The following is a 72,089-nucleotide window of genomic DNA, read 5'->3' on the forward strand; positions in this document are numbered from 1 at the left end:
TGGCTCGCCTATGCTGTGAGTGCACACAGACTTCCCATTGCGCTGTTTTACCTGTCTGACACAAATACACTGACTGACTAGGGTAGAAATGTGAGTTCAGGTCCTTGGCGGCGTGAAACTCTGCCATGTTTGGGCACTCTGATTTCCTCATGTGTAATACCATGCTTGAGTTCCTTTGGCTTGCCTATGCTGTGAGTGCACAAAGACTTCCCATTGCGGTGTTTTACCTGTCTGGCACAAATACACTGACTGACTAGGGTACAAATGTGGGCCGAGGTCCTTTGCGGGGTGAAACTCTGCCATGTTTAGGCACTCTGATTTCTTCTTGTGTAATACCATCTTTGTGCACCAACAGCATAGGCAAGGTACTCAAAGACTTTCCATTGCGGTGTTGAGCTATGTAACACCTACACAGAATGAAATTTGTGGGGACACATGGATTTCCCATTGCTATGCAACTCGCGACACCTTGGGTCACACAACATGGAGGCTGGGACCGAGCCTGACCCTGGGCCCGCTCACTCGCTTCCCACACAGAGTATTGCTGCATTGTTGAGATATGTAGAAGTGCTGGCACCTGCGTCCTCTTTATGCCCATGTTTGCAGCTCCTGACAATTTTGCGACGGAGGTGGCACTAGATTGGAATGATGATCGAACGTCAATTTATCATCAATTCTCAACAGCATTGTGGGGTATCGCCCACACTTTCAAAGAGGGTTGCTGCCTTGCCCTGCCAACCCTCTGCAGTGTGTGCCTCAGGTTCCTCCTCATCCAGTATGCTCTTATAAATAGACATGAGGGTGGTGTGGCTATGAAGCGAGTGTGTGGCATGAGGGCAGCTGAATGCTGCGCATGGACACTTTTGTGTGCGCTGTGGACGCAGGATCGTGCGGGGGTGTTGGACAGCAATGCCAGCATGTAACCCAGGAGAAGAGGCAGCGGTGTTACCCACAGGCAATGATTGTCCTTCCTTGCAGGTAGTGTGGTGCTTAGCTAAGGTGTTTCTTGCTAATGAGGGTTTGTCCGAAGTAAAAATTGTTAGGGGGGTGACGCCAGACTCTTGCCCCCATTTTGGCTTAATAGTGGGACCTAGGAGCCTGAGATGCAGCCATGCATGCTGCCCCTGCCCTTCCCTATGCGTTTCTGTGGTGTTTTCATGACTTTCTGAGGTTTTCCAGAGTTTCACAAGTCATGACCTATGCAGAGCATCGGTCCCATACAAAAATGCTTAAGTCTCCCATTGACTTCAATGGGGTTCGTTACTCGAAAGAAGCTCTCGAGCATTGCAAAAAGTTCGACTCGAGCAACGAGCACCCGAGCATTTTGGTGCTCGCTCATCTCTAATTGCATCCCATAGCTTGGTATGATTTCACAAGATCATACACTATATCATAATAGTCTTCCAATTTATGATTTCCAAGAACAGGAGACATTTTTGAATGACAACCAGGCTGCTTTTTGCAATGGAGTGAACAATTCCTGAAAATTTTCAGCATCCGTCATTGATCTTATTTGTGGCTCTATAGAAATTCCTTTCTTTAGTTGTGCATCACTGGCTTTGCAAAATGTTGATTTTAAATGCATAAATATTGCAGATTTTTTATCAATTGCTTTTACAAATTGTTTCATCCATCCAAGTTTTATATGCGGTGAGGCATATACACTCTTTCGGGATTCACTAAAGCCGGTTTCACACGGATGAGAAGCTTGCAAGAGATTTGTGTGTTGGGAAACGCACAAATCACACACAAATATAAACCCCATTCTTTTAAATGGAGTCATATATATGAGCCATGCTTTAACTTTTTTGCATTCCTCGGAATGCCCATTGATTTAAATAGGAGCTTAAATATATCACAAGGCTCTCGCATGCCATGCGATGTGCATGCAAGGTTCACCATTGAACTTCACAGATGCGAGGCGGTTTTGCCTAAATATGCCTAAGATCCATATGTCTTTCATATCAGCAGCATGTGCTACATGTATTGACGGCAATTGGTTTCCATTATGCAGAAGCAGAGTCTTCAAACTAACTTTTGACGAGTCTATGAACAATCGCCACTTATCTTCACAGTGTTGCTTTTCAAAGGCCTTCATAAAAGCTTTTTCACCTGAACGTTATTTTACCACAAAATAGGAAAGAAAAGATAATCATTGTGTAAATAGGCCATTAGAAGTTCTAATTGTTGTTTAGACAAGTTTAAATCCCGGACAAGATCATTAATCCTGCCGGCAACATAAAATGCATGACCAGGCCCCGAAATCTAACGTTTGTGTGCCCGTTCAGACGGCCGAGCACCGCGTATATATGCCAAGCCTGCAATGTCATTGGGTGGGGGAAGACAGTTTAGCTCTGGTAAAGTGTCTCCCCTTTCCGTCTCCCTTGCCGGCTCTCTGTAAGGGTAGGAGGTGGGACAGGATGAGAGCTAGTACAGTACAAATCACATCCAGGAAAAGAGCTAGTGAAAATGAAACCACTGAAATCCCATAGAGATCAATGGTTTCATTTTGCCCTGCTATATGGCTGTGATTATCAAGACAGCATAAGGAGAAAGAACCACGCTCATCTGAATCCGGCCTTAGGATAATTTCACATGAAACGTACTTTTCTTACTTTATATGGCCAATATAATCACAGCCGTGTAAACATTGACCAAACAAAACCACTGAGCTCTATGGGATTTCAGTGGTTTCATTTTCACTAGCTCCTATCCCGCTAATGCTTTGTATGGCCGGGAAAAGATAGACCTGCCCTATCTGTCCTGCATGTAATGAATACCACATGCAAAACAGATCGGGCATCCATTAGCTTGCCGCCTCTTTTTTGAAACTCTGGTGTGGAGTTTGAACTCTCGGCACCGGAGAAGAACTCTCCCTCATTAAGACTCAACTACGATCCGTACTGCTGAGCATTGTTGCCCCTATGGTAGTGTGAATAAGCCCTAAGTTGGGTGTTTGGGTAGAAAAGTGACAAATGAGGTTTAACACTGATAAATGTATAGTTATGCACCTGGGCAGAAGAAATACATGTCAACATTATACACAAAATGGGAGAACAATGGGTAATACCGACATGATACAGGACTTGGCTGCTGCCAAGGTAAATAGGATCACGGGGTGGGGGTGGGGGGCATCAAAAGAGATCTAGGGGCGCATGACAAGAGCATTGTTCTTCCTCTTTACAAGTCACTGCTCAGACTACACATGGAAAATTGTGTGCAGTGGCCCTGGTGCTCCAGGAGAACATATCAGAGCTTGAGCGGGTACAAAGGAGGGCAACTAAAGTATTAAACTAAATGGGTGGACTACAATACCCAGAGAGGTTATCAAAATTGGGGTCATTTAAGTTGAAAAAAAGATGGCTGAGGGGCAACCTAATAACTATGTATAAATATATCAGGGGACAATACAGAGATGTCTCCCATCATCTGTTTTTACCCAGGACTGTGACTCTAGCAAGGAGACATCCTCTGCGTCTAGAGGAAAGACAATATTATATGTTATAATACTTATTACTTCAGAAAACGTCGGTGATCCACGGATTATTCCGATTGACATTTATTATTTTTCTGCAGGGGTCTTTGGGCTATGGGAGTTGTAAAGCTAAAATCGTGCTTGCGCAATATCGCGATTTCGCGGTAAATCGCGATTTTGCGCGATCGCGATTTTAACATTACAAGTCCCATAGACCCCCTGTAGAAAAAAAAAACCTGCGAATTTTGCAGTGAAAAAAAACGATAGTGGGTAGGAGCCCTTAGTATGGAATTTTTTTCCTTAAATGGGGAGAATCGGCTTCTACCTCATTCATTTTTTTTGCTTTCCTCTGGATACATATTGGAGGGTAATTGGCTGAACTGGATGGACATATGTATTTTTTCGGCCTTACATACTATGTTACAAATTAGTGAAGGTTATCCAAGAAGTAAGAGCAGAATAGTTTAAGCTGAGACCTCTTTTTACATGGACCATTTCCCTGGCGTTCTAACATAGCAGCACATGTACATGTGGGGATTTATCCCCTACGACATGCTTACAATACTACAATGTGAACAAGCCCTATAAGAAGGACCTTATCTCCTCCCCGTTGTATATTTTTATTGCCCTACCTAGTGTAGATAGACACAGGGCTCCTTATTCCCTTCTTGTATTGGATTTGAGTTACATTTTTTCTTGTCCTTGCTGTTTAAACACATGACCCTGATTTTGGATTGTTTTACGAGTGTGAAGATCACAGCCACAAAACGTGATGAAACAAAACCATTGATTTCAATGCTTTATTTTGCAGAAGCATGATGCTCATGCAATATAACTATGCATGAGAAAAGATAGGGGAGGAGCTGTCTTTTAGTTTGCTCCTTTTTTTGGCGCAGAGTTTGAAATGTAAAAAAAAAATGAACTTTTCACTGATTTATGAGCAAATACGCTCCATATACCAGTGTAAAGAAGCCCTTATATTCAAATGATTTTCTCTTGAACTCTTGTGCAGTACATGTACACACTACACCGACACACAGACACGGGTGCTCAGCTGTGTGCTGCTCAGCTCTAACTCCTTCTGAGATTCCACAGACTGCAGTGTTTTATTGCTGGTGCTACAGGTAGCGGTTTGCTTGTGTGTGACATCATTGGTGCAATGGCGCCTGTAGCTTTCGGCAACTGAGAAGAACCTCCTAAACTGTAAGTAGATTGTATCTATATATGTTCTCAGCCTGTTATAGTCCATTGCCTTATCTGTGTATTGTGCATATAAGGCTGTGTGCATGGTAGGGGAATAGATCCCATGTCTAGATGTACTGCTGTTAGGGCTACAGGAAAGAAGAGCTAAATAGTAAATTCTACCTGTCTGCAGAGTCACATTGACTGTAACAGGTCAGTGTAATGTAAGTATGAAGTCAGTTTCAAACACACAAAGCACACGGATGTGAGAACTAGGCTGTCTAACACTCCAAGTAATCCTCTATGAGCTCCACACATCAGCAGTCCCCCTACCACTCCTGTTCTAGACTCCTGGCTGCTACATTGTAACAAACTGCTGCTGTGTGAGCCAGACAAGGTGACGGCTTCTCAGCCTCTGAATGTCAAAGTTTTCATTTACTGACAGCAAGCAGAGATCTTGAAAACAGTGAGGAAAGACAAAACATATTAGGACGTTGTACAAGCTTTATTTCCATAAGACTGACAACCTCTTGTAGATCCGTGTAGATACCAGCAGATACTTTCACGGCTCTTAGATACATTTATTTGCTGAGCCTGACTTCTTGCAGAATCCTCTGATACCGTATGACTCCTGATTGCTACATATTAGTCCACTCTCGCAGGGACAGGTGTCATAGACCTCAGATACAGACTGAAGAAAGAGATGATAGCGTTAATGAAGACACTTAAGACCCCTAACCTCCTCTGTCAATAGCATGTACAATCAGCGGTGGGAGATGCAGTGTGAGGCCGGGGGTGGGGGGCAGTTACTGAGAATGTCCTGTCTGACGCTATATCTCCGATCTTTTACATTGAATTAGACCTTATTTACACAGGTGAATGCGATTTTAGTCCATGAAAACTGACTGATGTCACTGTGTCGGTGCATTTTACATCAGTTTTGTGTTTTTAACGCACAAGTATTATCTGATTGCATTCCGTATTTCTAGCAGGCTTAAAAAAGCAGAAGGTGATCCAATCCAATCTCTTGCCATAAAAATGTCACCTGCAGCTCAAGAACATTGCAAGAATCCACCCTTTTCCCACCATGGACATGCTAAAAACGCTGACTGTTGCCCTCATTCATTCTCGGCTCGATTACTGCAACTCGCTGCTGATCGTCCTCCCTGCACCAGACGCTCCCTTCACCAATCTATCCTGAATGCTGCAGCCAGGCTCATCTTGCTGACCAGCCTCTGCCCTGTGAGTGTTTTTTGTGTCGAACCAATTGGCTGAGTCTAAAAAAATTACTGCCTATTCTATCATGTCAGTGTCACACGAGAATTGGATATGTAATCTGCGGTGTCCCACACATCACAGAACACATGGATGGGGTGTCCTTGTGATGTTAGTTGCGCATGAGAATTTTGGGCGTAACTCGCTGTTGGATATGTGAATCTGGCCGGAGGAAGAAACTACTTATAGAAACTCACCTTAAAACCACAGGGCTCATTTTCTGCTGCTTTTGGTTTACATGTACCTGCATAAGTCCTGCTCCAGCCTGGTGACTGGCAACATCCGCTGTTACATTTTGCATTTTCAGTACATGAATCTCCATTGTCCTAAATGTAAAAGAGAGGAAAGAAATAGAGATGAGCGAGCACCAAAATGCTTGGGTGCTCGTTACTCGGGATGAAATTATCGCGATGCTCGAGGGTTCGTTTCGAGTAACGAACCCCATTGAAGTCAATGGGCGACCCGAGCATTTTTGTATTTCGCCGATGCTCGCTAAGGTTTTCATGTGTGAAAATCTGGGCAATTCAAGAAAGTGATGGGAACGACACAGCAACGGATAGGGCAGGCGAGGGGCTACATGTTGGGCTGTTCTCAAGTTCACAGGTCCCACTATTAAGCCACAATAGCGGCAAGAGTGCACCCCCCCCCCCCAACAACTTTGACTTCTGAAAAGCCCTCATTAGCAATGCATACCTTAGCTAAGCACCACACTTCCTCCAACAAAGCACAATCACTGCCTGCATGACACTCCACTGCCACTTCTCCTGGCTTACATGCTGCCCAACCGCCCCCCCTCCCCCCCACAGCGCACACCAAAGTGTCCCTGCGCAGCCTTCAGCTGCCCTCATGCCACGTCACACTCATGTCTATTTAGAAGTGTGTCTGCCATGAGGAGGAACCGCAGGCACACACTGCAGAGGGTTGGCACGGCTAGGCAGCGACCCTCTTTAAAAGGGGTGGGGCGATAGCCCACAATGCTGTACAGAAGCAATGAGAAATATAATCCTGTGCCACCGCCATCAGGAGCTGCACACGTGGGCATAGCAATGGGGAACCTATGTGCCACACACTATTCATTCTGTCAAGGTGTCTGCATGCGCCAGTCAGACCGCGGTTTTTAATTCATAGACACAGGCAGGTACAACTCCCTATTGTGAAGTCCCTGTGGACCCACAGCATGGGTGGCTCCCTGGAACCCACCGGCGGTACATAGAAATATCCCATTGCATTGCCCAACACAGCTGAGGTAGTAATGTTGTGCTTAATACAGGTGGGCTTCGGCCCACACTGCATGCCCCAGTCAGACTGGGGTTCTTTACAAGTGGACAGATGTAGGTTAAACTCCGTGTGCACCTACAGCATGGGTGGCTCCCTGGAACCCACCGGCGATACACAAAAATATCCCATTGCATTGCCCAACACAGCGGATGTAACGTCAGCTGTAATGCTGGTGGGCTAAAAATTCATTTGATTACACTGTAGGCGAGGGCCCACAAAAATTGCTGTATCAACAGTACTAATGTACATCCAAAAAATTGGCCATGGCCAACCAAGAGGGCAGGTGAAACCCATTAATCGCTTTGGTTAATGTGGCTTCTGTGGTAACTAGGCCTGGAGGCAGCCCAGTTTAACGAAAAATTGGTTCAAGTTAAAGTTTCAACGCTTTTAAGAGCATTGAAACATATAAAAATTGTTTAGAAAAATTATATGAGTGAGCCTTGTGGCCCTAAGAAAAATTGCCCGTTCAGCGTGATTACGTGAGGTTTCAGGAGGAGGAGCAGGAGGAGGAGGAGGAATATTAGACACAGATTGATGAAGCAGAAATGTCCCCGTTTTGGATGGTGAAAGAGAACGATGCTTCCATCCGCGGGTGCAGCCTACGTATTGCTTAGGTATCGCTGCTGTCCGCTGATGGAGAAGAGAAGTCTGGGGAAATCCAGGCTTTGTTCATCTTGATGAGTGTAAGCCTGTCGGCACTGTCGGTTGACAGGTGGGTACGCTTATCCGTGATGATTCCCCCAGCCACACTAAACACACTCTCTGACAAGACGCTAGCCGCAGGACAAGCAAGCACCTCCAGGGCATACAGCACGAGTTCAGGCCACGTGTCCAGCTTCGACACCCAGTAGTTGTAGGGGGCAGAGGCGTCACGGAGGACGATCGTGCGATCGGCTACGTACTCCCTCACCATCCTTTTACAGTGCTCCCGCCGACTCAGCCTTGACTGGGGAGCGGTGACACAGTCTTGCTGGGGAGCCATAAAGCTGGCAAAGGCCTTGGAGAATGTTCCCCTGCCTGCAATGTACATGCTGCCTGATCTCTGCGCCTCCCCTGCTACCTGGCCCTCGGAACTGCGCCTTCTGCCACTAGCGCTGTCGGATGGGAAGTTTACCATCAGTTTGTCCACCAGCGCCCTGTGGTATAGCATCATTCTCGAACCCCTTTCCTCTTCGGGAATGAGAGTGCAAAGGCTCTCCTTATACCGTGGATCGAGCAGTGTGTACACCCAGTAATCCGTAGTGGCCAGAATGCGTGTAACGCGAGGGTCACGAGAAAGGCATCCTAACATGAAGTCAGCCATGTGTGCCAGGGTACCTGTACGCAACACATGGCTGTCTTCACTAGGAAGATCACTTTCAGGATCCTCCTCCTCCTCCTCAGGCCATACACGCTGAAAGGATGACAGCCCAGCAGCATGTGTACCCTCACCAGTGGGCCAAGCTGTCTCTTCCCCCTCCTCCTCATCCTCCTCATGCTCCTCCTCCTCAACGCGCTGAGATATAGACAGGCGGGTGCTCTGACTATCCAGCGACATACTGTCTTCCCCCGGCTCTGTTTCCGAGCGCAAAGCGTCTGCCTTTATGCTTTGCAGGGAACTTCTCAAGATGCATAGCAGAGGAATGGTGACGCTAATGATTGCAGCATCGCCGCTCACCACCTGGGTAGACTCCTCAAATTTTCCAAGGACCTGGCAGATGGCTGCCAACCAGGGCCACTCTTCTGTAAATAATTGAGGAGGCTGACTCCCACTGCGCCGCACAAGTTGGAGTTGGTATTCCACTATAGCTCTACGCTGCTCATAGAGTCTGGCCAACATGTGGAGCGTAGAGTTCCACTGTGTGGGCACGTCGCACAGCAGACGGTGCACTGGCAGATTAAACCTATGTTGCAGTGTCCGCAGGGTGGCAGCGTGAATGTGGGATTTGCGGAAATGTGCGCAGAGCTGGCACACCTTTCCGAGCAGGTATGACAAGTGGGGGTAGCTTTTCAGAAAGCGCTGAACGACCAAATTAAAGACATGGGCCAGGCATGGCACATGCGTGAGGCTGCCGAGCTGCAGAGCCGCCACCAGCTTACGGCCGTTGTCACACACGACCATGCCCGGTTGGAGGCTCAGCGGCGCAAGCCAGTGGTCGGTCTGCTCTGTCAGACCCTGCAGCAGTTCGTGGGCCGTGTGCCTCCTCTCTCCTAAGCTGAGTAGTTTCAGCACGGCCTTCTGACGCTTGCCCACCGCTGTGCTGCCACGCCGCGTGACACCGACTGCTGGCGACGTGCTGCTGACACATCTTGATTGTGAGACAGAGGTTGCGTTGGAGGAGGAGGAGGTGTCGCGGAACCCTCCTTTGCGGAACCACGGCTTACTCAATTTGGAATGTTTACACCCTTCCATATTAATTCTGAATTGATAATGCGCATAAGAAGTTTTCACACTGACACAAGGTTCAGCATGCATAGCTTCCTCAATTCTAACTAATATGGAAGGGTGTAAACATTCCAAATTGAGTAAGCCGTGGTTCCGCAAAGGAGGGTTCCGCGACAGCTGGTGGCCCGTACGGGGAGTGATCGATAGGTTCCATAGAGTGCGGACAGAAGACACGGACATATGCGACCTTGGACTTGGTGGGCCCAAAATATCATCAGAACACGGTAAGATAAATTAATTATCTATACCTGTGTGGCTGAGTTCAGGCTCGCCTATGTGCCGTGTCAAGGCCGAACGATTTGGAACTGCACGACAGGTACTTTTAAGTCTCGATCACTCGATAAGAACCTGTCATAAGATATAAAGGAATGTTTACATGCCTGTCGTTTTGAGAGTACTGGTCGGTTGGCAAGGTCAGTGAATTGCTTTAAGGGGGAGGAAGTCCCCGTGGGGTCCCCTGCTCGGGTCAGGTTTGGTGTCTAAAACCTTAGAGTAAGGGGACCTGTCGGGGTAGTTTGACTAGGTGGTCCTGCTCGGGTCAGGTTTGGTGTCTAAAACCTTAGAGTCAGGAAACGGTCAAACGTCTGGACAGGTATCGCTACTTCGGTAAAGTCTGGTAAAAGGCTTCCGAAGAAAGGGAACTGCCAGACAGTATCCCGAGGGGCAGTTTAGACTAAACCAGCCGTACTGGTGCTCCGTCTATTTGTCTGTCTAATTGTGTGGGTATACCACCCATGTCCTGCCCAAATTGCCAAAAAGGATTGTTATTGACGAAAAGTACCCTCGGATGGGAGATCTGTAGTCAGAATAATCCCTACCCCGCCCACTGCTGTGGTTACGGTCCACTGTTTGAGGATGGTGGTCCACAAATATTTGTTTATTGTTTAAATGTCCACGAGTAGATCCCTCCGTCTGAGGGTAAATTAATAAACTGTGTAGCGACAGAAATGCTAGAGACTCTAGGGCGGGGCATACTGTGTCCGGCGTCTGAGGAGACTTCTATAATCATGAATCTGACAGCCATGATTGAAATTGAAAGGCAACAAACATTGTACCAAGGTCAATTCTTACACGCTCCAGAAAAGTGTGGAAGGGGTGGAGAGTCAAGTTATCATTGATTAATCAAGCAATCTTTCTGTGTGTTTAAAACGTCCTACCTGTCCTTTATATAAAGTTAGTGTGCTTGTCTGTTGTGTAGAGCTAATCCTGCTGAGTTGTTATATAGAATTAGTATCAGTCCTGCTCAACTGTAAGAAGGGATTGTTAGCAATGAGAATGCATTGGCTGGGTTATAGCCAAGATAATGCACCGTACACAGCGGCGCGCTGTGGGTTTGGACTTTATAGGTTAGGTTGCATTTTTGGATCCCTTCTAGTAAAAGACAGACTACTAGACTCTGTTGCTGTTGAATTGTTAAACTTTGAAAGTATAGGCTTGTGCCCGTAAGTGAATGTATAAAAAGGGTTAACTGAATGTGTTTAGAGGAAAAAAAAAAAAAAAAGCTGCTAACTTCATTTAAAAAGAGGAAGTGGAACTCTTAATAGAAGCAAAGCAATTCTTGTGCTGTAACATTTGTTAGTTATTTAACTAATGTTGGATGTTAAAACTACTCGTATGTTTTGTTATGTAATCTCTAATCTTTGTTATACGCCCGTCACATAAATGTAAAAAGTTATATGCCACTCACATCCTGAGGGGGCTCTTAAGAATACAAACTGTAACAGACTGCGTAGCCCACCATGCCCACAAGAAAATATGTCTATGTTTGCCAAGTCCCCAATTCAATTGTAACCGCTGTGAACATAATATTTATGCATTAGACGTTAGAACTTCCCTAAGTGTCAGAAAGAGGAAGAGAAGGTGGGCTGAAATGGCGTCTGTATTAACACACGCCAAAGACACCAGCGTTCAATATAACAGTTTAGTAAATAGGAAGAATTGCAGTACATTACCAATCAGATGGAGATGCCCGGCATTCAAGACTGCATCTGCCCAGTCGCCGGAAGTCTGGGACAAAAACTGTTGTAAAAGTAAAAATTAGCCACGTTCTCCCTTATAATCCTGTCGCTGGGCTGTCACATGAGCGAGAGACTTAAAAAGAGGAAGTTACTTGCCCTGTAGTCCCAGCACAAGTAACGTATATTCACAGACAATATAAAATAAATAAATAAACTACAGGGAGTAAGAGAAACTGTAGAGAAGCCAAGGAATAGGAAACAAGCAGGTAACGATAAGGCCAGGTATCCACAGGAGGAACGGGGCAGATTGACCCGTAATTTGTAAAATGTAAATTGTGTGATGCATAAGACTTTATCTTTATTGGGTTGTGATGTGTACCCAAGGACTGCCAAACTTGAATGAGAGAATAAGGAAGTAAGGGATTAGCCTGATTCAGAGGGGTGGAGCTAGATAATGCAAGAACACGTCTCTTATTCAAGTAGGGGGTAAGAATCATAGATAGCCAGAAGAAAAAGTTTTGTTTTTTCTCCTGTCCCAAACTCAGCTTTCCACGGTTCCTGACAAATTATGGGACACCCACAAGACAGGCATAGGGAAATTGAATATACCCACCATGATAATATATACGAGACCCAGATACACACGCCTGGGTCAAACAGTATCCCCCTAGTTAAAAAAAAAAAAAGGGGTGAAGGGTCAGCACACGCATCTTAGGTGCTGTGTGCTGATGCTTTGGAAAAAACTGCCAACCGGCCACAATTTCACTGTTAATTTCTCTTGCAGAAGGCTGTAAGGCCTGGAGGCCTCCAAAGACTAACCAAGTTCTGCAGGCCATACCTGTACATACACCCGTTGCCAAATTCCGCACCTTTCTGGGCCTTGTTTCATACTGCCGGCCATATGACAGTATTGACACAAAAGCACGGAGGACAACCACAGCCATGAGGTTAGATCCAGTGACTCGAGGAGCTCCCTCATCTGCTTGTGCGGTGGCAGCAGTACAGGCAATGGTTGACAAATCTTCTAAGTTGGTATTGGACTACCCCCTAGTGGTCCACACCCCAAATGACACCCAGAACATACTCATGCAAGTGCAACCAAAGCACTTATCTCTGGCCTATTAGATCCGGCTACAATGTGCTCTTTCCATGCCTCCCCCAATATTTCTTCCCAATATTGTAATACCTTGAACCCGGCTACTCTTCTTTTAATCAGGTATTCCTGGGGGGAGGGGAGGCATAGGTGATCTGAGTATGGCAGATCAGCTATTTTTTAAAATTGTTTAAAATTCTGTGCAACAAGATTCTGACATTATTGTAGTGATGTACACACTGTTAATGATGCATATTTTGAGTTTTCTTTTGTAGATGGTATCAGGGTGAGGATTGATGATTCCGAACCAGATATGCAGAGGTCACACAACAAGATGTCCTAAACGCAGAAGCTCTTCCTCCGCATGTCTCAGGGCAAGAAGCGGAACCGGAGGCCTTCACTGAGGCGTGTGGAGTGGTAGAAGGTAAGTCGGCAACTCTTTACACTGACTCCTGGAATGCATTTGGCATAGCTCATGATTATGGCCCAATATGGAAGGCCAGACAGCTTGTTATCTCAGTAGGACAGCCAATTAAGAATGGTGCAGCGGTGCAGAGTCTCATGGAAACCCTACTACTACTACCTGGCAAGGGAGAGTTCACACCGATTTCTACAATGGAGAAGCGAGAGATGACACCCTCGCCGACAACACAGCAAAGGAATTCTACGACAGAGGAAGGTGCTTTAGTGGAGGAAGCATACACCGCCGCAGATACCACCACCGAGCTGTGGCCCGCAATTCTGGGGGTGGGCAGGACGTGAGCGGTCCCAGGCTCTGACTCTGTCCCAGCCTCCACTAAATTCACCCAATGTGCCGTCAGGGAGATATAGTGGCCCTGCCCGCCTGTGCTTGTCCACGTGTCCGTTGTTAAGTGGACCTTGGGAGTAACCGCGTTGGTGAGGGCGCGTACAATGTTGCGGGAGACGTGGTCGTGCAGGGCTGGGACGGCACATCGGGAAAAGTAGTGGCGACTGGGAACCGAGTAGCACGGGGCCGTCGCCGCCATCATGCTTTTGAAAGCCTCCGTTTCCACAAGCCTATACGGCAGCATCTCTAGGCTGATCAATTTTGCAATGTGCACGTTTAACGCTTGAGCGTGCGGGTGCGTGGCGTCGTACTTGCGCTTGCGCTCAAACTGTGGCACTAGCGACGTCTGGACGCTGCGCTGAGAGACATTGCTGGATGGGGCCGACGACAGCGGAGGTGAGGGTGTGGGTGCAGGCCAGGAGACGGTAGTGCCTGTGTCCTCAGAGGGGGGTTGGATCTCAGTGGCAGGTTGGGGCACAGGGGGAGAGGCAGTGGTGCAAACCGGAGGCAGGGAACGGGCATCGTCCCACCTTGTGGGGTGCTTGGCCATCATATGCCTGCGCATGCTGTTGGTGGTGCCTCCCCAGCTGATCTTGGCGCGACAAAGGTTGCACACCACTGTTCGTCGGTCGTCAGGCGTCTCAGTGAAAAACTGCCACACCGTAGAGCACCTTGACCTGTGCAGGGTGGCATGGCGCGAGGGGGCGCTTTGGGAAACAGTTGGTGGATTATTCGGTCTGGCCCTGCCTCTACCCCTGGCCACCGCACTGGCTCGGCCTGTGCCCACACCCTCACTTGGCCCTCCACGTCCTCGGCCGCGTCCACATCCTCTAGGCCTACCCCTACCCCTCAGCATGCTGTATTACCAGTGATTTGATTTCCCAGGCAGGAAAGACATTGGCGCAAGGCTGCACTCAACCGTAGCTGGTTGCGTCTGATTTTTGTACGTTCTCCACGCAGCACACACGTACACGGAGACCTTAGGACTGACACAGGCAGGCCAAATATAATTAATTCGCTTTTTTGCAAAGGGAAGGCCCCACTGCGTATATTCAATGAACAATAACTGTGTTGTGGCCCTGCCTACACAATTCTGTGCTTATTTGCACACACAAATCCGAACAAAATCACTGATTCTGGTGTGTATATGCACCGCGGATACGCAGGGCTTTTGCATATGCCGCATGCATCTACACAAGCTGATTTCACATGCACACAAAATAGAGCATGTTACATTTTCTTCAGGAATTAAAAATAAGAACAAAAAATATGCACATGTGAACGAATGAATTAAAATAAATAAAACCAAAATAGTTTGGCACCGTGTTAGCCAGTAGAGAAAAATATGTCTATTGGAAGTGACCTAAAGAGTCATGGGGTCCAACCTCCTGTTCAGTGCAATATTCACTAAATCATCCAGACAGATATTTGTCCACCCTTTGTTTCAACACTTCCATTGAAGGAGAACTCATCACTTTCTGTGGCAACCTGTTCCACTCATATACCCCCCACCCACCAGAGCTTATTCACAGGAGTGTATATTGGTGGAGGGTAATTATTAATTATCTGACAGCACTGTGGAATAAGTTGACGCTATACAAATAACAAGATTTATTATTATTTTTTTTTACTCTAACAAGGATTAAACTGTCAGATCTATGTTGATAAATAAATCTGATGCAGATCTGACAGTTTATTGACCAATGACCATGCAATGCGACAGCTGGATGCAGGTACTCACCGGACCGATACATTTCTGATCTTTTTTTTCTGAAGATTTTTTTTCACATTTGGCATTTTTCAGACGGTCAGGAGCGTTACAACATTCGTCATAACATTCATTACTGTGAAAACATCCATTTCCGATGTTCTTAATGTAAAAATGTAAAAATAAATGTTTAGTGAATTTGTTTATAAGGCATCACATTTATGTCACAGGAGGAAGTAAAGACTGTTACAGACTTGTCAACTCTTCTGTAACATCCGAGAGACTCCCAGGCAAAAGGGAGAGCTCCGTGATTACCGGAATATTTGTCAAATCTGCCGTATATCACTGATGTCTCTTGGAAGGGACCCTATACAAAAATATTCCTCTACCCTGGCCGCTGGATGTATGTCAGGCAGCCAGGGACATCCTGACTTCCTGCTGACCTTGTCTCCACACAAATCCTGCCTTCACTTTGGAGATCAGCAGCTTCCCTGCAGGCAGAACTCATAGAAACGCCATCACTTCATGATGATGACTGAGGCAGAGGCCCTCATCATAGAAGGCAGTGCTGTGGACCACGAGGTGCAGTAGAAGTGTGCCTTTTTCATGCCATGTTTGGGCATAAACCTGTCAGTAAGAGAAGGTAACAGTTGATCCCCAGGCTGGAGTAGCATCTCCATGACAGATAAGGGGGTGGGGAAGAGAATTGTTGACATCCAGTACTTATTCATGTAGGCTGCAGTAGGGATTCTTATAATGGAAGTGTGTTATCACTGACACAAGAATTTTTGTAGGGATTTCATTCCTTTCAGTGAATTATTTGTAAGTAGATGCAGCGTGGGGTCAGAGGTTCAGTGTCCAAGAATATCCTGTCTGACGCTACATCTCCCACCGCACATGGTTTTACTAAAAATTGTATAAGGTTTTTAATGCAGGTTTTGTCAGTAAGGCTCATACAGATAAAACACGAGGTGGTAAAGTAAAACCCATGCATCCCAAAACTGCATCGAAAACATGATTTGCATTAAAGTGCTTCACACTGCTGCTATCGTGTTTTGCCAAAAATAAGACCAACCCCGATAATAAGCCCTACCCTGACTTTTGTGAGGATAGGCTTGAAATATAAGCCCTTCCCCGAAAACAAGCCCTTGCTACACTACATGAAAAAAATACTCACCTTGCAGGCGCGGTTTGGATCTCTCCCGCGAGTCTGTGGTGCTTCGGCAGGCTTCCATGTAGTCCTCAATGCCGACGGAGCATCTCTTGCTGGTGACGGGGTTTGAATACCCTTTCTCCAGCAAGCGATTGCTGGCACTCGATAAACCAATCACAGCCTTTTATTGAATGACATAATTGAAGTGTGTAGTTATTCAAACAGCTCCAGTAGGGATAAAAAAGTTACTGCTCTGTGTAGGGTTATAAGATAAGAAGCTCCCAGATATACATCCTGTGGGCACTGTAAAGAGTTCTTAGAAACTCAGGAGGCGGACAGAGGACCTTTAAGCTTCATTCACATGGTGAGATTTCCACACAGAATTGGGCACAGATTCTGCACCAAAACCTGGGGTGAAAGCTCCCCATTATAGGAATCCATTGAATGTTTTGCGTATCTAGTCTGTAGGGCATAAAAATCAGATTCTTACTTGTGCAAATTTTTAAGTCCAAACTGCAGAAAAAAACTATTAATTCTTGGTGATGAAACCACGTTAGGTGGCTGTAAATAAATTTTTCCTGTGACAGCGGTTAAGTCCCATTGTAAATGTGCACAAAAATCAGCAGCAGTATTCTAGAGCTCAGTCTTGGAGTTCTGCCGTGGATTAAATTGACAGAGCCGCATGAGGGAAATATGTAACGGATCTGAAATGTTAAGGCCCATGTCAATTATGAATTCTACTGAGAAACCAGTACAAAAACTGTTTACAGGTACTCACCGGGCCATAACATCGCATGTTATCTGGTGTACATATGCCCTCCTTCATCGGCTTATATCTGTAGCAACACCTGCTTTTACATTCAGCATTATTCCAACATGAACTATACATGCACTAAATGTAAAACAGAAAAAATAAATATTTAGTGAATTTGTTTATAAGGTTTCCCATTTATTTCACATGAAGAAATAAAGGCATTTCATACTGGTGTCGTGGCCCAGTGGGTCCTACAGAACACTTGTCCTGTCACACCTGTCTATATGCCGTCCATGGATATAGAATGTGCCATCTGTAGGAGAGACACTGTTTCTTTCCTTCTCTTCTAAGCTTAGAAGAGAAGGGAGTAAAATCTGTCATTATTAATACAGTAAATGTGTAGAGGCATTCATATGTTACTAAAAACTAACAACAAAAACTAGAAAAGCACTGGTTGGAAAGTGGAATTATTATGTGGGAATTTCTTAATTTTTGTTTTGCTGGTCACAATATTGTTATTATCTACAACGAATGCTGTACGATGTTGATAAATGTGCCGCTTCTTTAAATATGTCTAGAAATGCTTCTCCAGATTTTACATCACCCATCTGTTGTAGGGCGATTGTAAAAAAATGTACTGTCTTTTTAAAAAGAAGCAATTCATAAATATCTCTGAATCCTGGCCAAGTTCCACCCACTTTCCACAGCTGATTAAACATTTGGAGCTAAATACCTCAGAAGAAAGCTGGAAATACATTGTTCAATATGAGCATGGCATTTACACACTGTATGACAGAATTATTTATATAGGGGCACATTTACTACTGTCGATGCACTGTCGTTAGCTGCCAGAGCTTGCTTGTAGATGGGCTCAGCCTGCAAAGTGATAATACAGGGATACCTGAGCCGGCGACAGAGGATGAATGGGGGAGCGGGGAGAGGTGAGTAACTGCTGATTTGTCATTTTAATGCATGGGGGATATGTTGAGAGATATTTTTCTTAATTTGGACAATCCCTTCAACCCATTTAGGACCAGGCACTGTAAATTTACGGCACCTGGTCCTGGGCTTAAAGCTTATCCGTATGTAAAATTACAGCGGCGCTTTAAGCCTCCTGTCTCTGCAATCAATCAGAGGCAGGAATGCGTTATCAGCTATTAGTGACAGCTGATAACTCGGGGGAGAAGGCAGAAGGGGTATTTAACCCTTTCTGCCTTCTGCTTCCCCGAGTACACAACGCTCAATGAGCACTGTGTACTAGAAAGTGAAAGTAAATTGTAACTTTCACTAGGGGAGCCAGGTTCCCTGCTACAGCAGAGTTGGAGGGTCATACTAGACCCTGGCCAGCTCTACCAGTAACTGATGTCACTAAAGGGGTTGTTTTCCCTTGTAGCTGAGGCTCCTATGGATGCCCCAGCTACAGTGGGAAAGTGTCTAATAAAAAAACATGTGAATGTCCCCCAGAGGTCTTACATACGTCATGGGGGACATAGATAGTAAAAAACATAATGAGACTCTTCCTTCACCAGTGATTACTTCCTTTCAGAGTCAGGGAATCTGTATTGGACCTCTTTGGATTAAGCATTATTAGACACATGACTAAATCTAATAAAATAAACTGAGCCCCCCTGAAGCTCTCATGTGCCCCTGTGCTGCCATCTACCTCTAACCCAGACCCCTTTAATATACAATTCCTATTATCAAAACATGTCTATTAGGGACACCATATTAGCAAATGAAATGTTACAGAGCTACACAAGTATAGGAATTTGGTCCAATTAGAAATACTTCCCTGTTGCTAACAAATAAGTCAGATATAGAAGCCTGAAATATCTACATAAACACAAATACAATGCAAAAATACAATCTGAAATATAATTCTGTTTACCTTTAATTCAGACCGTGCAACTTTGAAACAGAGCGATAGACCCACAAACATCAAGATGGTCGTCATCCTAAATTGTGCCATTTCTAGTGATGAAGACAATGGCCGACGACTTGAACACAGTGGGCCAGCGGGCAAAGAAATGTAGACTGGAGAATGCAGTGTATACATGGCTTATATATAATTCCCTCAACCACATAAATGTCAGAATGATTAATGATCACAAAAGAAAGTAAAACAACTAGAACTTACTGTTCCATCCTGGATCCGGGATCCTGTTCCATTTAGTATTTACGTTTTCTTACTAAATACATGCTAGGCAAACAGAAAGATGGGAATTGCCAGACCAGGTTCAATTGTATCACAGAATCAGCATATTAGGATGCCAAGTAATGTGACATAACATAGGTAACATAAGAAACCACATATATTACATACAATCGATGAACCAGAGGTAAGTAACTTGGCCAGCACTCTGGTCTCTTCCTGCTGCCGCTCTCTTGCTCAGTGTCCTTCTCCTACTGAGATCTCTAATACAGGCTATGATTCTTGGTCTCTTAGATGGCCAGTGCATACTATTGTAATTCTTCCTCTGCCAATCTCCTCTCTTACCATACTGCTTATGATGCTTTCCTTCATCACTCCAGTGCCTGTGCAATATCTTTCCTAGGTTCTAGGATAGAGATGAGTGAGCATATTCGTTAAGGACAAATACTCGAGCGAGTATCGTCCTTTTCGAGTATCTGCCTGCTCATCTGCAAAGATTCGGGTACGGGCGGGGGGTGAGCAATGGGTTGCGGTAATGAGCAGGGTGGAGCGGGGGGGGGGGGAAGGGGAGAGAGAGAGAGATCTCCCCCCAGTTCCCTTCACTCTCCCCGGCCGCCTCCGGCCAGCACCCGAATCTTTGCGGACGAGCAGGCAGATACTCGAAAAGGATAATACTCGCTCGAGTATTTGTCCTTAACGAGTATGCTCGCTCATCTCTATTCTAGAAGTTTCCTCAGCTGCTCCTTTTGTTAGTGTATTCTGGCTATATACTCATCTACACTACTGACCTTGTCCTTCTCTCTATTGCCTATCATGACTTCTCGCCTATCCTACATATTGTCTCATCAGTCCAATCTCATGTTAGCTGTTGGTAACAGAAACTACTTCTGTGTTTTTTCTGGGGATTCACTATGCAAATTCCATACCTTCTTTGGGCAGTTAGGGCTAAAGAACAGACAATCCATTAAAGAACACTCCCTGGTTTAGCTTTATGCTAAATTAGCTCAAAGACTAGATAGTCCACTACTCAGATGGGCTTTGTTATATTAGGTATGTGTAAGAAATGTGAACAAATCTTGTGGCTAGGCTGTATAGTTCCTCAGAAATACTCTAATTGGAATAACTGTTTTAAACAGACCCAAACCAGTCAGGATTGGCCAGGGGCAAGAAAGCTGGGTGTGCATTCCGGCCCCTTAGGGTGTGTGCGCATGGACAGCTTCTTATGTGTGGCATTGCCAGATGGTTTTGGATGCAGAAGGATGTGGTATATGCAGGCGGATGGGGCTAATGACCGCCAAAGGGAGGAGGTGGCCTCGGCACATAATAAGCCCTTTGCATTTCGGAAATTTATCATGGTTGAATATACTGCAATAAAATGTGTTTGCCTAAAACGAGTTAGCTAGTGTATACAAGCTAGACAACTGTACGAGTCCATCTAGTTAGTATGTGCGTATGCTAGAAAGCACTGGAATGTATCTATGATTTAGATATTTCCAGTCATTAATAAGTATTATATTTCATGGTATTAAGCCCTTAGTGACCACCCTATAGTGTTTTTACATCCTGCAGCTGCAGGAAGTGTATGGAGGGAAGTAGCGCCGCTATCTCCCTCCATACAGCGCGGGCGTCAGCTGTTTATTACAGCTGACACCCGCGGGCAATAGCCGCGCTCGGCCGATTGCGGCTATTAACCCTTTAAATGCCGCTGTCAATTCTGACCGCGGCATTTAAATCCCCTGAACGCTGTTTGGGGGTCCCGCACGGCCCCCCCCCCCCCCCGCAGTGAGATTGGGGGATCTGTGCAGGTGTCATGGCAGCCGGGGGCCTAATGAATGGCCCCAGGGCTCCCTTAGCAGACTGCCTATCAAGCCATCCACACAGGGTGGCTTGATAGACTGCCTGTAAAAAAGCAGTATGACGTAATGCTATAGCATTACGTCATACTGCAGGAGCAATCAAAGCATCGCATGTTAAAGTCCGCCAGGGGGACTTCAAAATAAAGTAAAAAAAAGATCAATAAAGTTTTTTAAATTGTAAAAAAAAAGTTATAAAAGTTTAAATCACCCCCCTTTTGCCATATCAATTGCTAAAAAATCTAAATCATAAAATAAAAATATGTATTTGGTATCGCCGCGTCCGTAAAAGTCCGATCTATCAAAGTAGTGCATTATTTTTCCTGCACGGTGAACGTCGTCCGAAAAAAAAAATAAAGAATGCCAGAAATACACTTTTTTAGTTACCCTGTCTTCCAGAAAAAAATGCAATGAAAAGCGATCAAAAAGCTGTATGTATTCCAAATTGATACTATCGGAAACTACAGGACATCCCGCAAAAATTGAGCCCTTGGACAACTACTTCGATAGAAAAATAAAAAAGTTATTGCGCGCACTAAATGACCGCAGAAAATAATTGAAAAAAAATTAAATATCTTAAAAAAAAAATACAAGTACTACAGCAAAAAAAAAGCTATATAAGTTTGGTATCGTAGTAATCATACTGACCCATAGAATAAAAATAGCAGTTCGTTTTTGTTGCCGTTTGTGCGCCGTAGAAACAGGACGCACCGAAAGATGGTGGAATGTCGTTTTTTTTTTCCATTTCTCTCCGCTAAGAATTTTTAAAAAGTTTTTTAGTACATTATATGGTACAATAAATAGTGCCATTGAAAAACACAACTCGTTCTGCAAAAAACAAGCCCTCATACAGTGACGTCGATGGATAAATAAAGGAGCTACGATTTTTTAAAAGGGAGTAGGAAAAAACAAAAATGGAAAAAAGCAAAAAAAGCCCAGTCACTAAGGAGTTAAAGAATATTAGAGAGTAATGTCCAAATATGCCTTGATATGATAAAATCTGTTATATGTATAGAAGTCCTTTCATTAGAAGCATGATATATGCATGTTATTCTATAATGTGTAGCTACTGCAGTGAGCGTTTAGACATTCTATAACTGTGGGGTGTTTTTGGTGTAAATAATGTGGCTAAGACATAATGCTATTCTACGCATACTGTAAGGATAGTAAGACAGATGGTGTGAGACAGGCCAAAGCTATTAGTATTGTTTGTCAGACTATGTTACCGTTGATAGAATAATGTACCCAGCAGAGTCTCTATTTTCTTAGAATCCGCCGGGGAAAATCTTGGTGGTCCGATTGGGTCCTGGGTTGAGGGCAGCAGTGGCCATTTTTTAAAAATTTAGTAGAAATGCAATTAAAAAAAAAATTATATATACTCACCGCTTTCGCTGCTGCCCACATCTACAATCTGCATTGCGCAAATCACATTTGCACAGAACGATCATGTGATGAGTATGCAAGAATGTTGCAGCTAATTGTCAATTGATTACGCAATTGTGCAGCCTGGAAGTCAGCGTGGGAGTAGTGCGGTGTGAACTGCAGACTGGAAAAGCAACAGAGGTAAATATATACTTTTTTTAATGCATACAACGAATAATGAGCATTATTATTACTAAAAGGCAGCCTTTTTGGGTGCTCTAATTACTTAAAGATGTCCAGGAAGGGAATGATTACTTAATGGGCACCATGAGGTGCATTTTTATGAAATAGTGGCCATGTGGGGCATTAGCACTGTCTTTAAAGCGGGCAACATTACTGTATTGGGGGGGGGGGGGGGTTGTAAAAGTGGCAAATACTGTCTCGAACTTATAGGAAGTACATAGTGATAGTTGTATTATATTTATATGCATTGCTGTTATAAAACAGAGCGGCAGGAAAAAAAAGAAACTACTTACACTGTGCATGACAGTGTGCGTGAGATACGATGTGATGTGTTGTGCACAATAGTTGCCATATGCAGCGCTAGCTAGCTCAAACGGTGGTAAAATGTTGCATAATACAAGCAGCATTATATGCATACACCCGTGTGAATGAGCTCCATGTGTCAAATTCTGCAGAGACAAAATGCAACCAGGAGAATTTGTGATGATGGTCTAGGCAATATAGAAAAGAGAGAGTTAACGACTTTAGTCAAGAGGAACATTGCCTGTCATCACTGGAGGTGAATGTACTGTAAACACTTATACAGTCTGCAGAGTGCCTGCGTAGAACTATGGTAGTATTATGTGGTCACAGCTGGGGGCATTATTTGGCCCTCATATAGTGCTGTTATTGGCAATCCTGATTATTGTAGATGTCTTAATTCAGTAACAGTATGGTGTATCATTCCGTCACTATGTGGTGATAAAATGGTTTGGTAGTGTAATTTGGTCCACATATAGTGCTATTATTGGTAATATTGCTCTTGTAATGGGGGGGGGGGGTTATGCAATGACAGCATGGAAGTAATTAGACAAGTCATGATTAAAATTACAGTGATATTGTGTGGTCCTTTTTCACTTTTAGAAATTAAAAAAATATTTTTTTAATTTTGTTTTTAACAAACGTTAATAACTAGAGATGAGCGAGCGTACTCGGAAAAGCACTACTCGCTCGAGTAATTTGCTTTATCCAAGTATCGCTGTGCTCGTCCCTGAAGATTCGGGAGCCGCTGCGGCTGACAGGTGAGTCGCAGCGGGGAGCAGGGGAGAGCGGGCGGGAGAGATGGAGAGAAAGATCTCCCCTCCGTTCCTCCCCGCTCTCCCCTGCAGCTCCCCACTCCGTGCCGGCACCCGAATCTTCAGGGAAGAGCACAGCGATACTCGGATAAAGCAAATTACTCGAGCGAGTAGTGCTTTTCCGAGTACGCTCGCTCATCTCTATTAATAACCTTTATTTAGTCCCACCAGGCTAAGTGTTTGTGTGATCATTGGGATAATGCTTTGGTATAGCAAATAATTATTTCTGGTGAGTCTGAAACTGTCAAGCAATTAATTAGACTATGTTAAAGGCTCCACCCAATACACATGCCTGGAAGCCTTTCCTAATCCTTTATCTGTCATGGTTACTCATCAGCATTGACGATGGCATTTAAAGAGATACATTTTGGGATTAGAGTCTACTATGATCCTTTCCATTACAACAAAAGCCTGGCTGTCAACACACAGCTCTTGCAGAGATCATGTGGGCGCAAGGCACATGGCATAAATGTCCATCAGGCTTAAGGCAAGCCAGTGTATGACACTCATTTACTGTAGGCCATGGAGGCTTAGCAGGTTAAAAATAGGTAACACCTTAATGTGTACTTCTAGTTCTAACATGTTTTGTGCTTTGTAGAAAGTCTGCTGCAGTGATCTGTGCATGCAACATAGCTTTGTCTCTCGAACTGCCAACATACCGCCAAAAATCAGTAGTGAAAGTCCTTTTTTTCCCTTGCAGCCAAAGCAACAAATTAATAATCATTCAATAAATATGTACCTGAAGTTTGTTCCTATAACAAGTAGAACTTCTCCTGCAAAATACAAGATGATGTATTTCTAGTTGGAAGAAAACAAGATTTAGACTCCTAAAATGCAATAGCACTAAAATTAGATATGTCACTAAGAGTTTAAAAGTGACTTAAGGTGACTGAGTTCTGTGACAAACATTTTTTTCATGAAACATAATTTCAAAGTCTGGAATGAAAAAAAGTGAGATTTTTGGAAAGTTTTTTTCTAAATTTAATGTGTCCAATGGTCCAATGATCTCAGGCATGCAATGTGGCCCACTAGTAATTGCCAGTCTGGACCTGGACATACTGTAAACAATTTGATAAGATTGAAAGAAGAAAACAGCTGGTAAATTGCAGCCAGGTGCTGCTTCAACTATTGTGTTTGAATGCAAAGCTTGGGGTTTCTTGCTAAATGTGTTATAGCAGCAGATGACCAGTTCCAGCACCACTGCATCTAATTTGAGGCAACTGCAAGAAGTTGTCTTTTCCACATGGGCCAATATTCCTGCATAATAACTTCAACAACTAGTAAAATCTATGCCATGTCAATTTCCTCTGCTTCTGAACAATACAAACGCTTCAACAAGCTAGTAGATGGAGGTCTCTGAAATGCCCATTTCATGTATATAGTTCACTCAACCAAATAAACTACAGAAAAAGAATTATTAAGCTCATTGAATGAATTATTTGTCTTTACTTAGTGATAGGATCGTCTATCTCCTCCTGTCTAAAGAAAGGTACCTCCCGTCTGTGGGATTTACCGGTTACCTTGTAGCTGACCTATTGAATTACAACTCTGGTGGTTCCTGATGAGGCTACTTTATCCGTAGCGGAAACGCGTTGAACCCAACTAAGAACCCATATAGCAGCCGTTTGTACTGCATGTGTTGGCCTATGTTTGCCATAGGCTCACAAAGATTCTGTGTTGAGCCGTAATGATTGACTATTGTCAGCTCTACATCTATTTTTTCTTCGACTAGCCGTAAAAAGTGTGCCAATATACAATCTGGATACACAGCCGCGGCCTGTTGATGAAATAGACAGCTTTCATCTACAGTAGGAATGATGCACCTGCTCTGTGTTGGAGCTGGTGACTGATCATCTACATATTGAATAGCTGCAGTATTTGTTCACGGAAGTTGGAACATTACTTTTAGTTCCATTGAGCCAAACTTTAATATATTCTCAATCTCAAGTTTCGGAGACTAGTACTTGAAAATAATTGGGAACTTTGATATCCCGGTACCACTGTTACCAGACACTTTTTCAAAGGCGGCTCATTGGTTGTTCTTTCCCCATCAGTCGACAGGGGTTAGATTTTATACTTTTTTTTTTTTTCTGTTCGTGTGTCTACAAGCTAGGATTTTGATTAAACAAATCCTTTTTATTCTAGACTTTGAATAAAGGTTACGTTTTAGAGATTACTTTAGAACCCTCACTGTGACGAAGTAACCATACATCCAGGTGTTCTTCCTGCTACTGAGAAACCAAAGAAAGAAGAATGTACAGAGCAGAATGTTACATCCTGGATCCGGGTTCCTTTTCCGTGTAATATATTTATTTTTTGAGTACAAATGTGCCAGGCCAACAGGAACATGTAATGCGTCAAGCAGAAGCTTAGTTATACCTCAGGTGCCACAATTTATTATGCAATGCATAGTACAACTAATGATACTACTTAGTGATCAATTAATGCAATGAACCCCAGTATAAGTAATGCCGCCATTCACTCCTAATAAAATTTACACCATTACCCACTGAGGGTGGTAAGCTTTTGTCAATTTATAGTGGATAGCAAAGTCCTCTACCAAGATTCAAAAATAGAAAGCAACTATTAGCACAAAAAACTTTCTGCGCTTGAGGAATTGTAAGTTTCGACAACTGGTAGTTGTCAAATAACAGAAAGGAGTCACACTTACTCGGGAGGAGGGGGGTATGATGACAATAAGCCCCCTCCTTGAAGTAATGTCTCCTCACTGTCCAAGAAAACATCACGTTCCAAGCGTATACGTAAGACGGTATCACCTTTATTCCAATGTGCGATAAATATGGGCAAATTTTGGGACTACTCTCTCATGAGAGTCCCCCATTATTTCCGCAGCTCTCCCCCTTTAGAGGATTAGAATTGCATAGTTTCGTTCAACTGAATGACAATCCTGAGGCGCTGTCTGGGTACTTTTCTCGTGAAGATTCAAAAATGTAACTTATCCCAAAAAATCCCGGACAAGATCATTAATCCTGCCGGCAACATAAAATGCATGACCAGGCCCCGAAATCTAACGTTTGTGTGCCCGTTCAGACGGCCTGAGCACCGCGTATATATGCCAAGCCTGCAATGTCATTGGGTGGGGGAAGACAGTTTAGCTCTGGTAAAGTGTCTCCCCCTTCCGTCTCCCTTGCCGGCTCTCTGTAAGGGTAGGAGGTGGGACAGGATGAGAGCTAGTACAGTACAAATCACGTTCAGGAAAAGAGCTAGTGAAAATGAAACCACTGAAATCCCATAGAGATCAATGGTTTCATTTTGCCCTGCTATATGGCTGTGATTATCAAGACAGCATAAGGAGAAAGAACCACGCTCATCTGAATCCGGCCTTAGGATAATTTCACATGAAACGTACTTTTCTTACTTTATATGGCCAATATAATCACAGCCGTGTAAACATTGACCAAACAAAACCACTGAGCTTTATGGGATTTCAGTGGTTTCATTTTCACTAGCTCTTATCCCGCTAATGCTTTGTATGGCCGGGAAAAGATAGACCTGCCCTATCTGTCCTGCATGTAATGAATACCATATGCAAAACAGATCGGGCATCCATTAGCTTGCCGCCTCTTTTTTGAAACTCTGGTGTGGAGTTTGAACTCTCGGCACCGGAGAAGAACTCTCCCTCATTAAGACTCAACTACGATCCGTACTGCTGAGCATTGTTGCCCCTATTGTAGTGTAAATAAGCCCTAAGTTGGGTGTTTGGGTAGAAAAGTGACAAATGAGGTTTAACACTGATAAATGTACAGTTATGCACATGGGCAGAAGAAATACATGTCAACATTATACACAAAATGGGAGAACAATGGGTAATACCGACATGATACAGGACTTGGCTGCTGCCCAGGTAAATAGATTCACGGGGTGGGGGGCATCAAAAGAGATCTAGGGGCGCATGACAAGAGCATTGTTCTTCCTCTTTACAAGTCACTGCTCAGACTACACATGGAAAATTGTGTGCAGTGGCCCTGGTGCTCCAGGAGGACATATCAGAGCTTGAGCGGGTACAAAGGAGGGCGACTAAAGTATTAAACTAAATGGGTGGACTACAATACCCACAGAGGTTATCAAAATTGGGGTCATTTAAGTTGAAAAAAAGATGGCTGAGGGGCAACCTAATAACTATGTATAAATATATCAGGGGACAATACAGAGATGCCTCCGATCATCTGTTTATACCCAGGACTGTGACTGTAACAAGGGCCCATCCTCTGCGTCTAGAGGAAAGACAATATTATATGTTATAATACTTATTACTTCAGAAAACGTCGGTGATCCACGGATTATTCCGATTGACAGATTGGAGTAAGGGCTCCTACCCATTAGCGTTTTTTTACTGCGAAATTCGCAGCGTTTTTTTTTTCTGCAGGGGTCTTTGGGCTATGGGAGTTGTAAAGCTAAAATCGCGCTTGCGCAATATCGCGATTTTGCGGTAAATCGCGATTTTGCGCGATCGCGATTTTAACATTACAAGTCCCATAGACCCCCTGTAGAACAAAAAAAACCTGCGAATTTCGCAGTGAAAAAAAACGATAGTGGGTAGGAGCCCTTAGTATGGATTTTTTTTTCCTTAAATGGGGAGAATCGGCTTCTACCTCATTCATTTTTTTTGCTTCCCTCTGGATACACATTGGAGGGTAATAGGCTGAACTGGATGGACATATGTCTTTTTTCGGCCTTACATACTATGTTACAAATTAGTGAAGGTTATCCAAGAAGTAAGAGCAGAATAGTTTAAGCTGAGACCTCTTTTTACATGGACCATTTCCCTGGCGTTCTAACATAGCAGCACATATACATGTGGGGATTTATCCCCTACGACATGCTTACAATACTACAATGTGAACAAGCCCTATAAGAAGGACCTTATCTCCTCCCCGTTGTATATTTTAATTGCCCTACCTAGTGTACATAGACACAGGGCTCCTTATTCCCTTCTTTCCATTTTTTCTTGTCCTTGGGGTTTAAACACATGACCCTGATTTTGGATTGTTTTACGAGTGTGAATATCACAGCCACAAAACGTGATGAAACAAAACCATCGATTTCAATGCTTTATTTTTCAGAAGCATGATGCTCATGCAATATAACTATGCATGAGAAAAGATAGGGGAGGAGCTGTCTTTTAGTTTGCTCCTTTTTTTGGCGCAGAGTTTGAAATGTAAAAAAATGAACTTTTCACTGATTTATGAACAAATACGCTCCATATACCAGTGTAAAGAAGCCCTTATATTCAAATGATTTTCTCTTGAACTCTTGTGCAGTACATGTACTCACTACACCGACACACAGACACGGGTGCTCAGCTGTGTGCTGCTCAGCTCTAGCTCCTTCTGAGTTTCCACAGACTGCAGTGTTTTATTGCTGGTGCTACAGGTAGCGGTTTGCTTGTGTGTGTGACATCATTGGTGCAATGGCGCCTGTAGCTTTCGGCAACTGAGAAGAACCTCCTAAACTGTAAGTAGATTTTATCTATATATGTTCTCAGCCTGTTATAGTCTATTGCCTTATCTGTGTATTGTGCATATAAGGCTGTGTGCATGGTAGGGGAATAGATCCCATGTCTATATGTACTGCTGTTAGGGCTACAGGAAAGAAGAGCTAAATAGTAAATTCTACCTGTCTGCAGAGTCACATTGACTGTAACAGGTCAGTGTAATGTAAGTATGAAGTCAGTTTCAAACAAGCAAAGCACACGGATGTGAGAACCAGGCTGTCTAAATAAACCCTCTAAGCAATCCTCTATGAGCTCCACACATAAGCAGTCCACCTATTACTCTTGTTCTAGACTCCTGGCTACTACATTGTAACAAACAGACAAGGTGACGGCTTCTCCGCCTCTGAATGTCAAAGTTTTCATCTACTGACAGCAAGCAGAGATCTTGAAAACAGTGAGGAAAGACAAAACATATTAGGAAGTTGTAGAAGCTTTATTTCCATAAGACAGACAACATCTTGTAGATCCGTGTAGATACTGGCTGATACCTTCACGGCTCTTAGATACATGTATTTGCTGAGCCTGGCTTCTTGCAGATTCCTCTGCTACTGCATGACTTCTGATTGCTACATATAAGTCCACTCTCGCACGGACAGGTGTCATAGACCTCAGATGCAGACTGAAGAAAGAGATGATAGCGTTAATGAAGACACTTAAGACCCCTAACCACCTCTGTCAATAGCATGTACAATCAGCGGTGGGAGATGCAGTATGAGGCTGGGGGTGGGGGGCAGTTACTGAGAATGTCCTGTCTGACGCTATATCTCCGATCTTTTACATTGAATTAGACCTTATTTACACAGGTGAATGCGATTTTAGTCCATGAAAACTGACTGATGTCACTGTGTCGGTGCATTTCACATCAGTTTTGTGTTTTTAACGCACAAGTATTATCTGATTGCATTCCGTATTTCTAGCAGGCTTAAAAAAGCAGAAGGTGATCCAATCCAATCTCTTGCCATAAAAATGTCACCTGCAGCTCAAGAACATTGCAAGAATCCACCCTTTTCCCACCATGGACATGCTAAAAACGCTGACTGTTGCCCTCATTCATTCTCGGCTCGATTACTGTAACTCGCTGCTGATCGTCCTCCCCGCACCAGACGCTCCCTTCACCAATCTATCCTGAATGCTGCAGCCAGGCTCATCTTCCTGACCAGCCTCTGCCCTGTGAGTGCTTTTTGTGTCGAACCAATTGGCTGAGTCTAAAAAAATTACTGCCTATTCCATCATGTCAGTGTCACACGAGAATTGGATATGTAATCTGCGGTGTCCCACAGAACACATGGATGGGGTGTCCTTGTGATGTGAGTTGCGCATGAGAATTTTGGGCGTAACTCGCTGTTGGATATGTGAATCTGGCCGGAGGAAGAAACTACTTACAGAAACTCACCTCAAATCCACAGGGCTCATTTTCTGCTGCTTTTGGTTTACATGTACCTGCATAAAGCCTGCTCCAGCCTGGTGACTGGCAACATCCGCTGTTACATTTTGCATTTTCAGTACATGAATCTCCATTGTCCTAAATGTAAAAGAGAGGAAATAAATCTTCTGTGACTTATAATTCTCTGTATAAGGTTTGTTTCATATGACTATATGGCGGGTTCACATGGGCGTAAGTGCATTTGTACCGTGCAAATACGCAGCATATTTTACCAGCCAGCCAAATTTGGCTTGCATTCATGTGCTTCGCCCTCTCCCACATGTATTTGTGTGCGCAACGCTTATTTGCGCACACAAATCCGAACAAAATCACTGATTTTGGTGTGTATATGCACCGCGGATACGCAGGGCTTTTGCATATGCCGCATGCATCTACACAAGCTGATTTCACATTCACACAAAATAGAGCATGTTACATTTTCTTCACGAATTAAAAATAAGAACGAAAAATATGCACATGTGAACGAATGAATTAAAATAAATAAAACCAAAATAGTTTGGCACCGTGTTAGCCAGTAGAGAAAAATATGTCTATTGGAAGTGACCTAAAGAGTCATGGGGTCCAACCTCCTGTTCAGTGCAATATTCACTAAATCATCCAGACAGATATTTGTCCACCCTTTGTTTCAACACTTCCATTGAAGGAGAACTCATCACTTTCTGTGGCAACCTGTTCCACTCATATTGTCGTGGAACCTTCCTTTGCGGAACCACGGCTTACTCAATTTGGAATGTTTACACCCTTCCATATTAATTCTGAATTGATAATGCGCATAAGAAGTTTTCACACTGACACGAGGTTCAGCATGCATAGCTTCCTCAATTCTAACTTTAATGATCGGCGTGTAGCCTATTTTAAGAGTTTAACACATCCGCCCATCTGGGCAGGTCAAAGATTACATAGATACAACGTATTGTTTAATTATTGGATAAGCATCTTGCAATTCTTCCATCCTCCGGTCATCTGTGATTGGCCATCAGGTGGTGGATGAAATGAGTGGGTTGTCTTGGAGCCACGTGTGGTTCCTTCGATATGATTGGATGTTACATCATGAACTATAAATTGCACAAACCTCCCATGTTATTTGCATACGTTTCCAGTAAAATTGCTTGGGTAATTTCTGCGGTAGTTGTTTCAGACTGCGGTTGTCCATGTCTGAGTTAACTGTCCTCCAAAATTGCAAAACAGATGGAAAATGTAACGTGTTTATACTATATATTATCTTGTCAGCGTTTTGAGAACAGAAGTTTCATGTTGGCTTCCCCATGTCAGCAGAGTTATAAAACAGATATTTTCATATGAGCGGAAGTACCTATTGCATAACTGTAAGAACATTATATTTGTAGCAAGACAGAAAGCAAATATGTATACAGAATGTTAAATTGACAACTGTCTACTGCCAAGGCCCACCGATCCGTATAGATATATACTGGGCTTCCACCACAGACCCCCCTTGAAACTATCTGTTTCACTAAACTCGCCCTGCTCCGTCCCACCCCTACCGCTGACCCTAGACTCGCATTGTGTTGTACACTGGAGCTATTGCTGCCATGGGGGTATAGGATGGTTCGACATCATCGTATTCTGGATCCATGATGACGACGTTTGCGCTGACAGTGGGCTTTTTGTTGGACGTCGTAGTGGGACAGGTGGACCAGGCAGTCATCAGGGTCGGAATACACTGTATGCAACAACAAACAGAAATTAGGATGACTATAAAGGTGACAAATATAATCAGGTTAGGAGAGGTGCGACTTTCACTATTTCAGGTAAACACTGCATAACTTGTATAGAACCCCGCCTTCTTGACGTTACCTTGATTCATCAACAAGAGTGCAAAATCAGGACTATCTAATAACTGATCAACATGACTGAACCCCTGTCTTATTAGTACGTGCATTATCATATATATTAGTCTGGAAGGAAAGAGCTACAAGGTGATTATTCCCACTTCCCTTTTCCAGAGGCGGCAAGGTAACAGGACCAGGGGCGTTGTAACACCGGTATGTTGCGTGGACATAAGCAGAGTGCACTGCAGATAAAATAAAGCAAAATCTTAGCGACAACCTATCACAGTGTTCTAAATACACAATGTTTTAAAACTTATTTTTCTATATTTTTTCCTTCTCCCGTTAGGTACCTTACTGAGGAAAACAGACTAAGGTTAGCTCTTTTTAGTTAGTGCGGTCAGCTTCTTAATGGCAACTGCGTCTTTACCTGCGGGTCACGTTTTGTCTGGGATGTAGGTACAAGTCTCCCCTATCATCTTACAGACACTCCCTTTTTTGGCTAAAATCGTACCTAGTGCCATTCTATTTTGAAAAGTCATAGTCGAGGTAGGTCCTATTGGTCGACTAGTCCCTATAAGGCGTCTCTAGTATAATATATAAACCGCTGTTAATTATAATAAACATAAATAATCCAGTCAACATTTATTTACCCTAATGATCGGGAAAATGGACTCGAATCTAGTTTTAACTTGGTCTCTAATTTTTAAAACTTGTCAGGTACCCCCCTTGGCTATCCTATGATGTCAATGTATACGTGTAGATCAGAACTACCACCAGGGGTCTCTCTTCTCGCTCTAGCATAATGTTACAATACTAGTAGCGTGCACAGGTACGCACGGCGTGGGACTCCCTAATCTTCACCCACACCAATGTCCCTCCTGGAGATAGTCCTAATGGTGAACACGTCCAGGTCGCCTCACCCTTGCGTCAGGGTTTTCCCACTGCCCGTAAGTCCCTACTCCTAGGAGGGGGGGGATCCCTACCTCACCTCAGAGGGAGGCCATGGATTCCCTGGGCTCATTTCCGGGCATCCATACCCTCTATCTGTACAAGTTAACACCCCACAGGGTGTGCCCTCGCCGGAACCTAAGGTCTTCTGCACTATCCCTTGGCAAATGGGAATTCCACTGACAATCCATCTTAGGAGATCGGGGCAGGCACAGTACTAGTACATTTCTCCTTTTCTTTGGTAGCGTATGTGGTTGGCATTATCGGAACTGGCTCTTCATCTTTTTTAAACAAGGGAAATATTGGTGAGTTCCCCAAAAATCTCCCTCTACCCTGCCTAATTGCCTGGCAGGTGTAGTTTCCAGGGTAGTCAGTAATACTCTCTCCGGTGCAAAACACTTAAGTAGTTATAGAGTATTCCTTCTTCCATTTCTCACGGACAGTGTAATTAGCGGAAATGTTCGTGAAGAGACTAATAAACCACTCTTCAGCATCTACAGGGAGATTTAGGGGGACCATCCCCGAGTGTAGTCGGGCACTACCGCACACGCAACAGTTAGACTTGTTGCTCCTGTTAGCATTGTACCTCATCAACTCCAACCAAAGATTCTGGTCAGAGTAGCCAGTCGCTACTGTCAAGGTGTCCTCAAAAGGTAGGGTCGGCTATGATCATCATGTTCGTCAAGGTCTTTATCTTACGGCGGAGGGGGTTAGTTATGGGCATGGGACTAAGTGAAGGCTTCCATTCGGCTGCATCTACCATACCCCTTATTTTAAACTTCCCTAAGGGATCTGTCCTCCCGTACCGGTATGTCCCCAGACTGTAAGTCCCCCCGTCCCCCGGGCTTGGATCTCCCATGGTTAATGTAAAAACCGCATTAAAACCAAGCAACATACTAAGTTCAGCCTTCCAATACCTGCTGTCCTTATTATTCTCAAGGAGGGTTATACGACTAATTAGGGATTTCCCACTCTTATCTTTCTTATTTAAGGCACTTCGTGGTTCATAGGACCAGTCTATTCCTGCGTTCCATCCCACTAATCCCCAATAACGGCAGTCTTCTCCCCAGACGTTATCAGTGGCGCAAACATATTGTATTCCCCGGGTATATAAGTCATATAACCAGCTGGACTGAGCTAAATCTGGCCTGCGGTGGGATCTTGCGCCTAGACACGGGACCACAGTACAATAGTCGAAGGAATATGCGGCTACTTGAGCATTGAACAAGGTATACTAGAAGGTAACCATACCCCCATATTCTTCCGACTAAGGATTCCAGTTGCCACCCTCCCTCACTAGCCCTAACCAGAGTAATGTCCTTGGCACAACTAAGACTGGTCTCCGGGATCTGAAGCCTTCTTACAGTATGAAGCATGGATGGATCCATGTAAGTCTTTCGGCTAGTTTCACAGCTGTGGCAGTAGTCAGAAGCACCTGGTAGGGGCCATCAAATCGGGCTCAGGAGGGTGCTTCCTGGGGAACTTCTTTTTTTTTTTGTAAATCAGATTTTTATTAATATTTTTGTTATATAGTAAACACATGAAACATGTACATATAAGGGTATAATACACAGTTATCTATGTTGCAACGACTTGCCGCATAACGAACACGCTGAGGAGATCTGGAGTACGCGCTTTGGAGGATGTTAAATCTTCTCCTAGTGTAAAAAGTCCAATTGTCTCAGTGTCCTGTGATGGACACGGTGAGACTAGTCCATTTATGCGGTTTTGCGGCGATCCAAGTAAAGAAATTGGCAAACATAATATAACTGAAACCAGTCAAATAAATCTTAAGTTAAATGAGGGGGGGGGGGGGGAGGACAGACAATGGGGGGTAGGTAGACAAACAAGGGACAGTGGTTAAGGGGGGGAATACTGTGGAATCAATTATCTGATGTGGCTCATTTAGATGTGGCCATAGGACTCCTCATATCCATGAGGTTCTTATTCTATCAAAAGTGGTCGGGATGAGGGTCCTTAGAAGATTTTGACTAGGTGGTAATGCAGAGGGTTCACATGGACCTTGGGTATGTTAAGACCGCTCATTATTGGTGTAGCTTGGACCTGGCACCTCTACTTCAATGTCAAGGGCGTGTAGAGTGTGCCTCTTGGTTGGGTGGGCCATGTTTTTATTAATTTTGTTAGTTTCGTTGATTTTGTTAAGGGGGGATTTGTTAGTCCATTGTATGATCAGAGAGATAGAAAAATGGAAGATGGAGGGGAAAGGAAAGACGTCCCCGCGCGAGAGGCCCCAACTCGACACTGGATGTTCATGCTGTTCTCAGCTGCCTCCAGGGTCCCCATGTGTTCCAAAACTTCTCATGGGATTCTGTGGCCCAACTGGAAAGCTCCTCCAGGTTTGCAATGGTATCAACCTTTTCCATCCACTGCGATATTGAGGGGGGAGATTTTTGTAACCATAATAAAGGGATTAATGCTTTAGCAGCATCCAGAAGGAAGGCAATGAGAGGATTCCTCTTGGGATGAAACTCTTTAGTAAGTTTCCATAGAATTATCATCTCCGGGGATAAAGATATGTCCGGAGTGAATTGTTTTAGTGTCATTTCCACCTCTGCCCAGAAAGGGGCAACGATCGGGCAGCTCCACCAGATATGGGAGTAGGTTCCCAAGTCTTTATCACACCTCCAGCATCTCCCGTGTGAGGCTAATTTATAAGCGGCTAGCCACTGGGGGGTTTTGTACCACCTTACCAGCAGCTTGTAGTGGCTTTCTTGTGCAATAATACACTGGGATATGCCAAATGAGGTTTTCAATATCGTATTGATATCGGACGGAGAGAGAGAGATGCCCAGTTCTTTCTCCCATGAGAGGAGGAAGTTGGGTTTTATAGCAGTTGGTTTGATAATAAATTGTTTGCGGAGGAAAGAAATTTTCCTAACTTTAGAATTAGTGTCCGTAAGGATTTTTTCGAAACTTGTTAGGGGCCTTGTGGATTTATATTTAGCTAAAAAATTGGTCATGACCTTTTTGATATATATCAATTGGAGGAACGAAAGGTTGTGTGCCGGGAGGAGATCTTTTAGGATTTCCTCAATTGTTTTGTGGGCTAATGTTTGTAATTCCCCTATATTAAGGTCTTTGAATTTTCTCCATAGCGCATGAGAGGCGGGATCTCCAGGGGTCTCCATCAGGTGAGGAATTATTTTTATAGGTGCACATGGCGATGGATCTGGAGCTAGTGTCTCTTTTAGGCTTGCCCATATTGCGCAAGTGCCCTTAATCAAAGGGTTCAGACCCCTGGATCTGCCTGTCTTGTTCAAGGGGAGCCATAAGTCCTTCAAGAACGATCTCCCCTCCGCTGCCTCAGCTAGTGATGGTAGGATCTCATCTCTGGTTGGGAAAACTAGGTCCATCCAATATCCTAATTGGGAAGCTCCGTAGAAGTCGGCGATATTGGGTAGGTCTATGCCTCCTTCGGTGCCTCTTTTGATCATAAGGCTATAAGCCAATCTGGGCCTTTTATTTCTCCATACGAATCCCGAAAAGATAGATCTCATTGTTTTGAAAAAGTTTTTTGGTAGGTGTATTGGGAGCATTCTAATTTTATACAAAATTATCGGGAGGATGTAGGTTTTCAGGATATTTTTCCTGCCGAACCACGACACAAAAGGTATATCGTAGCTCCGCAGGAGGTTTTTGATGTGGCTAATCAGAGGGGTAAAGTTTGCTTGGTAAAGATCCTCTATTTTTTTTGTTAATTTGATTCCCAGGAAATCCATTGATTTTTCGGTCCAGCTAAAGGGGGATTTCTCTTTAATGATCTTGCATCTTGTTTCTAGGACAGATATATTTAAGACTGTGGACTTTGCGAAATTAATTTTAAAATTAGATAGCGACCCGAAATTGTTAAGTACCGTTTCTAATTTGGATAAGCCCTTTTCAGGATTTGTGACCAAAAAAACAATATCATCCGCAAATGCGGCAACAGATAATGTATGTTTTTCCCATTTTAGGCCTTGTATTTCTGGGTCGTGCCTAATTGTCTGGAGGAAGGGCTCTAATGCAAGAACAAAGAGGGATGGTGATAAGGGACACCCCTGGCGAGTGCCATTCTTAATGTCAAAGGATGGGGAAAGAATTTCGTTAATTTTAAGTCTAGCATTTGGAGAGGAATATAAAGAAAGGATGGCAGAGACAAAGGGCCGAGGAATATTAAAGTGAAGAAGGGTTTTCTTCATATAGTCCCAATCTACCCGGTCGAAAGCCTTCTCGGCATCTGTTCCGACCAGTAGTAGTGGAACCTTAAATTTGTGGGCATAACGAATTGCGTGTAGAATCCTTCTGCTATTGTCTCTGCCCTCCCTCCCCTTCACGAATCCTGTCTGTTCTTCATTAATTAAGGAGGGCAGATAGCCTTCCAATCTCTTAGCTAAAAGTTTTGCCCATAACTTCAGATCGAGGTTTAAGAGGGATATTGGGCGATAGCTGCCGCATAATTCTGGGTTTTTGTTATCTTTATGTAGCAAAGTTATGTGGGCTTCTAGTGTTTGTCTGGGCAAAGCAGCTCCATGTAAAAGGGCATTAAATAATTCAGTAATTCTGGGTACCAGGATTTCTTTAAAAGAATTATAATACGGTAGACTAAATCCGTCGGGACCAGGGCTTTTACCTGATGGGCAAGATTTTAGTAAAAGATCAACTTCTTCCCGGGTGACTGGGCTCATTAGGGACTCTGTTTGTTCTTGGTTAAGTTTGGGGAGGTGGGATCGGAGTAAGAAGGCCTCTGTCCTTCCTTCCAGGTCTACCTCCTCCTCCGGAGAGAGAGGGTTTTGTTGTCTGATGTTATAAAGGTTAGAGTAGAATTGGTGAAAAGCTTTGGCAATTTCTTCCGAGGTGGTTACTTGTGTACCGTTGGCAGTTTTAATGGCATGGATGTGGTTTTTGGCTCGCGCTTTTTTTATCAAAGCAGTCATATATTTGCTGCCTCTATTTCCCTGTGCATATACTACATGTTTAAGATAAAGATGCCTTTTATTGAAGCGGGAGTCTAGTCGTAGTTTAAGATCTCTTCTTAGGTTCTCTAGTTCCTCGAGCGCTAGCTTAGAATGAGATAATTTCGTTATTTGTTCTAATTGGGCTATTTTACTCAGTCTGTCATCTATGTCCTTTTGTAGTAGTTTTTTTGTTTTAGTTCCTAAGGCTATGAGTAGCCCACGCATAAAGGCTTTATGAGCCTCCCATACCATGGGGATCCCCGCGTCCCCGCCCGCGTTCAAGGAGAAATATTCTTCTAGTGAAATTGACAGATGTTCTCTCTCCTCCGGGGAGTCCAGAAGAGAGGCGTTAAGACGCCATCTCCACTCCTTGGGTTTAGAGTGGGGGAGGCGGAAATCCACATGGACCGGAGCGTGATCTGATATTGTAGTCACTTCTATTTTTGCTCTTTCAACAAAAGGGAGAAGCTCTGCACTAAGGAATACGTAATCAAGCCTTTGGTGGGAGTGATGTACTTTGGAATAGAAGGTATAGTCCTTCGTGGTAGGATTCAGGAGGCGCCATGTGTCTATCAGGTTTAACTCCTGTAGGTTACGGATGAGTCTCCTGATTTTTATCTGAGAGGTATGGGAGCGACCTGTTGATGAGTCGCTTAGTGGCTGTAAGGTGATGTTTAAATCGCCTCCTAGAATTAATTGGCCTTCTGCGAAGTGTTTTAGGGTTGTTAAGTTCTTAATCAACCACGGAACTTGATCGCAGTTCGGTACATAAAAATTTGCTATCGTTGTTTTAATATTGTTACAAGTTCCCTTCAAAAATAGAACCCTTCCCTCTCCGTCCTCAAAGCTGGATTGGCATTTAAAATCAATTGACTTGTGTATGAAAATCGATACCCCCTTCGAGGCAGAGGTGGGGTGAGCACTATGGAAGGCCTGATCGAAGTATTTACCTGGTAGTGCCAGGCATTTGTTCTTTTTATAATGAGTTTCCTGCAGAAGGAGAATGCCCGTGCCATACCTTTTGGTTAGTAGAGATATGTTGTGTCTTTTTGATGGCGAGTTGAGGCCTCTCACGTTGAAGGACGTGACCCGGATACTCCCCATCCCTGGACCTCTGTTGTATGCTCAGACTTCGGGGGAAGCAATCTGGATATCAACTGTAGATAAAATGTGGGCACAATAAATCGCTGTACTCAGTATCTTTCCACAGGAGGGAGAAGAAGATGGAAATGAAGGGGGGAGTGGTTGCGATGGGTTGAAGGGTATGGGCAAGACAAACACACGAAAGGAAAGGGGAACACAAAGGTTAAAGAAATCTTATGACTTTATCAAAATTTGCGTAAGCAATGATATACAGTAATACAATCAATAGAACAGTGTAGATCGGTCTTGTTATTCAACTGAGCCCGACCTACAATATTGTGGGCGAGCAAAAAAAAAAAAGTGCAACTGGTTAACGCTAGCAGTTGCTCGAATGAAAAATTTGTGTCGGCCTAACCTGACCGGCACTAAAGGGACCAGGTTGAATGGATAAAGGTCAGGGGTCGCATAGTTATGTTGAATACAACACTAACCCGGCGTGACCCCAGGACCACCCCAACGAGGAGGGTGGGGGTATTCCATACTGAACCCAAAAAAGTAGGGAAACAATAGTCTCTGCTTAGTAGAAAAGAAAGTCATAAAGAGAGTCATACTACACCCTTCGTTTCTCCTTCCACGCAATCCCACGCGGAGACTGTGGGTGTAGAAACACAGCATAAACGGGGTGCAGTCCAGAAAAACTTTTTCACCGATGTCTGGCTGTAGCAACGAGCCGTCTTGAGTAGCGGTTGCTTTCAGGTTTCTGCGCCAGCAGTTTCATCTCTGGGTTTCCTCCTTTTTCCCCTTGGTGATTTGGTGTTTCCCGCTGGCTGCCATCTCTCCGTTGGCTCCAGTCTCGTAAAGCCTGGCAAGTCGGGGATCGACTGCCAGCAGGGGAGCTCGATTGGATCTAAGTCCAGAATTTGCCAGCATTTTTCCAAATCGTCTTGGGTGCGAATGTTCAGTCTGCGGCCATTGTGCGTTATGCCCAGCCCAAATGGGAACAGCCAGGCATAGCGGATGTTTTTTTCTCTCAATACATCCAGCAGAGGTCGCATGAGACGGCGTTTTGTCAGGGTAGATGGCGCCAAATCCTGAAAGATTTGAAGAGATGTGCCTCCGTACCTAATGTCGCTGTGGTTTCTTGCAGCTTTAAGTATTGAGGCGGCATCAGGGAAAGAGAGCATTTTGCAAATGATATCCCTTGGCGGGTCAGAAGGTGATGGGGGTGGTCTCAGAGCTCTATGCACTCTTTCGATTGCAATGGTGGTGGCTCTGTCTTCTCCCAGGAGTAAAGCGAAGATTTCTTTTACCACCTTCTCTAATGCTTCTGTGGCCCAAGATTCTGGGAGCCCCTTTATGCGCACGTTATTGCGTCTGCTCCTGTTCTCTGTATCTTCCTGCAATAACATGGCTTTGTTGATCTGTGCATGCTGTTCCTTAAGGGCTCTCTCTATTTCAATGGCATGAGAGGAGATGGCAGCTGTAGATGTTTCCAGCTCTTCTGTTCTCCTCCCTAGCTGCTTCATCTCCTCTTTGATTTCAGTCAGTTCCATAAGTATAGGTTTCATGGTGCGCATTAAGAGATCTTTCATGAAACCTTTTGATATGCGCTCATTTTCATCTCCTTCTGACGCTGCATCCTCTTCTCTGTCTCTCTCTCTTGCTCCTGCTCCGTTCAGATCGAGGGCAGGCGCCATCTTAGCAGCCTCATGCAGGGGACGAGCGCTCCTTTCCTTCAGGAAGCGCTGCATATCTACTTGCCCCTTATTCTTCTTAGGTGTCTCCTGGGGTTCACAGCTTCTGTCCCTTCCGACCTTTCCCATTTTCTTGCTAATTTGAAGCTACAGCAGGTCCCTGTAAGTGCCGTTGTCACACAGCTCCGGTCTCAGAACTCCATTCTGCTCAGCGGTTAGGCTCCGCCCCCTGGGGAACTTCTTGATGCGCACCCAATCCCCAGGCTGCAAGATATGTGTCCCAGTGTCTGCCTCTGAGTCTGGAAGAGAACACCTGTGTACCTTCGTTTACCTCATTCCCTTCCGGTACCCTGTATCTGCAGATTACCTCATTCATGAGCTTCTGTGTGGTTATCTGCTCATTTACCTTAGTATCAGTAACAGGTGTGAGCTGAATGTGGTCAAATTGGCAATCTCTGAAATGGGTAGAGTGGTCAAGGCAAGTGTTATATGGCCACCTTACTTCTGTCCGGACTCGCATATGGCAAAGATCATGCTAACTGGACAAATGATGCAGCAGCTACAGAGAACCTAGGTGTCACCCATTCTTGTTCAGTGTCGACGTCATCGCTGCTTTTGATTCTGTGTACCAGTTGGGCCATCATGGGGGACAGGGACCTCTGTAGGCAAGTTCTGTTGATTGTTCGCCATACGCCATCCTGTTCTGTCGCTCCCGTCTTTTAGCCCATCTGCTTTCCTTCCTCGTTGACTTGTAACTGTAAAGTCCTTGACATATCAAAGTCTTTCTCAAAGTCCAAAGTTTTATCAAAGTCCAAAGGTTTTATCAAAGTCCAAAGGTTTTATCAAAGTCCAAAGTTTTATCACTGACTCATGCTGTCAGTATCTATTCTTCTTTCTTCCACGGCTTGAGGGCCGCTGCCTTTGCTGTGTTGTCGGCGAGGGTGTCATCTCTCGCTTCTCCGTTGTAGAAATCGGTGTGGATTCTCCATTGCCAGGTAGTAGTAGTAGGGTTTCCATGAGACTCTGCACCGCTGCACCATTCTTAATTGGCTGTCCTACTGAGATAACAAGCTGTCTGGCCTTCCATATTGGGCCATAATCATGAGCTATGCCAAATGCATTCCAGGAGTCAGTGTAAAAAGTTGCCGACTTACCTTCTACCACTCCACACGCCTCAGTGAGGGCCTCCGGTTCCGCTTCTTGCCCTGAGACATGCGGAGGCAGAGCTTCTGCGTTTAGGACATCTTGTTGTGTTACCTCTGCATATCTGGTTCGGAATCATCAATCCTCACCCTGATACCATCTACAAAAGAAAACTCAAAATATGCATCATTAACAGTGTGTACATCACTACAATAATGCACAGAATTTTAAACAATTTAAAAAAAATAGCTGATCTGCCATACTCAGATCACCTATGCCTCCCCTCCTCCCAGGAATACCTGATTAAAAGAAGAGTAGCCGGGTTCAAGGTATTACAACATTGGGAAGAAATATTGGGGGAGGCATGGAAAGAGTACATTGTAGCCGGATCTAATAGGCCAGAGATAAGTGCTTGGGTTGCACTTACATGAGTCTGTTCTGGGTGTCATTTGGGGTGTGGACCACTAGGGGGTAGTCCAATACCAACTTAGAAGATTTGTCAGCCATTGCCTGTACTGCTGCCACCGCACAAGCAGATGAGGGAGCTCCTCCGTGCTTTTGTGTCAATACTGTCGTATAGGCGGCAGTATGAAACAAGGTCCAGAAAGGTGCGGAATTTGGCAACGGGTGTAAGTACGGGTATGGCCTGCAGAACTTGGTTAGTCTTTGGAGGCCTCCAGGCCTTACAGCCTTCTGCAAGAGAAATTAACAGTGAAATTGTGGCCGGTTGGCAGTTTTTCCAAAGCATCAGCACACAGCACCTAACATGTGTGGCTGACCCTTCACCCCCCTTTTTTTTTTTTCTTTTTTTTTTTAACTAGGGGGATACTGTTTGACCCAGGGGTGTGTATCTGGGTCTCGTATATATTATCATGGTCGGTACATTCAATTTCCCTATGCCTGTCTTGTGGGTGTCCCATAATTTGTCAGGAACCGTGGAAAGCTGAGTTTGGGACAGGAGAAAAAACAAAACTTTTTCTTCTGGCTATCTATGATTCTTACCCCCTCCTTGGATAAGAGACGTGTTCTTGCATCATCTAGCTCCACCCCTCTGAATTTGGCTAATCACTTACTTCCTTATTCCCTCATTCAATGTTAGCGGTCCTCAGACACACATCGCAACTCAATAAAGATAAAGTCTTATGCACCACACCATTTACATTTTACAAATTACGGGTCAATCTGCCCCGTTCCTCCTGTGGATACCTGGCCTTATCGTTACCTGCTTGTTTCCTATTCCTTGGCTTCTCTAACGTTTCTCTACAGTTTCTCTTACTCCCTGTAGTTTATTTATTTATTTTATATTGTCTGTGAATATACGTTACTTGTGCTGGGACTACAGGGCAAGTAACTTCCTCTTTTTAAGTCTCTCGCTCATGTGACAGCCCAGCGACAGGATTATAAGGGAGATAACGGGAGAACGTGGCTAATTTTTACTTTTACAACAGTTTTTGTCCCAGACTTCCGGCGACCGGGCAGATGCAGTCTTAGATGCCGGGCATCTCCATCTGATTGGTAATGTACTGCAATTCTCTCTATTCACTAAACTGTTATATTGAACGCTGGTGTCTTTGGCGTGTATTAATACAGACGCCATCTCAACCCACCTTCTCTTCCTCTTTTCTGACACTTAGGGAAATTCTAACGTCTAATGCATAAATCTTATGTTGTAACCTTACGGTCACAGCGGTGACCACCTAACATTGTATGTGGTTACAATTGAATTGGGGGCTGCTTTTAGGGGGGTCTGCTAACATGTACGCTGTTGGGGACTTGGCAAACATAGACGTATTTTCTTGTGGGCATGGTGGGCTACGCAGTCTGTTACAGTTACAGTTTGTATTCTTAAGAGCCCCCTCAGGATGTAAGTGGCATATAACTTTTTACATTTGTATGACGGACGTATAGTTTATTTATTTATTACAGCACAGGAATTGCTTCACTTCTATTAAGAGTTCCACTTCCTCTTTTTAAATGAAGTTAGCAGCCTTTTTTTTTTTCTTCCTCCAAACACACTTACGGGCACAAGCCTATACTTCTATGCTATTATTAACGTTTAACAATTCAAAGGCAACACAGTTTAGTAGTCTGTCTTTTACTAGAAGGGATCCAATAATGCAACCTAACCTATAAAGTCCAAACCCACAGCGTGCCGCTGTGTACGGTGCATTATCTTGGCTATAACCAATGCATTCTCATTGCTAACAATCCCTTCTTACAGTTGAGCAGGACTGATACTAATTCTATATAACAACTCAGCAGGATTAGCTCTACACAACAGACAAGCACACTAACTTTATATAAAGGACAAGTAGGACGTTTTAAACACACAGAAAGATTGCTTGATTAATCAATGATAACTTGACTCTCCACCCCTTCCACACTTTCCTGGAGGGTGTAAGAATTAACCTTGGTACATTGTTTGCTGCCTTTCAATTTCAATCATGGCTGTTCGATTCATGATTATAGAAGTCTCCTCAGACGCCGGACACAGTATGCCCCGCCCTAGAGTCTCTAGCATTTCTGTCGCTACACAGTTTATCAATCTACCCTCAGACGGAGGGATCTACTCGTGGACATTTAAACGATAAACAAATATTTGCGGACACACACAAATAGACAGAGCACCAGTACGGCTGGCTTAGTCTAAACTGCCCCTCGGGATACTGTCTGGCAGTTCCCTTTCTTCGGAAGCCTCTTACCAGACTTCCCCGAAGTAGCGATACCTGTCCAGACGTTTGACCGTTTCCTGACTCTAAGGTTTTAGACTCCAAACCTGACCCGAGCAGGACCACCTAGTCAAACTACCCCGGCAGGTCCCCCTCTCTAAGGTTTTAGACTCCAAACCTGACCCGAGCAGGGGGCCCCTGCGGGGACTTCCTCTCCCTTAAAGCAATTCACTGACCTTGCCAACCGACCAGTACTCTCAAAACGACAGGCATGTAAACATTCCTTTATATCTTATGACAGGTTCTTATCGAGTGATCGAGACTTATAAAAATTCCCCGTACGGGCCACCAGGTGTCGTGGAACCTTCCTTTGCGGAACCACGGCTTACTCAATTTGGAATGTTTACACCCTTCCATATTAATTCTGAATTGATAATGCGCATAAGAAGTTTTCACACTGACACGAGGTTCAGCATGCATAGCTTCCTCAATTCTAACTTTAATGATCGGCGTGTAGCCTATTTTAAGAGTTTAACACATCCGCCCATCTGGGCAGGTCAAAGATTACATAGATACAACGTATTGTTTAATTATTGGATAAGCATCTTGCAATTCTTCCATCCTCCGGTCATCTGTGATTGGCCATCAGGTGGTGGATGAAATGAGTGGGTTGTCTTGGAGCCACGTGTGGTTCCTTCGATATGATTGGATGTTACATCATGAACTATAAATTGCACAAACCTCCCATGTTATTTGCATACGTTTCCAGTAAAATTGCTTGGGTAATTTCTGCGGTAGTTGTTTCAGACTGCGGTTGTCCATGTCTGAGTTAACTGTCCTCCAAAATTGCAAAACAGATGGAAAATGTAACGTGTTTATACTATATATTATCTTGTCAGCGTTTTGAGAACAGAAGTTTCATGTTGGCTTCCCCATGTCAGCAGAGTTATAAAACAGATATTTTCATATGAGCGGAAGTACCTATTGCATAACTGTAAGAACATTGTATTTGTAGCAAGACAGAAAGCAAATATGTATACAGAATGTTAAATTGACAACTGTCTACTGCCAAGGCCCACCGATCCATATAGATATATACTGGGCTTCCACCACAATATACCCCCCACCCACCAGAGCTTATTCACAGGAGTGTATATTGGTGGAGGGTAATTATTAATTATCTGACAGCACTGTGGAATATGTTGACGCTATACAAATAACAAGATTTTTTTATTATTTTTTTTTTACTCTAACAAGGATTAAACTGTCAGATCTATGTTGATAAATAAATCTGATGCGGATCTGACAGTTTATTGACCAATGACCATGCAATGCGACAGCTGGATGCAGGTACTCACCGGACCGATACATTTCTGATCTTTTTTTTCTGAAGATTTTTTTTCACATTTGGCATTTTTCAGACGGTCAGGAGCGTTACAACATTCGTCATAACATTCATTACTGTGAAAACATCCATTTCCGATGTTCTTAATGTAAAAATGTAAAAATAAATGTTTAGTGAATTTGTTTATAAGGCATCACATTTATGTCACAGGAGGAAGTAAAGACTGTTACAGACTTGTCAACTCTTCTGTAACATCCGGGAGACTCCCAGGCAAAAGGGAGAGCTCCGTGATTACCGGAATATTTGTCAAATCTGCCGTATATCACTGATGTCTCTTGGAAGGGACCCTATACAAAAATATTCCTCTACCCCGGCCGCTGGATGTATGTCAGGCAGCCAGGGACATCCTGACTTCCTGCTGACCTTGTCTCCACACAAATCCTGCCTTCACTTTGGAGATCAGCAGCTCCCCTGCAGGCAGAACTCATAGAAACGCCATCACTTCATGATGATGACTGAGGCAGAGGCCCTCATCATAGAAGGCAGTGCTGTGGACCACGAGGTGCAGTAGAAGTGTGCCTTTTTCATGCCATGTTTGGGCATAAACCTGTCAGTAAGAGAAGGTAACAGTTGATCCCCTGGAGTAGCATCTCCATGACAGATAAGGGGGTGGGGAAGAGAATTGTTGACATCCAGTACTTATTCATGTAGGCTGCAGTAGGGGTTCTTATAATGGAAGTGTGTTATCACTGACACAAGAATTTTTGTAGGGATTTCATTCCTTTTCAGTGAATTATTTGTAAGTAGATGCAGCGTGGGGTCGGAGGTTCAGTGTCCAAGAATATCCTGTCTGACGCTACATCTCCCACCGCACATGGTTTTACTAAAAATTGTATAAGGTTTTTAATGCAGGTTTTGTCAGTAAGGCTCATACAGATAAAACACGAGGTGGTAAAGTAAAACCCATGCATCCCAAAACTGCATCGAAAACATGATTTGCATTAAAGTGCTTCACACTGCTGCTATCGTGTTTTGCCAAAAATAAGACCAACCCCGATAATAAGCCCTACCCTGACTTTTGTGAGGATAGGCTTGAAATATAAGCCCTGCCCCGAAAACAAGCCCTTGCTACACTACATGAAAAAAATACTCACCTTGCAGGCGCGGTTTGGATCTCTCCCACGAGCCTGTAGTGCTTCGGCAGGCTTCCATGTAGTCCTCAATGCCGATGGAGCATCTCTTGCTGGTGACGGGGTTTGAATACCCTTTCTCCAGCAAGCGATTGCCGGCACTCGATGAACCAATCACAGCCTTTTATTGAATGACATAATTGAAGTGCGTAGTTATTCAAACAGCTCCAGTAGGGATAAAAGAGTTACTGCTCTGTGTAGGGTTATACGATAAGAAGCTCCCAGATTTACATCCTGTGGGCACTGTAAAGAGTTCTTAGAAACTCAGGAGGCGGACAGAGGACCTTTAAGCTTCATTTACATGGCGGGATTTCCACACAGAATTGGGCACAGATACTGCACCAAATTCTGGGGTGAAATCTGCCCCATTTTAGGAATTTATTGAATGTTTTGCGTATCTAGTCTGTAGGGCATAAAAATCAGATTCTTACTTGTGGAAATTTTTAAGTCCAAACTGCAGAAAAAAAACTGCTAATTCTTGGTGATGAAACCACGTTAGGTGGCTGTAAATAAATTTGCCCTGTGACAGCGGTTAAGTCCCATTGTAAATGTGCACAAAAATCAGCAGCAGTATTCTAGCGCTCAGTCTTGGAGTTCTGCCGTGGATTAAATTGTCAGAGCCGCATCAGGGAAATATGTTACGGATCTGACGTGTTAAGGCCCATGTCAATTAGGAATTCTACTGTGTGCGGAAGAGAAACCAGTACAAAAACTGTTTACAGGTACTCACCGGGCCATAACATCGCATGTTATCTGGTGTACATATGCCATCCTTCCCCGGCTTATATTTGTAGCAACACCTGCTTTTACATTCAGCATTATTCTTACATGAACTATACATGCACTAAATGTAAAACAGAAAAAATAAATATTTAGTGAATTTGTTTATAAGGTTTCCCATTTATTTCACATGAAGAAATAAAGGCATTTCATACTGGTGTAGAGGCCCAGTGGGTCCTACAGAACACTTGTCCTGTCACACCTGTCTATATGCCGTCCATGGATATAGAATGTGCCATCTGTAGGAGAGACACTGTTTCTTCCCTTCTCTTCTAAGCTTAGAAGAGAAGGGAGTAAAATCTGTCATTATTAATACAGTAAATGTGTAGAGGCATTCATATGTTACTAAAAACTTACAACAAAAACAAGAAAAGCACTGGTTGGAAAGTGGAATTATTATGTGGGAATTTCTTAATTTTTGTTTTGCTGGTCACAATATTGTTATTATCTACAACGAATGCTGTACGATGTTGATAAATGTGCTGCTTCTTTAAATATGTCTGGAAATGCTTCTCCAGATTTTACATCACCCATCTGTTGTAGGGAGATTGTAAAAAAATGTACTATGTCTTTTTAAAAAGTAGCAATTCATAAATATCTCTGAATCCTGGCCAAGTTCCACCCACTTTCCACAGCTGATTAAACATTTGGAGCTAAATACCTCAGAAGAAAGCTGGAAATACATTGTTCAATATGAGCATGGCATTTACACACTGTATGACAGAATTATTTATATAGGGGCACATTTACTACTGTCGATGCACTGTCGTTAGCTGCCAGAGCTTGCTTGTAGATGGGCTCAGCCTGCAAAGTGATAATACAGGGATACCTGAGCCGGTGACGGAGGATGAATGGGGGAGCGGGGAAAGGTGAGTAACTGCTGATTTGTCATTTTAATGCATGGGGGATATGTTGAGAGGCATTTTCCTTAATTTGGACAATCCCGTCAACCCATTTAGGACCAGGCACTGTAAAATTATGGCGCCTGGTTCTAGGCTCAAAGCTTGTCCGTATGTAAAATTACAGCGGTGCCTTAAGCCTCCTGTCTCTGCAATCAATCAGAGGCAGGAACGGGTTATCAGCTGTTAGTGACAGCTGATAGCCCAGGGGAGAAGGCAGGAAGGGTATTTAACCCTTTCTGCCTTCTGCTTCCCCGAGTACACAAGGCTCAATGAGCACTGTGTACTAGAAAGTGAAAGTAAAGTGTAACTTTCACTATGGGAGCCGGGGGTCATGTGACTGCCCGGGTTCCCTGCTACAGCAGAGTTGGGGGGTCATACTAGAGCCTAACCAGCTCTACGAGTGACTAATGTCACTACAGGGGTTGCTTTCCCCTGTAGCTGAGGCTCCTGTGGATGCCCCAGCTACAGTGGGAAAGTGTCAAATTAAAAAAAAACAAAAACATGTGAATGTCCCCCAGAGGTCTTACATACGTCATGGGGGACATAGATAGTAAATAACATAATGAGAGACTCTTTGTTTACCAGTGATTACTTACTTTAAGAGTCAGGGAATCGGTATTAGACTTCTTTGGATTAAAGGGGTTGTCCCGCGGCAGCAAGTGGGGTTATACACTTCTGTATGGCCATATTAATGCACTTTGTAATATACATCGTGCATTAAATATGAGCCATACAGAAGCTATACACTTACCTGCTCCGTTGCTGGCGTCCTCGTCTCCATGGTGCCGTCTAACGCTGTCTTCTCCTTCCATTAGACGCGCTTGCGCTGTGCGGTCTTCTGCTCTGTTCAATGGAGCCGCTCCGGCGGCGCGAGCAGGTAAGTGTATAACTTCTGTATGGCTCATATTTAATGCACGATGTATATTACAAAGTGCATTAATATGGCCATACAGAAGTGTATAACCCCACTTGCTGCTGCGGGACAACCCCTTTAAGCATTATTAGACACATGGCCACTACGTCCAAGAGACTAAATCTAATAAAATAAGCTGAGCCCCCCTGAAGCTCTCATGTGCCCCTGTGCTGCCATCTACCTCTAACCCAGACCCCTTTAATATCCAATTCCTATCATCAAAACATGTCTACTAGGGACACCATATTAGTAAATGAAATGTTACAGAGCTACACAAGTATAGGAATTTGGTCCAATTACTAATACTTCCCTGTTGCTAACAAATAAGTCAGATATAGAAGCCTGAAATATCTACATAAACACAAATACAATGCAAAAATACAATCTGAAATATAATTCTGTTTACCTTTAATTCAGACTGTGCAACTTTGAAACAGAGCGCTAGACCCACAAACAGCAAGATGGTCATCATCCTAAATTGTGACATTTCTAGTGATGAAGCCAATGGCCAACGACTTGAACACAACGAGCCAGTGGGCAAAGAAAGGAAGACTGGAGAATGCAGTGTATACATGGCTTATATATAATTCCCTTAACCACATAAATTTTAGAATGATTAATGAACACAAAAGAAAGTAAAACAACTAGAACTTACTGTTCCATCCTGGATCCGGGATCCTGTTCCATTTAATATTTACTTTTTCTTACTAAATACATGCTAGGCAAACAGAAAGATGGGAATTGCCAGACCAGGATCAATTATATCACAGAATCAGCATATTAGGATGCCAAGTAATGTGACATAACATAGGTAACATACGAAACCACATATATTACATACAATCGATGACCCAGAGGTAAATAACATGGCCAGCATGCTGCTCTCCTCCTGCCGCTGCTCTCTTGCTCAGTGTCCTTCTCCCACTGAGATCTCTAATACAGGCTATGATTCTTGGTCTCTTAGATGGCCAGTGCATACTATTGTAATTCTTCCTCTGCCAATCTCCTCTCTTACCATACTGCTTATGATGCTTTCCTTCATCACTCCAGTGCCTGTGCAATATCTTTCCTAGGTTCTAGGATAGAGATGAGTAAGCATACTCGTTAAGGACAAATACTCGAGGGAGTATCGTCCTTTTCGAGTATCTGCCTGTTCATCTGCAAAGATTCGGGTGCCGGCGGGGGTGAGCAGGTGCTGGCGGGGAATGAGCAGGGTAAAGCGCGGGGGTGGGAAAAGAGATCTCATCAGTCCAATCTCATGTTAGCTGTTGGTAACAGAGACTACTCCTGTGTATTTTCCTGGGGATTCACTATGCAAATTCCATACCTTCTTTGGGCAGTTAGAGCTAAAGAACAGACAATCCATTAAAGAACACTCCCTGGTTTAGCCTTATGCTAAATTTCCTCAAAGACAAGATAGTCCACTACTCAGATGGGCCTTGTTATATTGGGTATGTGTAAGAAATGTGAACAAATCTCGTGCATAGGCTGTATAGTTCCTCAGAAATACTCTAATTGGAATAACTGCTTTAAACAGACACAAACCAGTCAGGATTGGCCGGGCAAGAAAGCTGGGTGTGCATTCCGGCCCCTTGTGGTTTGTGCGCATGGACAGCTTCTTATGTGTGGCATTGCCAGATGGTTTTGGATGCAGAAGGATGTGGTATATGCAGGCAGATGGGGCTAATGACCGCCAAAGGGAGGAGGTGGCCTTGGCACATAATAAGCCCTTTGCATTTCGGAAATTTATCATGGTTGAATATACTGCAATAAAATGTGCTTGCCTAAAACGAGTTAGCTAGTGTATACAAGCTAGACAACTGTACGAGTCCATCTAGTTAGTATGTGCGTATGCTAGAAAGCACTGGAATGTATCTGTGATTTAGATATTTCCAGTCATTAATAAGTATTATATTTCATGGTATTAAAGTATATTAGAGAGTAATGTCCAAATATGCCTTGATATGATAAAATGTGTTATATGTATATGAGTCTTTTCATTAGAAGCATGATATATGCATGTTATTCTATAATGTGTAGCTACTGCGGTGAGCGTTTAGACATTCTATAACTGTGGGGTGTTTTTGATATAAATATTGTGGCTAAGACATAATGCTATTCTACGCATACTGTAAGGATAGTAAGACAGATGGTGTAAGACAGGCCAAAGCTATTAGTATTGTTTGTCAGACTATGTTACCGTTGATAGAATAATGTACTTGGCAGAGTCTCTATTTTCTTAGAATCCACCGGGGAAAATCTTGGTGGTCCGATTGGGTCCTGGGTTGAGGGCAGCAGTGGCCATTTTTTTTAAATTTAGTAGAAATGCAATTAAAAAAAAAATTTATATATATACTCACCGCTTTCACTGCTGCCCACATGTACAATCTGCATTGCGCGAATCACATTTGCACAGAACGATCATGTGATGAGTATGCAAGAATGTTGCTGCTAATTGTCAATTGATTACGCAATTGTGCAGCCTGGAAGTCAGTGTGGGAGTAGTGCGGTGTGAACTGCAGACTGGAAAAGCAACAGAGGTAAATATATACTTTTTTTAATGCATACAACGAATAATGAGCATTATTATTACTAAAAGGCAGCCTTTTTGGGTGCTATAATTACTTAAAGATGTCCAGGAAGGGAATTATTACATAATGGTCACCATGAGGTGCATTTTTATGAAATAGTGGCCATGTGGGGCATTACCACTGACTTTAAAGCGGGCAACATTACTGTATGGGGGGGTTGTAAAAGTGGCAAATACTGTGTCGAACTTACAGGAAGTACATAGTGATAGTTTTATTATATTTATATGCATTGCTGTTATGAGACAGAGCGGGAGGAAAAAAGAAACTACTTACACTGTGCATGACAGTGTGCGAGAGATACGATGTGATGCGTTGTGCACGATAGTTGCCATATGCAGCGCTAGTTCAAACGGTGGTAAAATGTTGCATAATACAAGCAGCATTATATGCATACACCCGTGTGAATGAGCTCCATGTGTCAAATTCTGCAGAGACAAAATGTGACCAGGAGAATTTGCGATGATGGTCTAGGCAATATAGAAAAGAGAGAGTTAACGACTTTAGTCAGGAGGAACATTGCCTGTCATCACTGGAGGTGAATGTACTGTAAACACTTATACAGTCTGCAGAGTGCCTGTGTAGAACTATGGTAGTATTATGTGGTCACAGCTGGGGGCATTATTTGGCCCTCATATAGTGCTGTTATTGGCAATCCTGATTATTGTAGATGTCTTAATTCAGTAACAGTATGGTGTATTATTCTGTCACTATGTGGTGATAAAATGGTTTGGTAGTGTAATTTGGTCCACATATCGTGCTATTATTGATAATATTGCTCTTGGAATGGGGGGGGGGGTTATGCAATGACAGCATGGAAATAATTAGACAAGTCATGATTAAAATTACAATGATATTGTGTGCTCCTTTTTCACTTTTAGAAAATAAAATAATATTTTTTTAATTTTGCTTTTAACAAAGGTTATTAATAGAGATGAGCGAGCACCAAAATGCTCGGGTGCTCGTTACTCGGGACGAAATTATTGCAATGCTCGAGGGTTCGTTTCGAGTAACGAACCCCATTGAAGTCAATGGGCGACCCGAGCATTTTTGTATATTGCCGATGCTCGCTAAGGTTTTCATTAGTGAAAATCTGGGCAATTCAAGAAAGTGATGGGAATGACACAGCAACGGATAGGGCAGGCGAGGGGCTACATGTTGGGCTGCATCTCAAGTTCCCAGGCCCCACTATTAAGCCACAATAGCGGCAAGAGTGGGCCCCCCCCCTCTTAACAATTTTTACTTCTGAAAAGCCCTCATTAGCAATGCATACCTTAGCTAAGCACCACACTACCTCCAACAAAGCACAATCACTGCCTGCATGACACTCCGCTGCCACTTCTCCTGGGTTACATCCCCCCCCCCCCGGCACGACCCAGTGTCCACAGCGCACACCAAACTGTCCCTGCGCAGCCTTCAGCTGCCCTCATGCCACACCACCCTCATGTCTATTTATAAGTGCGTCTGCCATGAGGAGGAACCGCAGGCACACACTGCAGAGGGTTGGCACGGCTAGGCAGCGACCCTCTTTAAAAGGGGCGGGGCGATAGCCCACAATGCTGTACCGAAGCAATGAGAAATCCAATCCTGTGCCACCTCCATCAGGAGCTGCACACGTGGGCATAGCAATAGGGAACCAATGTGCCACACACTATTCATTCTGTCAAGGTGTCTGCATGCTTCAGTCAGACTGCGGTTTTTTATAACTAGTCACAGCCAGGTACAACTCCGCAATGGGAATTCCGTGTGGACCGACAGCATGGGTGGGTGCCAGGAAGCCACCGGCGGTACATAAATATATCCCATTGCATTGCCCATCACAGCTGAGGTAATGTCATGTTAAATGCAGGTGGGCTTCGGCCCACACTGCATGCCCCAGTCAGACTGGGGTTCTTTAGAAGTGGACACATGCAGTTACAACTCCGTGTGAACCCACAGCATGAGTGGGTGCCAGGAAGCCACCGGCGGTACATAAATATATCCCATTGCATTGCCCATCACAGCTGAGGTAATGTCGTGCTTAATGCAGGTGGGCTTCGGCCCACACTGCATGCCCCAGTCAGACTGGGGTTCTTTAGAAGTGGACAGATGCAGTTACAACTCCGTGTGGACCGACAGCATGGGTGGGTGCCAGGAAGCCACCGGCGGTACATAAATATATCCCATTGCAGTGCCCAACACAGCTGATGTAATGTCAGCTGTAATGCAGGTGGGCTAAAAATTAATTTAATTACACTGTAGGCGAGGGCCCCCAAAAATTGGTGTACCAACAGTACTAATGTACCTGAGAAAAATTGCCCATGCCCAACCAAGAGGGCAGGTGAAACCCATTAATCGCTTTGGTTAATGTGGCTTAAGTGGTAACTAGGCCTGGAGGCAGCCCAGTTAAAATAAAAATTGGTTCAGGTGAAAGTTTCAACGCTTTAATGAGCATTGAAACGTATAAAAATTGTTTACAAAAATTATATGACTGAGCCTTGTGGGCCTAAGAAAAATTGCCCGTTCGGCGTGATTACGTGAGGTTTCAGGAGGAGGAGCAGGAGGAGGAGGATGAATGTTATACACAGATTGCTGAAGCAAAAAGATCCCCGTTTTTGATGGTGATAGAGAACGATGCTTCCATCCGTGGGTGCAGCCTACGTATTGCTTAGGTATCGCTGCTGTCCGCTGGTGAAGAAGAGAAGTCTGGGGAAATCCAGGCTTTGTTCATCTTGATGAGTGTAAGCCTGTCGGCACTGTCGGTTGACAGGTGGGTACGCTTATCCATGATGATTCCCCCAGCCACACTAAACACACTCTCTGACAAGACGCTAGCCGCAGGACAAGCAAGCACCTCCAGGGCATACAGCGCGAGTTCAGGCCACGTGTCCAGCTTCGACACCCAGTAGTTGTAGGGGGCAGAGGCGTCACCGAGGACGGTCGTGCGATCGGCTACGTACTCCCTCACCATCCTTTTACAGTGCTCCAGCCTTGACTGGGGACCGGTGACACAGTCTTGCTGGGGAGCCAGAAAGCTGGCAAAGGCCTTGGACATTGGTCCCCTGCCTGCGCTGTACATGCTGCCTGATCTCTGCGCCTCCCCTGCTACCTCGCCCTCGGAATTGGACCTTCGGCCACTAGCGCTGTCGGATGGGAAGTTTACCATCAGTTTGTCCACCAGCGCCCTGTGGTATAGCATCATTCTGGAACCCCTTTCCTCTTCGGAAATGAGAGTGGAAAGGTTCTCCTTATACCGTGGGTCGAGCAGTGTGTACACCCAGTAATCCGTAGTGGCCAGAATGCGTGTAACGCGAGGGTCACGAGAAAGGCATCCTAACATGAAGTCAGCCATGTGTGCCAGGGTACCTGTACGCAACACATGGCTGTCCTCACTAGGAAGATCACTTTCAGGATCCTACTCCTCCTCCTCCTCCTCCTCTGGCCATACACGCTGAAAGGATGACAGGCAAGCAGCATGTGTAACCTCAGCAGTGGGCCAAGCTGTCTCTTCCCCCTCCTCCTCATGCTCCTCCCCCTCCTCCTCCTCCTCCTCTGGCCATACACGCTGAAAGGATGACAGGCAAGCAGCATGTGTACCCTCAGCAGTGGGCCAAGCTGTCTCTTCCCCCTCCTCCTCATGCTCCCCCCCTCCTCCTCCTCCTCAACGCGCTGAGATATAGACATGAGGGTGCTCTGACTATCCAGCGACATACTGTCTTCCCCCGCCTCCGTTTCCGAGTGCAAAGCGTCTGCCTTTATGCTTTGCAGGGAACTTCTCAAGAGGCATAGCAGAGGAATGGTGACGCTAATGATTGCAGCATCCCCGCTCAGCATCTGGGTAGACTCCTCAAAGTTTCCAAGGACCTGGCAGATGTCTGCCAACCAGGCCCACTCTTCTGTAAATAATTGAGGAGGCTGACTCCCACTACGCCGCCCATGTTGGAGTTGGTATTCCGCAATAGCTCTACGCTGCTCATAGAGCCTGGCCAACATGTGGAGCGTAGAGTTCCACTGTGTGGGCACGTCGCACAGCAGTCGGTGCACTGGCAGATGAAACCAATGTTGCAGGGTCCGCAGGGTGGCAGCGTCCGTCTTGGAGTTGCGGAAATGTGCGCTCACCCGGCGCACCTTTCCGAGCAGGTATGACAAGTGTGGGTAGCTTTTCAGAAAGCGCTGAACCACCAGATTGAAGACGTGGGCCAGGCATGGCACGTGCGTGAGGCTGCCAAGCTGCAGAGTCTCCACCAGATTACGGCCGTTGTCACACACGACCATGCACGGTTGGAGGCTCAGCGGCGCAAGCCAGCGGTCGGTCTGCTCTGTCAGACCCTGCAGCAGTTCGTGGGTCGTGTGCCTCTTCTCTCCTAAGCTGAGTAGTTTCAGCACGGCCTGCTGAACCTTGCCCACCGCTGTGCTGCCGTGCCGCGCGACACCGACTGCTGGCGACGTGCTGCTGCTGACACATCTTGATTGCGAGACAGAGGTTGCGTAGGAGGAGGAGGAGGGTGGTTTAGTGGAGGAAGCATACACCGCCGCAGATACCAGCACCGAGGTGGGGCACGCAATTTAGGGGGTGGGTAGGACGTGAGCGGTAACTGGCTCTGACTCTGTCCCAGCCTCCACTAAATTCACCCAATGTGCCATCAGGGAGATATAGTGGCCCTGCCCGCCTGTGCTTGTCCACGTGTCTGTTGTTAAGTGGACCTTGGCAGTAACCGCGTTGGTGAGGGCGCGTACAATGTTGCGGGAGACGTGGTCATGCAGGGCTGGGACGGCACATCGGGAAAAGTAGTGGCGACTGGGAACCGAGTAGCGCGGGGCCGCCGCCGCCATCATGCTTTTGAAAGCCTCCGTTTCCACAAGCCTATACGGCAGCATCTCCAGGCTGATCAATTTGGCAATGTGCACGTTTAACGCTTGAGCGTGCGGGTGCATGGCGGCGTACTTGCGCTTGCGCTCAAACAGTGACGCTAGCGACGTCTGGACGCTGCACTGAGAGACATTGCTGGATGGAGCCGAGGACAGCGGAGGTGAGGGTGTGGGTGCAGGCCAGGAGACGGTAGTGCCTGTGTCCTCAGAGGGGGGCTGGATCTCAGTGGCAGGTTGGGGCACAGGGGGAGAGGCAGTGGTGCAAACCAGAGGCAGTGAACGGCCTTCGTCCCACCTTGTGGGGTGCTTGGCCATCATATGCCTGCGCATGCTGGTGGTGGTGGCTCCCCAGCTGATCTTGGCGCGACAAAGGTTGCACACCACTGTTCGTCGGTCGTCAGGCGTCTCTGTGAAAAACTGCCACACCGTAGAGCACCTTGACCTCTGCAGGGTGGCATGGCACAAGGGGGCGCTTTGGGAAACAGTTGGTGGATTATTCGGTCTGGCCCTGCCTCTACCCCTGGCCACCGCACTGGCTCGGCCTGTGCCCACACCCTGACTTGGGCCTCCGCGTCCTCGCCCGCGTCCACGTCCTATAGGCCTACCCCTACCCCTCAGCATGGTGTATTACCAGTAGTGCAGAAACAGAATGCTGTAATTAAATGTGCCGCTTATTGGCCTGTGGTTTGAGGCTGACTTCGCTTACGGAATGCCAGGAAATAATTTTGCGCAAGCCTGCTGTAACACTTGGCTGGCTGTGTATGAATTAGGAGGACTACTACACCCAGCACAGACCCAGAACACTGAGGACAGTCACAGGCAGTCCAAATAGATTTTGTTCCCAAAAAGTTTTTGCAAAGGCCCACTGCCTATATTCAATCAATATATCTCTTCTCTCCCTGCTTCACCGCTACTGGCCCTGGAGTATGTCAAAGAACTGCAGAGTGTTGCACTGTGGACTGGAATACAGCGGTGATTTAACAGCCAACACAGAGCCAGGAAATAATTTTGCGCAAGCCTGCTGTAACACTTAGGTGGCTGCGTATGAATTAGGAGGACTACTACACCCAGCACAGACCCAGAACACTGAGGACAGTCACAGGCAGCCCAAATAGATTTTTTTCCCAAATTGTTTTTGCAAAGGCCCACTGCCTATATTTAATCAATATGTCTTCTGTCCCTGCCTCAAAATATATGTGTTCTGTCCCTGCCTCACAATATATGTCTTCTGTCCCTGCCTCACCACTACTGGCCCTGCACTATGTCTAATTACTGCAGGGCGTAATGCTCTGCACGGCCGATATACAAAAAAAAAAAAATGTGCAACACTGCAAAAAGCAGCCTCCACAGTACTGCACACGGTTAGATGTGGCCCTAAGAAGGACCGTTGGGGTTCTTGAAGCCTAAAATACTCCTAACGCTCTCCCTATAGCAGCTCCGGCACCAACAGCACTTTCCCTAAACTATGTCAGAACAAATCTGTGGCGAGCCGCAGGAGGGGCCGATTTTTATTCTCGGGTGACACCTGCTCTCGCCAGCCACTCACTGCAGGGGGGTGGTATAGGGCTTGAACGTCGCAGGGGAAGTTGTAATGCCTTCCCTGTCCTTCTATTGGCCAGAAAAGCGCGCTAACGTCTCAGAGATGAAAGTGAAAGTAACTCGAACATCGCGTGGTACTCGTCACGAGTAACGAGCATCTCGAACACGCTAATACTCGACGAGTACGTTCGCTCATCTCTAGTTATTAACCCTTATTTAGTCCCACTAGGCAAAGTGTTTGTGTGATCATTTGGATAATGCTTTGGTATAGCAAATAATTATTCCTGGTGAGTCTGAAACTGTCAAGCAGTTAATTAGACTATGTTAAAGGGGTTGTCCCGCGAAAGCAAGTGGGGTTAAGCACTTCTGTATGCCCATATTAATGCACTTTGTAATATACATCGTGCATTAAATATTGGCCATACAGAAGTTATACACTTACCCCCTCCGGTGTTGGCGTCCCTGTCTCCATGGCGCCGACCGAAACCTTCTTCTGCCTGTATTAGAGGCGCTTGCGCCGTCTGCCCTCTTCTGTCCAGCTCCGGCGTGCTTGCGCCGCAGAGGTCTTCTGCGCATGCGCAGAAGACCTGTGCGGCGCAACCATGGCAGAGAAGCCCCTTCAGCGCAAGCGCGTCTAATCCAGGCAGAAGAAGGCTTCGGTCAGCGCCATGGAGACGGGGACGCCAACATCGGAGGGGGTAAGTGTATAACTTCTGTATGGCTAATATTTAATGCACTATGTATATTACAAAGTGCATTAATATGGCCATACAGAAGTGCTTAACCCCACTTGCTATCGCGGGACAACCCCTTTAAAGGCTCCGCCCAATAGACATGCCTGTAGGCCTATCCCAATACTTTATCTGTCATGGTTACTCATCAGCATTGACGATGGCATTTAGAGAGATACATTTTGGGATTAGACTTTACTATGATCCTCTCCATTACAACAAAAGCCTGACTGTCAACACACAGCTCTTGCAGAGATCATGTGGGCGCAAGGCACATGGCATAAATGTCCATCAGGCTTAAGGCAAGCCAGTATATGACACTCATTTACTGTAGGCCATGGAGGCTTAGCAGGTTAAAAATAGGTAACACCTTAATGTGTACTTCTAGCTCTAACATGTTTTGTGCTTTGTAGAAAGTCTGCTGCAGTGATCTGTGCATAGCTTTGTCTCTCGAACTGCCAACATACCGCCAAAAATCAGTAGTAAAAGTGCTTTTTTTCCCTTGCAGCCAAAGCAACAAATTAATAATCATTCAATAAATATGTACCTGAAGTTTGTTCCTATAACAAGTAGAACTTCTCCTGCAAAATACAAGATGATGTATTTCTAGTTGGAAGAAAACAAGATTTAGACTCCTAAAATGCAATAGCACTAAAATTAGTTATGTCACTAAGAGTTTAAAATTGACTTAAGGTGACTGAGTTCTGTGACAAACATTTTTTTCATGAAACATAATTTCAAAGTCTGGAATGAAAAAAAGTGAGATTTTTGGAAAGTCTTTTTCTAAATTTAAATGTGTCACTGTCCAATGGTCCAATGATCTCAGGCATGCAATGTGGCCCACTAGTAATTGCCAGTCTGGACCTGGACATACTGTAAACAATTTGATAAGATTGAAAGAAGAAAACAGCTGGTAAATTGCAGCCAGGTGCTGCTTCAACTATTGTGTTTGAATGCAAAGCTTGGGGTTTCTTGCTGAATGTGTTATAGCAGCAGATGACCAGTTCCAGCACCACTGCATCTGATTTGAGGCAACTGCAAGAAGCTGTCTTTTCCACATGGGCCAATAATCCTGCATAATAACTTCAACAACTAGTGAAATCTATGCCATGTCAATTTCCTCTGCTTCTGAACAATACAAACGCTTCAACAAGCTAGTAGATGGAGGTCTCTGAAATACCCATTTTATGTATATAGTTCCCTCAACTAAATAAACTACAGAAAAAGAATTATTGAGCTCATTGAATGAAGAAAGAAAAAAGTACAGAGCAGAATGTTACATCCTGGATCTGGGTTCCTTTTCCGTGTAATATATTTATTTTTTGAGTACAAATGTGCTGGGTCAACAGGAACATGTAATGCGTCAAGCAGAAGCTTAGTTATACCTCAGGTGCCACAATTTATTATGCAATGCATAGTACAACTAATGATACTACTTAGTGATCAATTAATGCAATGAACCCCAGTATAAGTAATGCCGCCATTCACACCTAATAAAATTTACACCATCACCCACTGAGGGTGGTAAGCTTTTGTCAATTTATAATGGATAGCAAAGTCCTCTACCAAGATTCAAAAATAGAAAGCAACTATTAGCACAAAAAACTTTCTGCGCTCGAGGAATTGTAAGTTTCAACAACTGGTAGTTGTCAAATAACAGAAAGAATTCACACTTACTCGGGAGGAGGGGGTATGATGACAATAAGCCCCCTCCTTGAAGTAATGTCTCCTTACTGTCAAGCAAACATCACGTTCCAAGCGTATAAGACGGTATCACCTTTCATTTCATTAGGTGTGTTTGGGCCACACCTTCAATGCCGCCTCTAGCGTCCTGGATACATGAGCGTCACACGCCGATCACATGACGGTCGTGATGACGATGCATCCATACACTCGACGCCACCCTAAACATGTCTGAACATAGGAGCGTCACGCGCTGATCACATGACGGCCGCGATGACGTCTGTAAGACCTGACACGCCCCCAACACCATCCCAAATGCTTCTGGTCACATGAGCGTCACACGCCGATCACGTGACGGCCGTGATGACATCTGTAAGTCCTGACACGCCCCCAATATCGCCGCTACTGCCGGCAGGCACAGATGACTCCTAACATAAGTTATCCTGTATGACTATTGATAAGGGCCAAGAGGGGCTGAAGGAGTTAATATATGTTATTTATCAAAATGAATATATATGTTGCTTATCAAAATGAATATATATGTTGCTTATCAATCCATTTTAGCAAAATGAATATATTGCAAATATTTGTATGTGTACAGAACTCATGACTATTGAGTAACAGGCCTTACGCCTGACCTATTGGAATCAGGAAGTTCCAAGAGCAGATGTTCATAAATGTAGCAAGGCATGGCCTAACCGCAAAGAAGTTGTTAGCTCTCTTTCTCTAAAAATAATGTGCTCGTCTGAAAGTCATGTGAAATCAGCTATTTCTTAAATGTCATATATCACAAGTCTAAATGTCAAAGTTTATTGTCAGATATGAAAGTCATGAGTTTAAGATGTATGGAAATCACGAGGTTATTCCCTGTTTTACCACAAGTCGCGTCCCTGCGAGGACGATCTTCTATAAAAGCCAAGAGATACAGACAATAAAATAGAGTTCATTGTTTCACCATATACCGTGTGTAATGGTCAATGCTTTGACTCTCAAAAGAGCGCTCCTACGTAGGTCAATTTGGAACCGGACAACATAACTGACCAGTCTGTTTGAACAGATTAACCCTCGACAGTTCTTGGCGCCCAACTAAGGGGGCGGGGCTTACCTTTACGGGACATCGCAACCAGTAGACTGAAACAAACTCCTGGCCCGTTGACGTGGATACTGGATCCTGAGACTCCAGACTGAAAACACCGGTGTAGAGGTAAGAGCTTATCTTACTATTATACAGTCTGGATTCTTTAGATCTGTGTGTCTCTAACGGACTAGAGGTTGGTTGTTGCCTGTTTCCTATATTTTCTGCCCCGTCCATATTTTAGAGTGAATAAGTTCATTTAACTGTCCTAGACGGAAGAACTCACTCATTGGGACTTAAAGAGTCATGTTGTCTGTATTGGAGATTGAAATAATTGTTATTGTTATAGTCTCATTTCTGGCAGTCATATTGTTACTCTGGATCTGTTATAATATTACTAAAAGTTCCCTAAGAGGCGAAGTCTGGTCTCCCCTGAATCCTAGTGTTTGAAGTTGACCACGTTTTAGTTCTGTAAATCTATTCCGGGACAGGGAACTGTGTGTTCCCAGATAGTCTCAGTGATTATCTTAGTTTACTGTGTGAAATATACGTCCTGTATACTTAGTGAAGAATAGTTGGAAGTGGTCAAGCATGGGTTCTGAACAATCTAAGATATATCAGACTCCTATTGAGATAATTAAAGATAGAGAAGGGGAGGACATTTGCAGACAAGCCTATAAAGTTTACAAACGTATAGGCCTCAAGAAGGCGGGAACATTCAATTATGAATTTTGGTCACAATATGAGGATAAGCATAGAAAGGAAATAAGAAATAAGGGTTTGGAAAAAGGCATGAAGGCCATTCTGGACTGCTCTAAAACAGCAGAAGACGAACACTGGGACTCCGAATCCCGAGGCGAGGGCATTTTAGTTTATTGTCCTATGGCCCGGCCACCAATAGACGTTCCCATGGAAACCCCTACGGTTCCATTAGTCTCTCCTGTCGTCCCGGCCGCTCCACCAATGTCTCCTAATAATCCCTTTAATTCTCTGTATCCCAATTTGCCGCCCCTGCCTCCTACGTATCCACAGGCTACTGCCCAGATGGATACACCTCCCTACAGCCCTCAATCAGGATCCCCGGGCCCCGAAGTAAATAGAGGTCCGGCTTGGGACTGTCCACGTTGTGGTCAACAGAATGCCTGTTTTAGAGAACTCTGTACAGTATGTGGGACTCCACGTCGCAGGGACCAGTGTAGACAACCGGTTCCCTTATTCCCAGTTACAACCTCCACTACCCATTATAGAGAACCAAACAGACCGAGTCCACCATTGGGCACGGTCAGACAAGAGGACACCGACAGACCATCGTCTTCTAATGACAGACCCACGGACGCACATAGACCAACTCCCGGGTCTACAGTCACTACATGGCGACCCTGGAGCGCCACAGACCAGATGGCACTGTGTCAGCAACTGCCCGATCCCCAGACAGAGCCAGCAGCTTTCCATAGAAAGTTGGAAGTCATACAGAAAAACTACTCTGCCACTTGGACAGATATGGAATGTCTTATGAATGTAAAATCTCCTCTGGGCCTTTACAATAGTATTGCTCAATTTTGTGGTCTTGAAGATCGCCCAGATGACCCCCAGACATTACTTAGTGGTACTCAATATGTGGACAAGGTTAAAGCCTGGTTTAAGGATAAAGCCCAAGAGAGACGTACAGCCCTAACCCAGTGTAGACAGAACAAGGGCGAGTCTATTGAATGTTACTTTGGCCGTTTAGAGGAAGTTGGCAGAGATCTGGGTCTATATGATTGTCCAAAAGCTATACGTAATGCTGCTTTTTGTGAAGCCTTTATGCAAGGAATAGATAAGCGCCTGTCTGACCGCGTTAAAGCATGTACCCCCGATTGGCGACAGGCCAAACCGCGTGATCTATATAAGAAAGCTGGACACAGAAGACCACGCAAAGGGTGTTATGGTTAAACATTACACCATGGAGGGGGACACAGTCCGACTTAACGACCCCAGGCGGGAGACCCGTAAGTGTTATAACTGCAGGAAGACTGGACACTTGGCCCGTAATTGTAGAGCCCCTAAACGCCCCAGACAGAACTTGTCAGACGAAAGGGGGCAACAGGGAAGTACGGCCAATACCACATCATCCCGCCCACAGGGAAACAACGGGTATACCAATTACCAATGAAGGTCTGGCACTCCTTCCCCCGTGTCCCTTATAGTTACTGACGCACGTGGGCCACAAATTTTTCAGCCTCTAAAAATCCAGGGGAAGGAGGTGCCCTTTTTAATTGACACAGGGGCCACTAAATCATGTGTCAGTACCTCACAAGTCAATGACCTTAGTATTCCCCTCTCAGACTCCATAGCCATAGCTGTTGGAGTGTCCGGTGAACCAACACCCATGCGTGAGACCGAGCCCATAGAAGTCTCCTTTCAAGGGTCACGAGTCCTCACTCGCTTCCTGGTGTCACCCGCTGGGGATTGCATCATGGGAACCGATGTGATGGGACCCCTGGGGTGCTGTATTCAGCTCCATCCTTCCGGTGAGGCTCATGTCAGTACCTCTGCGGCCGACCACCAGGTATTCTGTCTCATGGCAGCAGACTTGGTCACTCCGCCTCCTTCTTGTACTGTATATGTGTTGACCCCAGAAGATACACAGGTTCTCTCAGCAGTGCCAGAGACCCTATGGGCAAAAGGGAAGACAGACTTGGGCCATCTCCACGTACCCCCAGTCATGGTATATCTCAAAGATGGGGAAAAAGCCCCCATGATCCGCCAGTATCCCCTAGCCATGGCACAGGAAGACACAATAGCCTCCACTATTACAGAGTTATGTGCCTTGAATGCTTTAAAACCTTGCGTCTCACCCGCTAACACGCCACTCTTCCCGGTTAAAAAGAAAGGCAAGAAAGGCGAACCTGATACCTACCGGATGGTTCACGATCTAAGAGAAATTAATAAGGTGACCATCCTAGAAACACCTTTGGTCCCCAACCCTTACACTCTGTTGTCCACCATACCATCCGGAACCTGTTGGTACACTCTGATCGATCTCGCCAATGCATTCATGTCCGTCCCGCTACACCCCGATTGCCAGTACCTGTTTGCCTTCACGTTCCAAGGAAAACAGTACTGCTGGACTGTCCTACCACAAGGGGCACAAAACAGCCCAAATCAATTCACCCGATGTATGAGGCTTGTACTTGATGCATGGACGGTCCCACCAGGTGTGGCCCTGCTTCAGTATGTTGATGATCTCCTACTCTGTGCACCGGACAGACCTACCTGCGTTGCGGCCTCACTCAGCCTCCTTTGTTTTCTTGCAGACAGCGGGTGTAAAGCCAGTAAAGACAAATTACAGTTTTGCAAATCTCATGTTGTGTTTCTTGGTCACTGCCTAGGTCCTGGTACAAAACACCTCACGCCAGAACGTACCAAGGTGGTGGAGGACATGCCACTCCCTACCTCCCATGCTCAGTTGCGGACATTTCTGGGGTTAGTTTCATATTGTCGGCCGTGGATTCGCTCTGCCTCCATGACCATGCAGCCTCTGTACGACTGCCTGAGTTCTAAGCCATTTGCTTTGACCCCGGAAGCCGAGTCAGCTTTCCACCAGCTGAAAATACAGATCACCAGCGCTCCGGCACTGGGTCTGCCTGACTATGACAAGCCGTTCCAAATGTACGTGACTGAGATGGCGGGACATGCTACTGCCGTCCTCACACAAGAGCATGGTGACAAAAAGCGCCCTGTAGCATACTACAGTGCACATCTTGACGCAGTAGCCAGGGGTTCACCCTCCTGTGTAAGAGCAGTTCTGGCTGTACAAGCACTACTTGAGAAAGCTTCTGAGGTGGTCCTAGACTACCCTCTTGTGGTCCTCACGCCCCATGACGTACATGGAATTCTGACACAGGTTAGCCGTAGACATCTGTCTCTTGCTAGACAGGTCAAAATGGAACTTGCAGTACACTCTTCATCCAATGTCTCATTTCAACGTTGCACAACTTTGAATCCGGCCACCTTACTGACATTAGGTGACACTGATTCAAAAGGGGGAGTAAGCACAGGGGATCAACTTTTTGTCAATTCCCTAGGCGAAGAGGAAGCTTTTGACGCCGAGCACCAGCATGACTGTGCTGCTCTGATGGAGCAGGAGACAGCTGGATTTGCTCATGTCACAGATAAGCCTCTCCTAAACCCCCACCTTGAAATGTTTGTGGATGGATCACGATACCAGAATGAGATGGGCAGATTTGTGACAGGGTTTGCTGTAGTATCAATGAATGAAGTACTGATAGGCCGCGCCTTGCCCCCACATATGTCAGCACAGGAAGCGGAGCTGTGCGCTCTGACCGAGGCCTGCAAGTTAGCCCGGGGAGTCACTGCTAATATCTACACGGACTCCAGGTACGCGTTTGGCGTTGCGCATGACTATGGGCCGATTTGGCGCGCGCGGAGCTTCCTAACAGCTCAAGGCAGACCGATAAAGAATAGTGAGGCAGTAAGTAGTTTAATGTCAGCTATCATGCTCCCGAAGCAGGTAGCCATAATAAAGGTAAAGGCACACACCCAAGGGGACTCCTTGGAAAGCAGAGGCAACGAGAAGGCAGACGGAGCAGCTAAGGCTGCAGCCCTGCTGGACTGGAGGGCACCCGTGTGCAGAGTTCAGACCAGGTCCTGCCCAGCAGAGGAGGATCCTGATCCCCCTGCCAAGGACCAGACCCTCTCTGTCCCACCACAGAAGGAGGTGGACCTACTCCCCTCAGGGCAAGAGCAGGAGCGCTGGGCAAGTGCAGGGGCAGTAAAAGGAAATGAAGGTTGGATGATGAGTTCCCGTATGTGTTTACCTGCGGCTGCCTATCCTAGTATGGCCCTTTTGGCTCATGGAAAGGTGCACGCTTCTCGTAATGCCATGGTAGCCCTGGTGGAGAAAATGTGGTACGCTCCGGGATTTGACAGGATGGCAAAGGCATACGTCAAGGCTTGTGAAATCTGTGCACTACACAACCCCGGTCAAGTAGTAAAGACCCCTCGGAAGTGCACTCCGCGACCTTTGTACCCCTTCCAGAGACTACAGATAGATTACATCCAGCTGCCCAGGTCAGGAAGGTATGAGTATGTCCAGGTATGCGTTGACCTCTTTTCTGGGTGGGCTGAGGCCTACGCGGTCACGAAGGCCACTGCCCAGGCCACTGCAAAAAAACTTGTGTCAGAGTTAGTGTGCAGATTTGGGGTACCAGAGACCATTGAGAGCGACCGTGGTACTCACTTCACTGGTGAGGTAATGAAGGAAGTCATGTCCGCCTTAGGAGTAGAGCAGGCCTTTCACACCCCCTATCATCCGCAGAGCTCCGGAAAAGTAGAAAGACTCAATGGCACCCTCAAACTTAAGATACAGAAAGCCATGGTTGAAACAGGAAAACCTTGGCCCGAGTGCCTACCTCTGGCCCTCTACTCAGTACGAACCACACCAAATAGGAAAACAGGACTGTCTCCTTATGAGATTCTCTTTGGCTCCGTGCCTAGGTTAGGACTGTATCACCCCCAAGCTCTATCCCTGGGTCATGATAAAGTTACTTCCTTTGTGCAGGACTTATGCCAAAAGCTAAAAATAACGCACGACCTAGTTTTCTCTTCTATTTCAGACCCTGATAGTTTGGAAGGATCCCACTCTCTGAATCCCGGAGATTGGGTGGTGGTAAAGAGACACGTCAGAAAGACTTTGGAACCTCGCTTTGACGGACCATACCAAGTGCTGTTAACCACTCCCACCTTGGTCAAGCTAGAAGGCAAACCCACTTGGATCCATGCCTCACACTGCAAGAAAGTTCCAACGCCTCAGCACCACGAGGGGGGTGGAGAGTAAGCCCAACCCAGGGTGGGGGAGGGGGATGGCAACCTGGACACCAGCATTGATAGTCTGGATAGGTGTATTATTTACCCTTTGTTTTCTTGGACTACTCTCTTTTCGGGACAATTCCTCATCAACTGTCGATGTAAGAAGAAGATGGACTGTTTGGGCGGAAGGACACCCCAACATGTGGGAATACTTTGCAAAAGACGTACTGAATATTTCCCACATGTGCATGCCCAACCTTCGGAGTGGGGAAGATATTTTACGGACTTGCTTACTGTCTATCCCCACTCCAATAAAGACACTTCGCGATATATATTCAATAGTGCATAACGATAGTGATGTGGAAGAGAGCAATGTTATTCAGGAAAATACCTTTCTTAATGTATATGAATATTGTTCCTATTGTGATGCGGTCAAACATACACTTTATATTTCACACAAACAAATGGTAAGAGATTTGTTTAGATTCAGGAAAACAATAATACATTTTAAAAAGTCAGATGTCGGCTGTGATCTTGGGACTTGTTCCGATCGCCATATTTGGGGTCAGGAAGGAATTTTTCCCTTTTATACAAGGATAATTGGCTTTTTCCTAAAAGGGTTTTCGCCTTCCTCTGGATCAACTCAGCCTCAAAATTCCCCATAATTGTCATGCTGTTGTGTATATATATAATAATCAAAGTCATAATCTCTTGTGTGAGCAAATGTACGGCAAAAGCCTTTACAGCCCCTGTGTAGGCCGACCCCCTGCTGGAGGTAGGCAGAACATACGGCGGTTCCTTCCAGTCTTGTCACTAGGTAGTGTAGGGTCAGGGTAACGCGACCTGGACGTGTTCACCATTAGGACTATCTTCAGGAGGGACATTGGTGTGGGTGAAGATTAGAGAATCCCCTGCCGTGCGTACCTGTGCACGCTACTAGTATTGTAACATCATACTAGAGACGCCTTATATGGGCTAGTCGACCAATAGGACCTACCTCGACTATGACTTTTCAAAATAGAACTGGACCCTGCGTGTGTCTTCCTGATGTCCAAAATGGGGGAATGATAAGGGCCAAGAGGGGCTGAAGGAGTTAATATATGTTATTTATCAAAATGAATATATATGTTGCTTATCAAAATGAATATATATGTTGCTTATCAATCCATTTTAGCAAAATGAATATATTGCAAATATTTGTATGTGTACAGAACTCATGACTATTGAGTAACAGGCCTTACGCCTGACCTATTGGAATCAGGAAGTTCCAAGAGCAGATGTTCATAAATGTAGCAAGACATGGCCTAACCGCAAAGAAGTTGTTAGCTCTCTTTCTCTAAAAATAATGTGCTCGTCTGAAAGTCATGTGAAATCAGCTATTTCTTAAATGTCATATATCACAAGTCTAAATGTCAAAGTTTATTGTCAGATATGAAAGTCATGAGTTTAAGATGTATGGAAATCACGAGGTTATTCCCTGTTTTACCACAAGTCGCGTCCCTGCGAGGACGATCTTCTATAAAAGCCAAGAGATACAGACAATAAAATAGAGTTCATTGTTTCACCATATACCGTGTGTAATGGTCAATGCTTTGACTCTCAAAAGAGCGCTCCTACGTAGGTCAATTTGGAACCGGACAACATAACTGACCAGTCTGTTTGAACAGATTAACCCTCGACACTATATATGCATGTTCATTTTATTATATAATTATGGCTTAAGAAAGGTGCCTGTGAGCATAGAAACGCGTTGCCCATATTTATCGCACATTGGAATAAAGGTGATACCGTCTTACTTATACGCTTGGAACGTGATGTTTGCTTGGACAGTGAGGAGACATTACTTCAAGGAGGGGGCTTATTGTCATTATACCCCCCTCCTCCCGAGTAAGTGTGACACCTTTCTGTTATTTGACAACTACCACTTATCGAAACTTACAATTCCTCGAGCGCAGAAAGTTTTTTGTGCTAATAGTTGTTTTCTATTGATTCTTTTGGGACTACTCTCTCATGAGAGTCCCCCATTATTTCCGCAGCTCTCCCCCTTTGGAGGATTAGAATTGCATAGTTTCGTTCAACTGAATGACGATCCTGAGGCGCTGTCTGGGTACTTTTTTCGTGAAGATTCAAAAATGTAACTTATCCCAAAATTACATATGATCTGCTCTATAGACCCCCCAAGAGGCCCAGAGTTTTACATGTTTAACAAGGGGTGACTTGATGGAGGAATGCTACACTTATATGCTGCTGTTGAGAGAAGGGGGGTTACAAACACGAAAACTTACTGTCTTATCGCTCTCTTCCTCTTTCTACCACCTGAAGACCTAGAGTAAATATTTGTCTGCCAGCCGCCCTGTTTTAAACAGTACAATAATTACTTATATTATAATTACTTATTCCATATGCTTTTGCACATGATATTAGTACATGAAGCAAATTGTGATCAGCATATTTGTTACGCAATGCACATTATAAATTATATTGATATTAAATAGGTGCATTTTGGGGATGAAGCCTGATGGGGTAGATGCAAGCTGTGTGAGCTCTGAGCTCCTGGCATTGAACTCCTAGCTATTACTTGAGCAGCACAAGATGGGGAAGCACAATCTGAAGGAAAAGAGCAGGGAGACCTGACAAAGGGAAACAGCTGCACCTCATGGTCCCAAGATGGCTCCAGCAGAGGGATTGATGAACTGCACTTCTGATTATTCAAAGGAGGACACTGCAGCAGAGGGAACAAAAGGTATAGTTTCTCATACCATATCAAGGGACTCTAGCCTCTGCCTTAGCCCCTATTGCTAATGATTTCACAAATAGTAAAGCAGATATATGCAAGATTGGAAGAAGGGTGGATTCACAGGAGCAATCCCAACAATTACTAGCCTAATTCTGTGGCGCACTAAAGGTCCAAGTTCTATTGCAACACTCTCAAATAAACCAGTCATTCCTACTTTTGGAGGATCAGGAGAATAAGAGCAGGTAGTGTAATGTAAGAATCAGAGTCTTGCCTGAGGGGGGTGATCATACTGCCCTGCTCACAAATGTGTGAGCAATTTTCACAGATCTAGTGGGCCAATAGTGTGCAAAGGAGATCCATATTGAAAGGACTCATAGAGCTCTGAGACCACTACCAGCCCCGTCTGACCTTCCAGGGGATGGGATTTGTTGCCTCCTGTGCTACACAGACACTGAATTGTTGCTGACAAAAGCATGAGAACGGGACAGCTGCAGTGGGAAGGGGCAAATATCAACATTTATCAGGACTTGGCTCCTCCTACCTTATTCAAGTGCAAGTTCCTAAAACCAGTCACAAACAAGTTGAGGGACTCTTGGCTTCAGATTCCAGAAGTGGAGGAGTGGTCAGCCTTACCTTCATCTTCCTCCTGGACCCGGGTCTAGAGGAACAAGTCACCTAAGTCCAAAAAACATGCAGGACTATCAACAGACACATTAGATGTTAATTTCTCAGAGTTATGTAGTGCTTGACATCAGAGAGTGCTTTTAAGGCCTCAGATGTGTCCTGTTCCCTATGGGACTGAGAAACTGTATACATCAAAGTCCATGTTTGGGACTCATTATTTCCATTTCGTTCAGCGTTTTCTTGATACT

The 72,089-nt window shown here is 44.8% G+C and overlaps 2 long non-coding RNA genes across 2 annotated transcripts; both read right to left on the reverse strand.

Moving 5' to 3' along the window:
- Window positions 1-5,453: 5,453 nt before the first annotated feature.
- LOC136614615 (uncharacterized) lies at window positions 5,454-19,138 on the reverse strand. Its single transcript, XR_010790958.1, has 4 exons — window positions 18,998-19,138; window positions 17,134-17,247; window positions 15,236-15,364; window positions 5,454-6,258 (listed from the first exon to the last, which is right to left on the reverse strand). It is a non-coding gene; the product is annotated as an uncharacterized lncRNA (long non-coding RNA).
- Window positions 19,139-30,697: 11,559 nt separating this feature from the next.
- LOC136614626 (uncharacterized) lies at window positions 30,698-48,456 on the reverse strand. Its single transcript, XR_010790959.1, has 3 exons — window positions 48,341-48,456; window positions 46,434-46,562; window positions 30,698-30,871 (listed from the first exon to the last, which is right to left on the reverse strand). It is a non-coding gene; the product is annotated as an uncharacterized lncRNA (long non-coding RNA).
- Window positions 48,457-72,089: the final 23,633 nt, after the last annotated feature.

Source organism: Eleutherodactylus coqui, chromosome 1, assembly GCF_035609145.1.
Source record: "Eleutherodactylus coqui strain aEleCoq1 chromosome 1, aEleCoq1.hap1, whole genome shotgun sequence".
NCBI lineage: Eukaryota > Metazoa > Chordata > Amphibia > Anura > Eleutherodactylidae > Eleutherodactylus > Eleutherodactylus coqui.